This window comes from Amblyomma maculatum, chromosome 11, assembly GCF_055883805.1.
Source record: "Amblyomma maculatum isolate TAMU_Amacu chromosome 11, ASM5588380v1, whole genome shotgun sequence".
NCBI classification, from domain to species: Eukaryota; Metazoa; Arthropoda; class Arachnida; order Ixodida; family Ixodidae; genus Amblyomma; species Amblyomma maculatum.
In genome coordinates, this window is record NC_139354.1 from 61,405,777 (window position 1) to 61,469,282 (window position 63,506).

The window sequence follows — 63,506 nt, forward strand, 5'->3', positions numbered from 1 at the left end:
TCAAAAGCACCAGATATTTACATTAAGTTTCACAATCCTGTAACTATTTTTGTACTTTAACCATCCAACACTGATTTCATTGTCATACATTCTTACCACAGTATTTTACCTACGGGCGGAATTCCTATAAATTTTGATTTCTCTCCAATTATTACGCAGACTATTATTTGCATGGACGTATACGAGTTAAGAATAAAATGTAATACTTGCTAAATAGATATGTATGTGTACAGCTACCATGGAACCTCAGGGTAGCGCTTCGAAAAGATTATGGCCACATGAGCGGGATTGCGAGAGCCGATATTACACTATGAATGTTTTTTCATGCATTTCGCCTCCGTTCAAAATGCTGTCGCAGAGGCGAAGACTCGATTTTATTAGCTTCGCGCCACCATTCTAGCGGTAAATGTACTCAGCTACAGACGGCGTCTAGTGACATTCAAGTCGTGGTGTTAACAATCATTCTTTGGCCATGTGCCGATGAAGAAATGCAAAAAGACACGAGAAAGCTGGACCGCATACGTCAGTCTGCAATACAAGATACATCTTTACAAAAGCGGATAATCTGTTATTTCACTAGTTTACTACATTTTCTATCAATTCAAATCTTGCCAATATCCGGCGACCACACGAGAGTAATTAGTGTAATTATGCAAATAAAGAAATGTTCATAAACCATGTACTTCTCATTTTGATGATGTTCACCACAACAACATTGTCGTCAGTCGGGTGTAATGCCTTTTAATGGATATCACCGAAACTAAAACAACTGCTTGTACTCGTAAAACAAAAAGCAATGCAAGAAGTATATGTTTAGCAGACTCCTTTAATTGTTTTCTTTTTGTCTCGCAGTATTCATGCGATGTAGGTTCCGGCGTTAAAGCTAGATGGGCGCGGCGACCTTCAACGAGGCTGCGACCTTTGAGACCAGTCTTAAGGCGTTACGCCATGTAACTACTTCCGGCCGCTGACTGCGCGTTCAAACTTATCTGAGTGCGATGGTACGTGCACTTGACACACGCGCACATATTCACATGTAAAGTGAAGGACACGAAAGCAAAATATAACAAGGTGGTGGTGGTGGTGGTAGAAACATTTACTGCCAATATTGCAGAGGATGGGGGCGTTGCCACCTAGATGTACGTAGGGCCCTTTTACAATCAAAGGAAAGCCCATGGAGGGCGATCCGAGCGAGAGCGCATGTAATGATCTTGCGCTGGTCCTTATAGGAGGTACTGGTGAGTAACTTCTCCCAGTATTCAGACGCTTTTTTCGACGGATTGGGCACTTTGTCTCATCTGACTATTTTGTTCATTCTTTCGGCGCATGCAAACGTACTGCAACATTTGCATCTTAGCACCTAATTTATAGTATTCGAATATTCTGCGGCGCTAGCAAATTTTATATCAGATACCCTATTGCTCTTAGCGGTGTACAAATCTGGACTGATTTCCGCAGCACTGTCTTTAAAGTATCGATATAATGTTTGGTATCTCAAAACACTACACGATTGTCGCTTTAGTCTACTACTTGTGCTGTAGTTGCTCGACACAAAATATGGCGAAATCGCTCAAATTGTCCGCTTATTGCGTGGGATGTGGAATTGCGATGTCACCCTGACACTACCGCCTGTGACGCACAAGAACCTCGAAGTGAAGGAGACCCGTCTGAGCACTCCGGGGTCTTTAAACTTCCGCGGCTGCTATCGACTGCCTGTCTAACGTGGAATGTTCATCCACGAAATACTGCGGCGTGGACTCAATGGCAAACAGGTGTTCCAAATCAACAAGAAATGTTAGTACTGCAGAGACTACTCCCCGCATCGTTTTCTAACATCCCACATATACTTTGCAGAAAGATAGAATTCCTTGCCACCATTCATCCAACACGGTGCTACAGTGCCCCGTCATGTTCGTATACATTTGATGTACAGTCGTGAATAAAAGTAGTATACAACACTCATCGGGTGGTGGAGCTCGAGAAAACTGCATCCCATTTAGCAACAGCAATATAAGATCGAGACAATGGTGGCTGTGCCCCACTTTATTCACATGCATGTGCCGATGTCGCTGACCTTTACGCTGTCAGTAGATGGCATCTAGTTTTTCCTAGCCCGGTCACTTTTGATTTTGCTTTTGCTCACGACGTTTATACTCAAGCGTAGTGTTTGGCGGGGATATGCGAAACCTTTCGCTAATGTGCTACCCTCTGCCGCAGCGAGAGGGTAGTTTCTCGCTCCTTTATCAAGGCTTATACATGTTTCCAGACTTGTTTTGTGACGAGTTGTACTTATGTTAGGCAAGCAGTGAGAGGTTTGCGTGCAGTCTATACACAGTGGCTCTGTTGCGATTTCTTTTCGGATTGAGCATTAGTAACCACCCCATGTCGGCAAACAGTCCGTGGACATCGCCGTCGACCATTTGCAGCCTCGTAGCCTCTAAAGCTTGCGAGAATGCTTTTGGCGGGTAGTAGATGGCAGGTGACATGCACAGGCACTGATAGGTCTTAGGATCAATGGCGCACCGGCGCTTATTTCTCTTTCGACCATTCAACTTACCAGACGTGGGATTAATCGGTGGATTACTGGACGTCGGGTGATCAGAAAACGTGGTCGATTTGCAAGGAACTGCCAACTTTAGCAGCTGCTCTCATAAGTATTCTGAGATGGGAATTGAACAGGCGGGTGTCGGAATCGGGGTTCGAGCCGAGGTTCATGCTGACCTTTCAAAGGTCGACAACAGGAGGCGAGTGTGTGCCGCGAGTGCTTAACTCCGAGGCCGGGTGCAGCGAACCATGGCAGCGGTACACAAAGAGCAAGCATCGGCAACTGCAAATTCTGAACTCGACTTAGACTGAGTGGCACCTGTGCCCCTGCGGCGGTGCCCCTCCTTTCCCCTCGCGCCGCTGCAGATTCGAAGCGGGTGACTAATGCGCTCGCTGATTGGACCTCTTGCACCACCGCCAAATGCTGCCTGCGGATTGAACAGTTTGTGTATCAACGGTTTCCTGGTCTACACTAGCAGGAGCGCTGCCACTTAGAAAGGAAGACCGTCCGTCGAGTTCAGTGCAGCTAGGCTGGAGGGGACACGACGGAACATCCTTGGCCGTCACTGTGCGAATACGGTGCCGTGTAGCTTGTAGCTTTCGGCTCCTGCGCCGGCGTTGTTCTGGTTCGCTCCAGTAGTGCAAAAACTTTATTCTTTTTTGTTCACCTCGTTTCGTGGACTTGTAGTTTTGACACCCGGACCCGAAGAAAAACATGGGACACTTGTTCCTTCGCTCGAATTGGAGGCCTCGGCGCCTCAAAAAATCACCGCCATGCCTTTGCGAGTGGTCATCGGAGTCTATAGTCTTCTTTAACAACGATTGGCTCTGATTGATGATCCCACTTCGGGCAAAACCTTCAACTGAAAGGAATGCCGATGGCTAGAGCATGCCCCACATGTTCTATGTTGCCTACGAGGACGTACTATTGCGTAATATATGTGGTTCAGAAATCAGCATTGCTGTCTCCAGCATTTCTTTACAGAGATAAAAATAACAAAATGGCGTAACATGTTGTAGAAAAGGAATGGTTTCGGGTATATCGCACATTAATCACATTGATCGTCTGGGAATTTTTGGTGTCTCAGTTCGATCCAATCTTCACTAAATAAATCTATTCAAAATATTATCTGCTCTGTGGCGATAACAAAAACCCTTTTTACTGTATCCAATAGATATTTGTTTGAAATATACTCGCAGCCTCTATGCTGGTACTGAGAAACAGTCCGAATGCCTTCTGGACACATTCCTTTAGTTATGCTGCCTCTAATTGCAAGCGCTTGAATTCAAGCGTCCTTGTAATGTTGTAGTTTACTTTTTAATCATATTGAAATGTTGAAGACATTTGTTAACCTTGCCATTTGTCATTTCGGTGTGATTTTGCGCTCGAAAGAGGAGACACACATGACGAAATTCTTTATTCCGCCTTTTCGAGTAAGAGGCTCATTCTGTCGCTTGTTGGAGAACAAAAAAAGAATAGATTTTCAACAGCATGGGGAGACACAGACTGTGCAGTGTGCAAATGTATGCAAACGCTGGTCGATTATTCACCCCATCTTTTCAGTAAGAAACACCTTGCTGAATATTTCAAAAGCCCGCGTTGTAAATGCTGAACTGATTGCCTTGTACACTCCTTTATTTTGCCATTGTATAAAGAGAGCATTTTTCTATACATTTGGCAATTATCCGTAGTAATAGTTTTTATTCGACGACTTGCAAGGCTCATTTTTAAAACTACAAAGTTATTGTTCCTACACTGTTACTGTTCCTAAAGTTACATGTTCAAAATGACGTAAGAACTATTACGGAAATACCTGAAATCGAGGGCTTGGCACAGCTTGCTTTAGAACTCTATCTACATGCAAGTTGAATTCATATCGTGTGCGCTTAAGTTTCGCTTAAGTGTGTCTAGCTAACCTGTCGCGAGGTACTGACGACAATTGCGTTCATTGTGAATTTTTTGTTGTCCGTTTATCCTTTGTTTAGAGAGCAATCATATTAGCGGCAGTCTGAATAAACTATCTATTGTAAATCACTGCGACTTTCTTGTGTCGTTTGTTATAGCGGTAAACGCGCCAAGTTGAAGAAAAACCAGCGTCAGCGTATTCTTTCTAGCGCGAAAATCAGCAACAATTAAAGAAAAAAATTGTCTTCCACGCCACCTACGGAATTTAACAGGTTCGCTCAGTTTGCGAGTTAGGCAAGAACGCTACTAAGACCCGCGTTGATTCTCTGCGAGTAAAGGTGGTTTAGTGCATGCATTGCCCCACCGCTGTCCTCTAATTAGAAGGAGTGTCATCAGCATGAAACAAATACGCAAGCAGCAGTTAAGAAGGAGCGAGCTACATTTCCATCAATCTTGAGCTTTGCTTACCTCCGATCTTAGCGTCGACCTGCGGCGCTCACTGGAAAATCCAGCGATGGTACGGCGCTGTCCGAAAACGATTGGGTGCGAGAATTACAACGCATGCAACATCTCTTCAGCTTTATTATTCCTTAGCGTTTCATGTAATTCAAACAGCTTTACAACGAATAGTTCATCGCCATATTCGAGAAAAATAAGCTTTTAACGCGGTAGCGTTAAGGAGCTCGTGTCGCAGAAAAGCCGGTGTCGTCGGCGTCCAGTGAGCGATAAATGGCGGCATGCACTTCATAAAAAAACATGCACTTCATAAATAAAAAGCAAGTTCCAAGATGGGCTGGGTGGGAATCGAACCAGGGTCTCCGGAGTGTGAGACGGAGACGCTACCACTCAGCCACGAGTTTTTTTCTTTTTTTCTTTATTTCCTGGCTTTGGTTCATACCATTTCACAAGAACACAACACGAATAACACAAAACAAAGTACATATTGGAAGGTCATCATCAGCCAATGTCAGGCTGGCTTCGTCTCAGTACATTAAAATTCCCGCAACGACAGCAAAGGCTCTACCCTTGAGAGCCATTCGGGAGGTTCAGCAGCCACTTTCTGTATGGCAATAAACCAATTCACACTTTCTCGAAAGTATATTCTAGCGGGTCGAGCATCCCTGTCGCAGTGATAGCCCGCCATTCTGGAGCGCCATATAGAGTGGAGGCCCATGAGCATGATTAAATCATACGGAACGCCATCTTCATTATCAATGCTTAAATACCGGATGCCGTGGGAGCCTAGTGGAAATTCTTTCTTTATCGTACGTTGCAAAACATCCCAGAAATAAACCCCTTCCCAACAATGCAAAAAAACATGGTCTATTGTTTCCGGCTGCTTGCAGATTAAACAGTGCGCCCCCCACGGTAAAAAAAAATCCCTTTCCTCCAAAAACTTCTTTACTGATAATGTTCCGGTGTGTAATTTAAAGAAAAATGTCTTAGCTCCTGGCGACACCTGCATTTTCTTTACTCTCTTCAAGACATCTCTGCCCGGACCTCCACTGTATAAAGTTCTGTACAAGGGTTGTGGCAAAACAATGTCACATAAATCGCGATACAGCTTTTTTCGTTTTACAGTGGACAAATATTCATTAGAAAAACGCACTGAAAGAAATCTTACACTAGCGACGACCTCCCTGTAATAACCAAAAATCCCACCCGTAGCTTCTTCGGTGGAGACAACAAACTCCGGCAGTAGGCGCCGTAGCCTAACTTGGCAGACGGTGCGTAAGAAAGGGTCCGAAGCATCCCGAAAAAACAAAAACCGATTGACCACCTGCCGTAAAAACAGATGGCCGAGTCCCAAACCGCCGTCTTTTACCCGACGGAACAAATTCGTCCTGCTGCAGCGTTCCCATTTACCTGCCCAAACAAAAACGGCGAAAATCCTGTGTAACTTCTGTACGTTTACGCGCGAACAACTCAAAACTTGCATTGCGAACCAAAGTTTGCTGATAAAAAAAAAGATTGCATACAGTAGCTCTGGCAAAAATCGACATGTTGGCGCCTTTCCACTTCTCGGCTCTCTCCCGTAGTTCGGTCATTTGCCCTTTCCAATAATGCTCGCTTTCGCGGTAGGCATCCAGCTCGATGCCCAAGTACTTGGTCGGTGTGTCTGTCCACGTAACATTGGCAAAGCGATCTGGTTTCGACGGCCACTGTCCGACGGCCACGAGTTCGATGCTTGAAAGCGGCACAAAAGTGCTTCTAGTCAATGCGGTGTTGCCTTAGAAACATGCCGTAGAACGTTATACTGCAGTGTATATCGGTAATTATGAGCATGTTACAGAAGTCGCAGTTACACGAGTAGCGAAGTACGTTTCCGCTACATTTCTTCTGCGCTCTGCGCACATGCAGAGCCATCTTGCGGCAAACACAGAAGAACCCCTCCTCGCAATGTGCGGCGCTGCCCCGACACGTGGCGCGCCACTCGCCCCTGACGTTTCGCCGTGCACCCTCACAGGTTGTAGAATCAAGCGTCTTTCCCTTCTTTAGATCACTATCTTCGCTCAGCCGCTTCTCCCCTTCGGGCCGCGCGGGTACCGGTGCGAGGATGCCCCAATACCCTTGCGTTTAGTAAGTTTTCTCGACGAGGTGCAATAACGCTATCGCGTTCCACTCTTGAAGGCGAAGCTTAAGCGTCCTCCAAATTTTTTATATTTTCATTTCATTCACTGCCACTGCGCAGAACGCTAAAATTTTCACAAAGTTGTGTTTTCTAAGTTTTGATCATCGCAATTTTAATTACGGTCGACTCCTATTTCTAGGCAGCAAGCCGCACCCATATTTAAAAGCCACTAATGCATCTGTTTTCCACTGTAGGAGCACATATCAAGTTTAGCTTGTGGTAATGTAACCGCAGTACGCCAAGCATCACTTCCGGCTTAACCAGCGGCCCGCTAGTTAGCCCGAATATAGTCTGACAGGAATAAGGGGCAACTTTATTCTAATGTTCGGATGCGTGACGCGTTGCGCAAGTTATCTGATACGAAAACGTCTGTCATGGAATGCCGAATGTTTACATATCAAAAGAGCGGTAATCAAACCAACTCGCCATAACGTAAAGTTATATTGTATGTTCCGTTTGAAGATTCGCGTCATATTCAATAATCCTACTTTCAGCCATGCCTGTCGAGACAGCGACATGTTTTTTCATTAAGAAAGAAGATAAGAATTTTCAAGACACTGCAGTGATCTTGGCGCCCGTCTTGAGAGAGATTTCTCTTAGAAAGAAGGACATACAGTTGCAAGTAAAACGCAATTAAAAATATTTTATATGTGGTATGCAGCACACAAAATGGGAGGAAAATTAGTTATTAATATATCTTAATCCAAAGCTCACATATCTACGAGTAATCTAAGGACCTGCAAAATGCTCTGCTGAAGCGGTTATTCGAAAGGGAAAAACGATGTACAAGGCTGTGCCGGAAATGTCCTAAAAAATAAATATCAGGCAGTATTACGTTTACGGCGTACTATTCAAGCCAGTCTTAGCTGTTAGGCGCACTAACGTTCAAGCAGCGAGCTTCTTCATTTGTGTCCCTAGTTTTTGGGCACCGGAATGCTGTAGCAAAGTCCGCGTTGCCCCTGACAAGCTCGTTAACCATAGCGTCAGCCTTTTCGATGTTGCAGTGGTAATAGGCAAAGCGAGCGTAGAAGAATTGCGCTTCGGACATCCGGAAGAGGCTCCAGGCGTCCTGAAGTGTGTACCAGCTGGGTCTTGCAGCCGCTGGAGTGACGGCTTCATCGGAAGCACCGCCTGAAGCACCAATAAGGGCGGCTATCTGCAGCCCATGCTTGCGGGACAGTACCGGAAGCACGTACACACGGTTTGATGCGGTTGATGCGCTCATACAACGCCTGCATTCAAAGCATTGTCAGAAATGGTCATAGGTTAGACTTCGAAGGGTGAAGCAGTTAGTGTGCGCATGCAGTGATTATTTATTATGTTTTATACATTTCCCTGCTGCGTGCCTTGCTGTTCCTGCTGTACACTGTTCAACAGACTTTGAGTTACAACCCCTAACTTTCTCCTGCTTAATAGCCCCGACTCCTCGATATGCCAAGTGTCTGAGGGAAGCCCACCCTCGGCTTATTAAAAATTGTGGTTGTGTGCATTGAGATGAAGTTTTGAGAATACCAACGCCAGTGTTGGCGGACATCGTAAGAAAGCTTGGTGATGGTAACCTTGTCGCGGTTTACTTAAAATATAATTAACGTGATAATGTTAAGGTCCCCGATGTCATGAAAATCAGACGGAGGCAAAAGCATAAATTCTGGGTGATAAATCACATGCATGGATCTGGCATGCGGCAGTCGGTAGGTGAGATGGCCAAGCGCTGACAGGTTTGGGTTAGGTAACGTCACGAGACCACGTGATTTTAGAGTTCATAGGTGCTGCCATGGAGATTGGAGGGTGTGATGAGAATCCAATCTTTCAGAATTCTTCCACGCCTAGCTACATACGCTGCCACTGGACCACGTAGGGACGCTCTTACGGATTTGTTTATATTCATTTATTTTTATGCCGGGTGCTCTTTGGCATACTTTTTCTATTGTTGTCTTTGGCTTGACTGTACGTCGATAAATGCTCCATTTTCTGCTAAAAAACTGATTGATTTATAGGAAGGCAAAGGCGCGGTAACTGTCTCACTGTTTTCTGTGGACACCTCAACCGCACCGTAAGGAAGGGAGGAAGGTGGGAGTTAAAGTGGAAAGAGAGAAAGAGGAACCGTAGTGGAGGGCTACGGAGTAATTTCGACCACCTGGGGATCCTTAACCTGTGCGGACATTGCACAGCACAAGGACGCCACTTCTTTTCGCCTCCATCGAAACGCAGCCGCCGATACTACGAAATCCATGCCAAGGATGACGCGGTGGGAACACTGGCAAAGTGCGAGGAAGGTTGGCCCTGCCGGGAGGGGGGGGGGGGGTTGAAATGGTGAAGTGGTAATACGCCCTACTACTGTTCCGGAGTACTCGGGTTCGAACACGACCGCGGCGGCTGCGTTCCGATGGTTGTGAAATGAAGAGGCGTCCGTGTGCTGTGCGAAGTTGTTGTTGCAGTGATTTTATTATATATGTTAAAGATCTCCAGGTGGCAGAAATTACTCCGCAGTCCTCCATGGCGGCTTCTCTTTCTCTCTTTCCACAATAACTCTCACGCAGCTCCCTTACCTTACGGCGCAACGTGAGAGTTAAAGTGGAAAGAGAGAAAGAGAAGCCCCCTTTCCGTTCGGCGTTTGCCCCGCCAGGGTGGTGCAGTGGTAAGACTCCCGACTACTGTGCCAGAGTACCCGGGTTCGAACCCTCCGGCGTATTTGGGTTTGCTCGGTACGGTGGCTCCGCAAGGGACAAAACGACAGAAGAGACGAAGAAAGCGGGCTGTTCCGACTAGCATCTACCGCCCCCAGGAGCCGAGCGGCCTAGCGATTAGCGGCGCATGCTTTTTCAATGGGCGTCATGTTGGACGCGGCACTAGCTTGAGAAAGCCTATACTACTACTACTGCTACTATTATTATTATTATTATTATTATTATTATTATTATTATTATTATTATTATTATTATTATTATTATTAGTAGTAGTAGTAGTAGTAGTAGTAGTAGTAGTAGTAGTAGTAGTAGTAGTAGTAGTAGTAGTAGTAGTAGTAGCAGTAGTAGTAGTAGTAGTAGTAGTAGTAGTAGTAGTATAGAGGAAGACTCGTTTCACTAGTTGGCACTGAATTGTCTGTAGGTAACGGCCAAATAAACTGGCTAAATATTATCTTCACAGTTTTAATTATTAATGATAATAATATTAATTGGTTCACAGGAAGGGAAAGGCGCATAATCTGTCACACGTGTCTGTAGACACCTGAACTACACCGTAGCCCTCCGCTACGGCTCCTATTTCTCTCCCTCCCTTCTGTCTGCGGACACCTTCATCCCTTGGTGTCCATAGACACAAGTGTGACAGATACTGCACCTTTCCCTTCCTGTGAAAGAATTATTATTATTATTATTTAAAATTGTGAAGATAATATTTAGCCAGTTAATTCGGCCGTTAATTAGACAATTCAGTGCCAACTTCGTGAAACGAGTCTTCCTCTATACTACTACTACTACTAATGATAATAATATAATTAGCAGAGAAATATTACTGTGTAATATTATTATTATTATTATTATTATTATTATATTTAGTAGTAGTTGTAGTAGTAGTAGTAGTAGTAGTAATAGTATTATAGCCTCTCTCAAGCTAGTGCCGCGTCCAACGTGACGCCTATTGAAAAAGCATGCGCCGCTAATCGCTAGGCTGCTCGGCTCCTGGGGGCGGTAGATGCTAGTCGAAACAGCCCGTTTTCTTCGTCTCTTCTGTTGCTTTGTCCCTTGCGGAGCCACCGTACCGAGCAAACCCAAATACGCAACCCGACCTCGGCGGCTGCGTTTCGATGGAGGCAAAACGGAGGCGTCTGTGTGCTGTGCGATGTCAGCGCACGTTAAAGATCCCCAGGTGGTCGAAATTACTCCGTAGCCCCCCACTACGGCTGCTCTTTCTTTCCACCTTCACTCCCACCTTCCTTCCTTCCCTTACAGCGCGGTTGAGGTGTCCACAGAAAACAAGTAAGACATTTACCGCGCCTTTCCCTTCTTATAAATCAAGCAGTTTTTCCGCCTTACGGCGCAATTCAGGTGTCACGGAAACCAGTGTGATAGATACCGCGCATTTCCTTTCCTGTGAACTAGTTAATAATACTACTATTATATTATTACGAGGAAGGTTCCTAGGTGCTTTAGAATGACGGCCTGAGGGGCGAGTCGGTTCATGATTTGAAAACCACTACGGCGCAAAGACAACCGAAGATAGAAAACTACACAGAATGCGCACGAATTGCTAGGTACGTTTGGTCTTGCACTGTAACCGTAGAAGTGCATGTATCGGTCGCTGTGATCAAGTGGCCCCCGGCAGTATGAAGTTGCGGGCCTGTCCAGTGTGTAGTCACATTTTTCAGAGTGGCGACAAGTAACCCACTTAGTACAAAATAATCGGCGCCGACATTCTCCGCAAAATCATTAAGCGGGTCCTCGATATTGCGGTGAATACCTCAAACCAGCGCCTCATGGCGCTGGGAATGCTGAACACCTTAGGGAATTGAGGGAAGCGCACCTCACAAATCAATATACGCGTTTGTCGCAGACGCAGTCGGGCCGCCGCCTTCTTGCCCGGCTCCACATCAAACATACGACACTTATGGAAGAACGGGCACGCATTCCAGCGCTGTGGATATGCGCCCTCTGCGTACGCCCTCTTCCCGCCAAAATGGCACGCGAAGACCATGATGGCAGACGCCTGGCGCGGGCGGAAGCCCTGGCACGCCATTATGGTTCTAAACCCGGCGTTTTTTATGTGGACGCCTCTGGCCCGTGTGGGGTGGTACACGGCCACAGTCGTCCACGAGGCGAAAACAGTCAACGGTCATAACTTCAGGGCCCGTAACATCTCTCATGCGGAGGAGGTCGCCATAGCATTGGCTGCTTCCCACTCTGACTCGATATATATAATTTCTGACTCGCGAGGGGCCTGTCGGAACGCCGAACAGGGCTGGACCCCTTATCTAGCCTACCGAATACTTCAACATAGCTCCTACATTGGGGACCCCGCTACCCGATATATTATTTGGGCTCCTGCTCATCAGGGGCTGGCTGGAAACGAGGCTGCCGACGCTGCCGCCCGCGCGCTCTCTCTCCGGGAAGTTTCCTCCTCCTCCCCCTCCGACCAGGACGCTGAACATAATCCGGCTTATACATTCTAAGATATCGTAAATTACTACCAATCTAGCCACAGCCTTTTCCCCCGCCCATGTAAAGGCCTTTCAAAGGCGGATGAGCGGCTCTTACTCCGCCTCTATACCAACACACTGCTGTGCCCGGCAGCTCTAAAACACTTCGACCCTGCTTTCTCTGGCAGCTGCCCGCACTGTGGGGTGGTGTCTTCGGACATCTACCACACGGTGTGGGCCTGCCCCTCAAATCCGGCTATCTCCCCTCACCCCAACCCAACCCGGGAGGACTGGGAGGCGACCTTGCTCGGCTGCTCCAACCTGAAGGCCCAACGGGCCTTAGTCGGGCGAGCCCAAGTGGCGGCAGACGCCACTGGGGTCCCGATCTAGGGACCTCCACCTAGTGTTTGTGAGGGTCGGCCCCTTCAGGGTCAGCTCATGCATAACCTCCTGTATTTGTATCCTATATAAATGTTTTCCACCACCACCGGTATCCATGAGAACTCTCACGTCGGTTCCGTCCACTGAAATGCTCAGGTCGGCGGTTACGTCTGTGCTGTACCCGCAATATCGCGGTGCTTGGTCACGGCTGCGGTACGGCAGTAACTGGTTTCGTGCAGTAGGTCACGTTAAAGATCCGCAGGTGGTCGAAATTACTCCGTAGCCCTCCACTACGGCTCCTCTTTCTTTTCACTTTCACTCCCACCCTCCTCCCTTCTCTTACGGCGCGGTTCAGGTGCCCACAGAAACAAGTATGACAGATACTACGCCTTTCCCTGCCTGTGAACCAATTATTTTTATTATGACTATTATTTTCACTTTCTTAGAAACACATGTTATTTGTAACAATTATTGCTTCCTTTAACCGGCGCCTTTTGAGAAGATCCACAACTTAACGTGATCTACACCTGTCGGCCATTTAGATGTCGCTACGACAACGCTGGAGAAAAGCGCGATAAGAAACAACTTGGGCGTGACTGTTACCACGACAAAGATGCACGTTTTTAATACTCGCAACGTCGTATTTTATAGCAAGCTAATAATGCCAGCTGGTTTACCCAGTCAGGCAGTTTACTGTTGCGACATGCGGAAGATTACTATAGAGATGAATATCTGAGTTCAGCAAGATCGAATGGCTGTGTGTTTACATATAAATCAGTAATTCTATGCACACGCCTCCTATATATGTGGAGCTTTGAGCCGTGCAACACGCACTGGCGTTTTTGTGCTGCCCGCAAACAAAATTTGTTATTCGTCGACTATCTCTAACGAACCGTGAACTAAAGTATACGCTTGTCAATTACACACGTTATATATTAACCATCAAAGCAAGAACTAGAGTGCTTTCCTGAGACTGTTTATAAATCTACTCTACCGATGGCCTTCCCAGTGCATGAAACGTCGCAGTGCAAGCTTGATTTTGAGCCAGCCTCAAAAGGAAATGATAATTCATATTTAATTTACTCAACCTCAGCATTTGAAAGCAAGCTGTCCAAGAGCGCGTTCTCGAAAGACCTGCTTAATGAAGTCGTAACGACATTGTAGGTAATCATTTTTGCACATCCTCTATGCCAGTCATCGTCTGAGGTTGAACTTGCATGCCACGAAAACGTTTAGGCAAAGCCGCCGCGCAGTACAATGTCTATTTTTTTGTTTACGCTCGTTTCTAGCGCGAATTCACGTCGGGATAACATGCATTACCTGTATGCTTCGAACGCCATACTCGTTTGTCGAGACCAGCCCGGAATGTTGACCAGCCTGTTCAACATCAAGGCCGCCATGCGACTGCCGATCACCGCTGCATCGACCAGCATGGGGTCGGTGGTGCCAGAGCCCAGCCAGCCGTATCCCAGGGACGACACGTACAGAGTGGTGTCGTTCGCAAAAAACATGCGGTCCCTGCTAAGGCCCTTAACGTCGTCTCGGAACCAGGGCATGCCTCTTCGCGCCTTCTCCATTTTAGAGTCGAACTCGTAGTCCAGTGCCAAGAATAAGTTACGAACGAAGCCCTGCGGAGACAAGTGGGGAACTGCCGGCTGGCGGAAAATCAGGTCACCGGGCAGCATGAGAGTCATGTTGTTGATCAGGGTCCGCAAGTGGTCAGTGTCATTTCTGCTCGCTATCAGTTTCCAAAGAAAAGCATGCTTCATCATTAGTTTTCGAGTTGCCTCGAATATCTTATGCAGCTGACGGTCCTTAGTGGGAGTCGCTAGCGCCGCCCAGAACGTTACGCGCCATAGCTGGGCACTGCTGTGCGCGTGGGTGTGGCATGCGCTTTGGCTAAGGAGCGTAGGTGAATTTAGGTATCTGTCCAGTTGAATGTAACGTATGGCGTCCATAGCTACAACGAGCAGCCTGTAGGCCAGAGACAAGGGCTGATAGCTTGCGTTTGTTAGGAGACGAATATCCTCCATAAAGCTATCTTTAGACAGCGCGTTAACTGTTTCGTAACTGTCTAGGTCGACGTGAAACTCGAGGAAGATGTTTTTGAACTGCCTCATTTCCAGAACTCCAAATGCCTCCCTAATCTCCTCGAAAGAGACGGGCGAGCGCTTCCACCTGAAGGGTAGGAATTTTTCTTCCCACATATAGATGTCATTTTCAGTGTAGTTAGTTTCGAAATATTCATTCAGCACTGATAGGGTGAGGGCGTAGCAGGCAGCGTCGCAATAACCTTTGTAGTCGACGGGCCGCATATTTCTTTTAAAGAACGTGAGCTCCGTTAGGTCCTTTTTGTTTGCTACCAAGTGGAAGATGAAAGTCAATTTGTATCGCCTATTCACTGCAAGCGCCAAACGGAGGAGGTCTGCGCCGCCCATGATCCTGGAAGCATTGGAGATTTGCAGCACGCTCGTCACGACATCTCTGGCTCTTTTCTCGGGCTGCCATATCTCTCGAATACACGATGTGTAAAGGGCATGAAGGGCTTCCGCAGCCTCACTGCCGTGCTTCTGAGTTCCCTTGATGATGCCGTGAGTAACGTCCGACTGAAAATCAAAAACATATTTAGTAGAGATAACCAAGTCAGTAAATGTGTGCTAAGGTACCTGCGAATGCATCTCGATTATAAAGGAAGTCTCCCGTGTCCTTCCTGCTCGCAGACAAATGCGCGATTTCGTTCAGTTGTTTACTAAAATAAAAAAAGGAGCACAGATTAGCCCTATTCTTTCAAAACCATGTTTTTCGTACTCAGCGGTGTTCTAACAACAAGGCACATTCAAGAAATGTTAATCTGAACAAAATCTTGCAAGTCACCTGTAGTGACCTGTCGTCTCACATATTGACATAGTGGTTTGTCCGCAACGGACTGTCTTAATCGGCAGGTATATAATGCAGCTACATTGCGCATGTTCATATAAGTAGTAAAGTTGTTCCTTGATGTAATATGGTGACATTACCTGAAGTGACCATTTCATGCAAAACAATTGTCCCGCAAAAATATTTCAGTCCGTGTGCTGCGTAAATTTGATCTCACGTTGACCTGCAATTACAGGAAAATGTTTACAATGTCCGTTGCAAAGTGAGCTTTAAACGCCTATGCTTAAACGCCTAACACGAATGGGAGCGACCATATGAGGTTTGGAGAGGGCGCTAAGAGTGTGGAGGGAAGTTCACTTGCTTCTAACAAACATTTTGAGACCACTCCAGAATCTGCAGAGGAGAATCGCGAAGACCTGAGTGTGTTGCTGTGAATCGCGGGATAATTGCATATATTTTGCTTTTAAAAAGGCCAGGGCTTCCGCCACATCGGGACTGCAAGTGTGGCTTTAGACGGTCCGCCGTTGCTCTTGTCGCGCGGCGTTCTCGAAGTCATCTGACAGTCTCATAAACTTGCTGCCACGTGATATTCTCATACCAAGGGACATTTTGATGCACCTTGATTGTCCCGTGGCGTTCTCAAGGGATACTCTATTAGTCACATGACATTTTCATGCAACTAGCGTTTGTCCCGTGTGCTCTGATAGTCGCGTTACATACTCTTCCAAGTAAACCGCCATTTCACGTGGTCGTGTAACATAATATCACGCTGCAGAGATTGAATTAATTGAATTAGATAATTACGTACGTAAGTGATGAACTAATTGAACTAATGCACTTACATATTGCTTCTTTTCACGCTGTACTTGTGTTTATGACCTACGCAGCTGAAATAATTGTGTCAATTCTTATTACAGTAGTCATATTATTACAGCATATTTCAAGCAAAAAGTAATTTTCTTACACAGCATTACTATTTGTAACCAACAGATTCAAACAAGACGCCGCTTCGAACATAGCAATAAATTCATAAATTCAGCGAAATAAACTATAATCGACGCACCTCACTACCGCATTAAACATTTTCACATTCATGCATATTGGATAAAGTTCGCGCTAACAAATTTTACCAACTCAGCATGCCGAAACTCTTCGCCCACATGATAAATCCACCATATTGGTTTTTTTTTCAATAACAATATACGTCTGCGTGGGTTAACACTATAATAGAGCTTTCAAGGGTTTCTGTCCGGCACTTTTAACAGTGAGAAGCAGCCGATTAGTCCGCTGGGTGACAGCACTTTTAATGAAAACAAACCATGGCAAATGAAATGTTTCGCGCAGTTAAATCCGCAGGAGACGACCCATAGATACAAACTTCGCGTCAGAATTGCCTATAGTCATCTTTTGTCAGGCGAGAAATGTGTAGACTCATAGCGAACGCTTGCTGCTTCACGCATTCTTCTATCCAAGCGACTGTTTACGCTAAAGGCTGAACCAATTATTAATATTATTACTGCCCTCGTTCATGTCACGATACCCCTGTCACACGGGCGTTTTAAATGACTAATGAGCCGACGGACATTGAACTCGGTGTGGGTTAGCCTGCGCAACAAGGCGGTCTTCAGTAATCATAGAACTCGTGTTACGCTATCAAATAAATTAAATTACAAAACTTTTGGTGGCATAAACCTGTTATAAAATAAAGTTTATAAAAAGAAAAAAGCGCTCTGTAGAAAGCGGGCTAGTCATGTGAAACTAAACAGATATTGTAGTTGTGCGGCGCACACAGCATTTCGCCTTCACCCTTGAGAGCACTTTGGGACAGGATCAGTTACAGCCGCGCTAAACCTGTGGCGATATCCGCTGCGAACACGCAAACAGGGACAACTTTTTGGGTGGTCCCTTTTGCGCCACGGTTCTGAAACCGGTACCGAAAGATTCGTGAAGCCAAGCGGCACCTGCGGATACCACTTTCGGATTTGGCGAGCGAACGTTGGACAAATTTGGCCCTTTCTCGACCGCGCCGACGCGGGCACGGCGCAGCCGGCACCGCCGCCGGCCCTTCCGCCCATGGCTAGGGCTAGCTCCGATGCCATAACGACCGACATGGATCTCTCCGGCCCTGGAGCAGGCCATGTAGTCGAAGGAACCACCATAACCGAAGCTGAACTCCTGGACGGGAGCTGGAAAATGCTTTCTTTGCAGAAGAAATTCGGACGCAAGCCGAAGATTGTTGATCAAGTTGCCGCAGGAGCCTCAGGAGGGATGCCATTGGTTCCTCTCTGCCAACGACGCAACCTCTCGGAACTAAACGTAGGGCGACACACCTACGACTATATAAGAGATTTTTGGTCCAACAGGACTGCGGAGCTTACCATAGGGGAACTCAAGTCGGAACGCATACCGCTGGGAAACAGGGGCACGCCGTAGGGGTCGGTGTTGTCCCCTTTTCTATTCAACGCTGCGCTGATCACGCTCCCTAAAAAGCTTGACGCTATACACGACATTAGACACCCTATACGCTGATGACGTCACGATTTGTACGAGTCAGGGTTCAGACGGGCAAATCGAGGAAACCCTACAAGAGGCGGCAGACGTCGTAGACGCCCACGCCCGTTGGGCAGGACTGGAATGCTCCGCACAGAAGTCAGAGCTGTTGGTGATCCGTAACAACGAAAGGGTTTGCAAAACAAAGCCGAACAATATACAGCTAGAAATCCAGGGAAACGAAATACCGGAGGTAGAAACGATACGGGTGCTTGGGATGTTTATACAATCTAACAGGCGCAACAAGGTAATGCTTGAAAGGTTGTCGACCTCGATCCAACAGACCATACGGCTAATTAAGCGCTTGGCGACTAGGCGACAAGGTATGGGAGAGCGCGATGCATGTCGGCTCGTTCAGGCTTTTGTCCTCAGTCGGCTGGACCCCCTACCTGGACCTCAAAAAGACCGATAGTGAAAAATTGAATTGCCTGATAAGGCAGGCATACAAAGCGGCTCTTGGTCTCCCCAGAAACACGTCCACCGCAAGACTTCTATCACTAGGGGTCCACAACACCCTCGAAGAGCTCCACTGAGGCACAATTAACATCGCAAGAGCAACGGCTCAGGCAAACTGAGGCGGGGCTGTGCATCCTGAGAAGCTTAGGCATAAGGGGCGAGGACCCTTCAAGACAGGTGATCTTGCCGGTAGAGATGCGCGAACGCATTCGGGTCAAACCACTCCCGATTATGCAAGCGGATCGCCACGAACGTCGGAGGAGGAGGGCCAGGGTGAAGAGGTTAGGCAAAAAATATCAAGGGGATGATAGTGCCTTGTATGTCGAGGCGGCAAAATACATTACAGGAAAGGAGGCTTTCGCTGTGAGCGCGGTGAGCATCTCCCGCAGGGTAGCAGCTACGGTGGTCACGGGCCGAGTAGAAGAGGCAGAAAAGGCCGCAATAGCCCTAGGAATTGTTCAAAACGGAACCAGCACTATTCTCAGCGATCCCAAAACGGCCCTTCGAAACTTCGCCAGGGGTCGTATCTCCGCCACTGCATTCAAAATTCTTAGTGCGTTGCCAAAAGATAGGAACGTAGTGAATCTCGTATGGGTCCCGGCTCACTCGGGCGTCCCGGGAAACGAGGCCGCTCACCAATATGCTCGAGGTTTTGTCAGCCGAGCTGGTGAGGGGATCTCTGACGCGGTTGCCCGACGGAGTGAGACTCTGGATACCTACCAGGCCATTACCACTTACTACAAAGAGCTCAGAGCGAGCCTGCCTCCTCCGCACGCTTCGCTCAGCCGAGACCAGGCTACCACGTGGCGGCGACTGCAAACGGGGTCACAGCCAAACCCTTGGACTTATGCCAAGATCTTTCCCGATATAGTAAATCCGTACTGCCAACTGTGCGGCGAGCCTGCCACCTTACACCATATAATCTGGGACTGCGCGGAGTATCCGCCTCCGGCAGATCTAGTACCATCTCCTTCGCTGGAACATTGGGAAGCTGTTCCCGCCAGCCGGGACCCAGACGTCCAGCCCCGGGCCTCGGCAAGAGCGCAAGAGGTCGCTTACAGACTTGGACTGCCGGCCACCTGGAGCAGCTGAATGCAGCCCAAGGCAAATACCAATCGCTGACAAAGTTTTTTTCTCTCTCTCTCTCACGCAAACACGGCGGCAGGGTTGTGGCACCAGTTCCCATGCGCATATAGTGAACGCTTCTAAAACCTGTACGAATAAACGCGCGTTATTGCCCTATGTTCTATACCACTATAGCCGTCCAGCGGGAGAGGGGCGGTGGAGAAGGGTGGCTTATCTTAGCCCTGATGGGGCTGGGACAGAAGGGTGGGGGCTAGCCTGCCACCGTATTTTGTCTGTTGTAGGCCGTCATTGCAACCGCCACTGATTCGGTGGTGGAGGACGGCTGCTGTTGTGGCGCACACCTTTATATCCCTCCTCTTTTTCTTTCTTCTCTATTTTTTCTTCTGTCCGCACGAGGCAGTGGAGGTGGCTCAGCTACAGAGCCAGCAGCAGGCACGTGCTTTTAGATCGCAGCTCTTTGGCGCCGTTCCTGGGTTCGCGTCGGCGTCGGCTGCGTCGGCCTCGTAGCTATCCCCCCAGTTCGAGCCGGCGATTCGGCAAGCGGAGCCTCGCAAGAAGGGGGGGGATACACTCAGCGGCGAACGATGGGGGCAGGAGCACGCGCAGCAACAGGAGAACACGAGGAAAAGAAGGAGGAGGGGTCGCCAGAGGCAGCGCCAGCAGCGACTGACTGATGCTGCTGACGCCGCTAGCGAGTGAAGACAACGTGACTGTGTAGACCACCACATAGAGCACCGTCGCCGCCATGCAGAAAGAGGAGTAGGGGGTCCACCCTCTTCCTGTGTGGCGGCAAGGGGGCTCTCAGGTTGCCGAACTGCCGGCTCGCTATCAGCGGATCCCAGTGCGTGCATCCCGTTCTCACTCGCTAGCGGCGTCAGCGAGTCAAGACAACGTGACTGTGTAGAACACCACATAAAGCACCGTCGCCGCCATGCAGAAAGAGGAGGAGGGGGTCCACCCTCTTTCTGTGTGGCGGCAAGGGGGCTCTCAGGTTGCCGAAATGCCGGCTCGCTATCATCGGATCACGGTGCGTGCATCCCGTTCTCACTCGCTAGCGGCGTCAGCGGCATCAGTCAGTCGCTGCTATCTGTTCGTCGCGCAACGTTCCTATGGGCCCACGTGCTGCCTCCCGCGAATTCCCGATAACTCAATTGCTTTTTTCATTTCTCCAACTACAAAGCCTCTTTCATGACAGTCAAGAACTGTTAGTGGAGTGTCCCTTGAAGGAATCCGTGTGAAAAATTAAAAAACGTTGTCTATAATTATACATACGTCTCTTGCTCGAAATTTCTGCCTCAATCTGTCGAAAAGGTGAGACAGCTGATGATCTGCGCTCAAAATTCGCATTAGGAAGTTACGTAATCGTGGGCAATTTTTTCTTTTCATTCTTCGCACAGTCACAACAAACAAACAAGCCCTACAGCAAGAGCGGAAATGAGGAAAATACGTTACAGTGGAAAGAGAGAATAATATGCCGTAGTGGAGGGCTGCGGAGTAATTTTGACCGCATTGTTAATGTGCACTTACATAGAAAAACACGGTTACGCGTATTCGTTTGGGGGGCCGCTATGAGCTCGCGAAACGAGAGGACGCATCGGCTCCGCCAAAGTTTTGATTGGAGCCTCGGAATTTCGACCGCAACCCCATCAAACCAGCTGCGACTGTCTGCCTGAAGTTGGCAGCTACCTCCGGACACCACCCGAACACAGGTGGGACTATTTAAGGCTTTCGTAGTGCCGATCTTCACTTGCGTATCCTGGCGGCGACGCTAGGCCTAACGGCTGGCCCTGAGTGAGTCGCCCAAACGCGGCAAGATGGCTTCTCAACAGCTGCAATGTGGCTACGACTCGAGCACCATGTACTGGGCCGAGATTTTGGCAACTTCTACGCCGAATAGCCCAGATTCTGCGCCCATCAGAACGCGAGGCTAAAGTTGGTCGAACACCACTCCCGCAAGAGGAGCGCCAACTCCAAGAAGGCGGACGCCACGTTGGCTGGCCCCTCAACACAGCAAGGCGCTGCTGCGCGCACAGCAGCACTTTACGGCGGGACCTCACGTATGACCGGACCCGTTTGGAAACCAAAGCCGCTTCCGCGTCTTCACCCCAAAGACATAGTTATCATCCTGAAGCCCCGGGTGACTGTCGCTCTCTAGGATGTGTACTAACATGGCAAGCTGAGAGCAGCGTTCGCGGCCTACCTGGGCACCCAGGCCGCAGCATCACTCAGCCTGCTCCCCACGTGGGCAAAAAATCTCATCGTCGCATGCACCCGACAACCGCGCGTCGCGGACAAGCTTCTGCGAAATTTTGAAACTGACCCATCCAAGGGTCGGCTCCCAATGTATGGCCAGCTGAAACTCACTGGTGATGTGTGTCGTGGTGTCATCGCCGTAGCCAAATAAGAGACCAGTGAGTCACTACAAAATAAGATCCAGTAGGGTGCTGGACAGCTTGCCGATATACGCAAGCTTGGAAACGCAAACGTCGCGTCGCTCATTTTCATGGGTGAAGTTGTGCCGCGATTTATTCATTCCAATTATAAAGTGACCCTTGTACGCGCGTACGAGAAAACTGTCCCGGCTTGCGTGCGATGCGGCATTGTGGGCCACCGGGCGGACGCATGCCCCTGCCCGGACAACGAAAAGCGTGGCCTGTGTGGCCAAACGGCGCTTGTCGCCGACGGGGTCAAGGCACCTCACGAATGCACTCAGTTCTGTGCAGTCTGTGGGCAAGCCCACCCTACCAACTCCCGCGACTGCACAGGAAAATCCGCCAGCTCCCGGCCCCAATGCCAAACGCCGTGAGCCCCCAGCATGCCAGCGACCTGGTAAACAGCCAAGGCATCCAGCTTCACGTGGCAATGGCGGAACGCCACCTGGTGCTCCCGCCACCGACCTCAAAACGCCGCCCAAGAAGAAGGCGCCTCCACCGCCACCGCCCAGCGGCACGGACACCCACCACTTCCCAGCCCTCAAGACGGATGGCGCGGCCGGCGCCCGGCATCAGCGCCCCAATATGGCAAACAACAGGTGAGTAACTGGGCTGGGATCGTCTCCTCTCCTCCACAACGCCCCTCTTCCCCACTCACCGTCTCTGTGCTCGATGCTAAATAAAAAAACAGATTTACGTGCTTCGGGCATAATAATAATTGGTTCACAGGAAGGGAAAGGCGCAGTGTCTGTCACACTTACTCTGTGGACACCTGGACCGCGCCGTAAGGGAAGGAATGAAGGTGGGAGTGAAAGTGAAAAGGGAGAAAGGGGAGCCGCAGAGGAGGGCTACGGAGTAATTTCGACAACCTGGGGACCTTTAACGTGCGCTGACATCGCACATGCCACCGCTGGTGGTGGACGACGGCTGTTGTTGCGGCACGCGTCTTTCTTTCCCTCTTCCTTTTCTTTTTTCTCTATATTCTCTTCTATCTGCACGAGGCAGCGGAGGTGCTACAGAGCCAGTTGCAGGCCCGTGCATTTTCTTTTCCTTCTTCCTACAGCCACAACAACAACGCTGACATCGCACAGCCCATGTACGCCACTTCGTTTCGTCTCCATCGAAACGTAGCCGCCGAGGTCGGGTTCGAACCCGGGAACTCCGGACGTACTCGGGCGTCTTACCACTGCACCACCCCGGCGGGGCACGTGCTCCGGGCACAGAATGAAATTTTGCTGAACAAAATTCAAAATTTAGAATCAAAATTGAGTCCGCCGCTCCGAGCCCGCCTAACTCGGACGCAATGGAGAGCGACGCGGAGCTGTCGCCTGCCCTCGCGACAGCGATCTCCGCGATGGAGGAGCGCTTATCCTCCAAAATGCGGTCTATGATCGAGACCGCTATGGACCAGATCTTCACCAAGGTCATAAGTGCCATACCCACGGTGGTATCAAAACACGTCGGACAATACCCGCCTCCTCCGTCGGTCGGGGCCCATTAGGGATGTATCCTGTTGTGCAAAATTGAACCGTCGGATCATTGATTTGGACAATGAGGACAGCTGCCTCGCTCCTGTCACCACCCCCGTGGTGCCGCAGGTAGCTGGCTCTGGGGCAGCCACTCCCTCATCCACCTCCCAAAAGATGTTTAATCATGGTGAGACACCTTACTCAAAACGGTTCTCCCACCTCCAATTCGGCCATATCAACTTTATTATCATAATGGAACTGTAGAGACTTTAAGGACCGCACTAAGCGGGCACATTTCCGCCTCTACCTTGAAATCTTCGAGTCTGTACCAGCCATGGTTGCCCTCCAGGAGCCAGGCCTGGGCGCCACACTTTCAAACTACACGAAGTTTCAACAGGATCCCGCGTCTTGTCTTCTCGTACACAAAGCATGCACTGCCAACTTAGGGGATCTTGATCTCCAACTAGATTATTCCTATGTAATGGTGACCATCCCACCACTCTGCCGCAGGGACCCGCCATTGCAGGCACTCAACTTGTACTACTCTCCCAAACTCAAGCGAGTGACATTCACGGACCTCTGCAGCCGCGCGCCAGGAGTAGAGGGTCGCGATCCTCTCCTGATCGTGGCCGACTTTAACACTTCCAGTCAGCTGTGGCGGTATCTCCAGTCAGCTGTGGCGGTATCGCAAGCAGGAGTCGCTCGGACGTAAGCTGGCGGAACTTGTGTCCACGTTGGGCCTCACCCTCCACACTAACCCCGTCAACACAACAGGGTTAGAACACTCCGTGACACGGGATACGTGTCCGGACTTAACCTTCACTCGCGACAAAAGACACGCAGACTGACTGAACATCGAGAAAACCCTCGGTAGTGTCCACTGCATCATTAACATTACAATGCACACGCACCCGCTTAGACGTCCCACAACACAAGCCCGTATCCCAGATTGGACAAATTCAGGCAAAAATTTTACTCAATTGATAACACACCCATTTCAGAGCTGGGCTACTCAGCATGGTCCCAACAGCTGCTGACGCACCTTCGCTCGCATGAAACACAGATTCAGCTTTCAGAGGCAGTCACGGACGTGGATAACTACCTCCTACACCTCTGGGAAGCCCGTCACAGCCTCGTCCGCCGTTGGCGGCGCCAGAAACACAACCGCAAGCTTAAAGCTTGAATTGCCGAGCTCACCCAGAAAGCGGCTGAGTACGCGGCCCAGCTCGCCGACTCCAACTGGGTGGATAGATGCAACACAGCCGCGCGAAAAATGTCCAGCCGCAACACATGACGCCACTTTCGAGCCCTCATCGACCCAACCCAAACACGAACCAAAACGCTGAAACATTTGCAGAGAGCCATTCATGCTTGATCTGGCAGCACGACTCAACTGGCACAGAAACTCCGGGACCAGTATCTGTGTACAGCCCAAGACCCCCGTGGATTAGCATACTCTTATGCAGGCAAAGAGAACACAGAGCTGGATCAACTTTTCCAGCTCCATGATCTGCAGACGGCTCTTGCCAAAACGAAACGGGGCAATGCCCCGGTAAATGATAAGGTCCCCGTCAAGCTTTTGACGAATCTGCCCGACTCGGCATACCAGTCTCTCCTCGATTAAATCAATGCAATTTGGCGCGGGGATACCCCCTTGCCAAGCGACTGGAAAACAGCTCTGGTAACCTTTATTCCTAAATCAGGCAAACCAATTGACACAGGTAACCTCCACCTCATCTCTCTCACCTCATGTGTGAGCAAACTGATGGAGACGATGGTGCGGGACCGGCTATCTGAATAGCTTGAAGAAAAACATATATTTGCGGACACCATGTTCGGATTCCGCCCACACAGATATGCTCAAGATGTCCTCCTGCAACTCAATCGGTTGTCTTTGACACACTCGAATGCCCCCATAATGACCAGGTAGTACTCGCATTAGATCTCAAAGGGGCATTTATAACGTAACACACGAGATCATACTCACTAACCTAAGCCAGACCGACTGTGGCCTTAACACATTCCAATACATAAAGCAATTTCTCACGGATCGTCAATCACACATTCGCTTCCAAGATAATGAGCATGGTCTTTACCTACTCGGTACGCGGGGAATCCCCCAAGGCACGGTACTTTCCCCGCTGCTCTTCAATTTGGCTATGATGCGCCTGCCTGCCTAGCTCGATGGTGTCACTGGTGTGCAGCACGCCCTGTATGCCGATGACATCACCCTGTGGGCCACGCATGGCAGCATAAAGGACATTGAAATCAGCCTGCAAACAGCGGCGACGATAGTAGACTGCTACGCCCGCCGCTGTGGTTTTCAGTGTCCCTTACAAAAATCGGAATTTGTGCAACTCCGCCGCTCGCCAAAGTGCACAACTCAAATCACTCTTTCTTTAGACAGTGCTCCCATACACGAAGCTGACGAGATACGGGTGCTCGGACTCTACATTCACAAACAAAGACGGTCAGACACTTCATTGGCCAAGGTGGGGGACTAGATGGGCCGCATGGTGCGCCGGGTTTCAAACAAACGCGGGGGGTTAAGAAATAAGGATGCCTTGCGGCTGGCAAACGCCTTCATGACCAGTCGGACTCTCTACTCGACACCTCACCTCCATCTACGGAAACAAGAGGAGGATGCGCTTGAGGTCATCTTTCGCAAAAATATTAAGCGAGCCCTGGACCTCCCCATCACTACTTCAAACAGCCGTCTTATGGCCCTTGGAGGTGTGAACAATTTTCGGGAGCTCCGGGAGGCGCACCTTACAAACCAGTACACGCGCTTATTGCAAACGGAGTCGGGTCGCCGCCTTTTTGCTCGACTTCGTATCGAACACACAACTCTCATGGAAGACAGGTTTCGCATCCCAGAACTGTGGAGAAGCGCCCTCTGTGTGCGACCTCTTCCAGCCAAGGAGGCGCCTGGCACGAGTGGAAGCCCTAGCCCGACATTATGGCAACAAAACAAGTGTATATTACATGGACGCCTCCAGCCCTCACTACGGGGGATGGTACATGGCCGCTGTAGTTCACAACAGCAAAATGGTTAATGGTCCCACCTTCAAAGCCTACAGCACAACACACGCAGAAGAGGTGGCGATTGCTCTCACAGCCTCACACTCAGATTAAAAATACATAATTACTGACTCGCGAGGAGCCTGTCGGAACTTCCGCAAAGGCTGGACTCCCTTCCTAGCCTATAAAATTTACTGAAATTGCATACGAGATACGGACCCTGCACTCCGTTACCTTATATGGGCCCCTGCTCATCAGCGTTTGGCAGGAAACGAGGCAGCAGACGCAGCTGCCCACGCGCTCTCTCGCCGGGTTGTTTTCTCCTCCCCACTCGATCAGGAATCCGATTTTAATCCAGCCTACACCTTCCAGGATATCACGATGTTCTATGAAAATTGTCATCACCTTTACTTCCGCCCATGTAAAGACCTCAAAAAGGCGGATGAGCGGCTCCTTCTCCGCCTTTTCACCTATACATTGCTGTGTCCAGCAGCCCCAAAACATTTTGACCTCTTCTTTAGTGGCAGCTGCCCACACTGTGGAGCGATGTCTTTTAAAATCTATCACATGGTGTGGGCCTGCCCCTGCAACCCGTCTATTCCCCCCATCCCCAACACAATCCGGGAGGATTTGGAGGCAATCCTGCTCGGCTGCCACGAACTTACAGGCCCAACAAGCTTTAGTCGGGCGCGCCCGGGTGGCGGCAACCACCACTGGGGTCCCAAACTAGGGACCTCCACCTAGTGCTTGTAAGAACCGGTCCCATATGGGCTGATCCGAACATACCTCTTGGCCCTTGTATAGCTAATAAATTTTCTTACCACCGCGTACCCGTTTCGCCTCCATCGAAAATCAGCCGCCGAAGATTTCTAGAGCTTGAGTATAGCGTTCCGACGCAGTTAAACGTGGTATACATTTCAATTAGACACAATGTCCTATATCATGAGATGGTACTCCTGCTATACTGCAAACATATATATCAGAGTTCTTTAGAACCAGTAATCCAGTAACACTCGTTGCTGCCATGAAAACCTCGAGTAATGCCTCGGCAACTAATATAATGCGCAAGAAGAAACCTAACCTACTTTAGCTATACTGCTGCTGCATCTCCGCGGTATCCGCAACAGTTTCGTGACTATAAAAGTGCTTTGTTTACTGTGCTTAGAATGCTCACCAGCGCGTCGCTAAACACGTCGTATTGGACGAAGCCTTCCTCGATGGCGTCCTTGCAGACGTACGCGAAGAAATCTTTGCAGGGTTGCTTGCTTTGGTCGATGACAGCGAACAGCTTCCCTGCCTCCTCGGAGCAACAGAAGTTAGTTCTTGTGCCAATAGTCTTGTTTTGCCAGAGTTCTTTAGAACCAGTAATCCTGGTGGGCCAGTCAACAGCAAACCATGCCACCGCACCGGTGGCCACAGCAAAGGAGACACCAAAAGCGCAGCCAATGCAGTTTGTTGTCGATAGTCCCCTCTTGGTCCGCAAGACGGAGGCTCTAGCAGCCATGTGGTCTCTGCGATAGGGCGAAGCTTGGCTTTCTATGAAAACAGAGGTTTCATCTTGGCTGTCATTCTTCTTCTTCTTCTTGAAGCATGTCACGAGGGGTTCGTGGGGTGGTTGGGATAGACGGATCTTTACTTCTTTTAGTGTCAGGATACATGTCACATACCCCCAAGGATAGGCAACAATATCAGTGTAGACACGTTCCCAGACTTGACACTGGGCAGAGACCTAGAAGGCGAGAAGTGGTGAAACAGGATACACCTTAGGTAGTGATCACTATATCATAGAGATTGTAATACATACCAGACCGCTGAATGGGGACGCTGCACAAAAAGAAGCTGACAGACTGGGATACTCTAAGAAAAGTCAGGGACAGAACCACTCTGAGAGAGATCGCGAATCTAAATGAATGGGTTGAACGACTCAAAGGTGATGTAAACACACACAATAGAGAGATCCCAACCACCGGAAGTGATATTAGATTCGAGGCTGGCCCACATGTGGGAAGCCCACGAGAGCCTTACGAAGAGATCGAAAAAGCAGAGGCGCAAAAGGAAGCTAAAGAAGAGCATATTTACACATGAACGACAGATAGAAGAGTACGCGAACGAACTTCAGAGTCAACACTGGGGACAGAGTTGCGATGAAATGAATGGCAAGCTTAGGTGTAAAAACACGTGGCAACTTCTTCGCCACTTGCTGGATCCAAGACAAACTAAGACGGCAGCCGAATGGTAGCTGTAAAGATTGGTTCATAAATGCCAGGGCACGGCTGAAGATCTCATAGAGGAACTGAAGTGCGGATACCGTAACACGAGCAAAGGGGGTTCATCTGAACCATATCGAGGACTACAGAACAAAGAGCTAGATAGGGACATATAAATAGCGAAGGCATGGAGAGTAATGAGTCAGCCTAGAACCACATCAGCAGCGGGAGCAGATGGGGTCACCAATAAAATGCTCAGAAACCAAAATTTGGTATCAGTCACGGCACTCATACACTTTCCTATTGGGGTATGGAAACTAGGTAGAATGCTTTCAGAGGGGAAACATGCTAAAGTGGTCTTCATTCAATGCCTGGGAAGAAAAGAAGTAGGCAACCTCAGGCCGATATCGCTAACGTCGTGCCTAGGGAAGCTGATGGAGCATGTAATACTAAACAGACTTCAGGAGCATGCAGAAGAAAGGGAGGTATTTTCCGAAACAATGCTAGGTTCCAGGAGCAAGCTCTCCAAGCAGGATGTAATGATTCAACTCAAAGCAGACATAATGGACGCGCCCAATAAAGGTGGCACAAGAACTGTACTCGTCCTTGATCTACAGAAAGCATTTGACAATGTCAAACACGAAGCCATATTAAATAATCAGGGTAATTCTTGTCGGTAACGGGATAGTCTGGCTTTTCTTTTTTCAGTGGCCTCAGCAGCCTGTCTGGCACTGTTGTGTTTTGTCTTTAGCAAGGTGGCTCATGTGTGTGGCGTGTTTAAATATTTAAATGAAAGAGCGGCGCAGATAGAGCTTCATGAAGACGAAGATTTTCAATGCACAACGCAAGAGTGTTTTTCTATACCAACTTGACGAAGAGACGATATTTGCTCCAAAGTGGGAACGTGTGTTGTCATTTCACAGGAGTCTTCGTCGACTGCGGTGATATCTTAGTGCTCTCGTGCCTGTGTATGACGCTGGGGGTGGTACATCCAACAGATACTGGATAGGCATCAACCTATCCGCCAATATATGAAGACCACGATGCTTCCTGCACAGCGCAATATGAAACAACAGTGTCGCACGAGTACTTGGCGCCATGTAGATTGAATGAGGTACTATAAGGCCACGAATAACGTATCATAATGTGGACATCACAAATGAACACTGTAGCAGTAAACCCATTAGTGTCATTCGCTTTGTACGACTGCCTGCATGTTGATAACTTAGGGTCGGACTCCAATAGAGACAATTTTTTTTTTAATTGCGTAACTTTCCAAAACATGTTTCTCTGTTCTTGTGCTACGGCGGCGCCTTTTCGAGCGAACAAGCTTCGTACGGTATCGTGTGAAAGCAAAAAAGAAAGCAGTACATCGCAATAAGCACTTTTCAGGCCCAGCTCGATCCCAAGGGGCCTCATCGCATTACATTTAGTCCGCTTTGCGGCCTGTGGGAAAGGCTCGAGACCTTGGCACACAGCACAGAGTATTGTACATAGAACCCGCCCAGTGCCTTCAGCATTGCTCACAACGGCAGTGAACCGCCTCGGCAGGGAAAACAAGTTTTAATTTTAGTGGCTAGCACCTGCTGACGACCCGGCCTGACTGGACGCTTTTTTGCAGTCTGATTTGAAGCCAGGTGAACCAACGAGAGAGAGAGAGAGAGAGTAAACTTTAATTGGTTAACGGAATAGCGTGCGTGTTTTCCTCAGTCCAGGATACCATTGGCCTGGGCCGTCTCCCGGGCCTTGGTGAGCAGGTTGCGCTGCTCAGAGAGACCCATGTGGGCTAGCTCTGCCTCCCACTGTGAACCAGTGAAGTCTCCAGATGTGTAACGAATCTCGAAATAAGTGATATTTGTGAACTTACGTCATACTCTCGACACACTCGCTGCGCGCCAAAACATTTCACAGAAAATAAAACTGAAACTTTTTAAGGGAATTATACAATACTGAAAGAGAAATTGGTCACCTGTTCTTCGGCTGTACGTTAAACCGAAACGCTAGCCCAGAAGCAGCCTACATGGCACAAATTGGCTATTTCGCACCATAGTTTAAATTGTCCGATTTGTGTAGGTGTAATGAGCAAAGATAGAATATAAATTATCTGACACCCTAAGAAAACGCAGTCAATCGGCGAAGACTGGACAATCCACCATTTAATTATTACGACTGCTTCCGTTAGAAAGAGATGGCACGCAGTTGACCCTATGTATGAACGATGAAATGACCTTGTTGCTTGCACAATTCCTCACATTTGACGATCTCAGTGCATCACCGAGATGCTCACCCTTGTCTTATGATAAGGTGCCAACGAAGTGGTAAGCTGTGCGGAAGTTCTTGAGATGCCCGGAAGCGAACAATAAGACCCCCAAACTAGGATGCTCAATAAGATAACGAGTGCAAGAAAACAATTCTTTTTTTTTTCATGATGGGCTGGAAAGCGAATGTCGAACAAATTTTGCGTTATATTTGTTTATGCGAAATTTAAGCACGGCTTTCCAGATATTTAAATTTTACAGTAGGCTGAGGTAAGGAATTTGAGAAACGTGCTTCTATTCTAGTGCGGTTTAAGCCTACGCTCCGTTTTCAATTATAACCGGCCATTCTTCAATTTGCACTTATTTTTTCTCAGTTTTTTATTCTGAAAAAATGAGGCGATTTCCTGACGCTTATACTGAACCTTTATTAAAGCGACCTAATTTCAAGCGACGCGAGAAAGACGTGCACGAGTCCATTTTCGCAAGCTGGTGTACGCAGATGCGATTGTGCTAATGGTTGGCATATGCCTCGCGTATTTCGTGCAGAAAACCGGACGGGTCCTTGATTTGTTCATGTTGCAGCAACGGCTTAAATCGCGTAATCGGCCGCGCTTCTTTCTGGAAGTTTTTTGGTCTTCACATCTGCGCCGCTGTCTCCGGAATGCGCGACTAAATGTCTAAAAACGGATCAACGCTGTCTAACACGCCCCACATGAACAAAATTTTTGGGCCTTTTTGCTCACAAGAACGAAGCCGTTACAAAATACCGCGCTCTGTTTTTTTTTAAATACCGCGCTCCCGGAATTCGGGAGCACAGTTCTCGTCTACAGACACCTCCTGGCATGCTCCGTACACAAAGCAAGTCGCTTTTCTTGCAGCACAAAGTCCGCATCCACCGCGTTTCCGTCATGTACCAGTTCTCGTAATGGTGCACATCTAACTACTCACGAATATCTTGTCCATGGAGCGTCGCTTGAGGATTGTGGTCTTCACCTGGCGCACACAAGGACACACATTTTCGTGCACAGGCAAGGGAGACCGCCCACGTCCACCGGAGTGACGTGGCCCAGCTGATTTCGCATTTTAAAACACATTAGGGAGTCGGGAAAGTGCGTCAGCGCTGTCGTAGACGACCCTTTTCTATTGGTAAACGTGACGTTATAGCATTGCCATGCTAGTGTCCACCTGGCGAGATTCGCACCTTCTGCAGACCGTGTTAAATAGGTCTCGTTAATTACATATTCCTGTCCTACATGGACCTGTGCCTCAAATATCCAGTAATCAAATTTTTCCAACGCCCAAATGATAACGAAAGCATCGCGTTCTATTGCAGACGGGGGCATTATAGACAGAGCGGGGTGAAACGACGTCTGGCGAATGCAATAGCCTTTTATCGACCGTTCTCGTTTTTCCGAGCTATTCAGGCACGGGCTGCGAGTGACTCAACTGCTGCAGTGCTTGGTGCGCGTTTTCAGATCACGCAATTTGGTTAGGCACCAGCCACTTTGTCAGTTCCGTCAAATGTGCCGCTAATTCGGCGTAGTTATTTACATAATCACGATTGTAGCCGCAGAGCCCAAGGTGGCTTCAAAGCTGTGTTTCCTTCTTGGAGGGGCATTATCGCTTATAGCGGCTGTCGTCTCTGGGTCTGGCCCATACTTAGCACGACGAATTATGTGGCCTAGGTATTTTATGTAGTCTTGTGCTATTTGACACTTTTCTGGGCTTACTCTAAAGCCCGCTTCAGGCAATAAGCTGAGAATTCTGTGGAGGTGCCACAAATAGTAGCCGAGATTATAGCGATGACATCACGGTGATCTGTAGCGTACGCTTCATATTTGGATGCCAATACGTTCATGATCGTTTTAAAAGTAGCAGCTGCTGGGGACTAAGACCTAATGGCATAACCATCCATGAATACTGACATTCATGAGGGAAATAGCAGCCACGTGAGCCACTGGTACATGCCACTGCTCTCGACGTAGGTCTATTAACGCGATAAAATTGGCATGCCCAGTACTATAACCCTCCATGAATACTGACATTCATGAGGGAAATAGCAGCCACGTGAGCCACTGGTACATGCCACTGCTCTCGACGTAGGTCTATTAACGCGATAAAATTGGCATGCCCAGTACTATAACCCTCCATGAATACTGACATTCATGAGGGAAATAGCAGCCACGTGAGCCACTGGTACATGCCACTGCTCTCGACGTAGGTCTATTAATGCGATAAAATTGGCATGCCTAATACTTAACATAAATTTCTGAGGATGTGTCACGGGGATTAGGTCCCCATGTGTTACGGTGTTTAACGTATGGCAGTCTGTGCTCTGGCGGACGGATCCCTCTCTCTTCCCTACGATTACGACCAACCGGATCGGCATACTCGCTCTCGGTCTAATAAAGGAGGCCCAAATTTAGAAGCTCGCTCACTTGGCGGCTAGTCTCGTCCTCAGCAACTGCGGTACTCTCTACGGGAAGGATCAGCCAGGTACAGGCCTCTTTAGTTACGATCCAATATTTCTCTATTTTGGTAATACCTGGCGTCTCGCTAAACAGGTATGAGTATTTGGCGCATACTCCTTCAATCTCCGCGCGTTGTTGGTTACACAGGCCTGCTAGCTACTCGTGCTTAAGCGGAGCGACGGCGCGACCCTGTCCTGTGCGAGATGCGTATTCCAACTCTCCGAACTCAGTGTCCTCCTCGAATACGATACCGACAAATCTTGCTCTGGCATAATAGTGTCGGAACCGATTTAGATGCACTACCGCACTTTTACATGCGCCCTAGTGTCAATCGGAAAGGAATAATCTTTCATAGCAAATTACTGTCAAAGATGTTCAACCGGATAACACCCACTGCAGGGCGAAGGCCTCTCCAATATTCCCCCAACTAAACCGGTCCTGTGCAAGCTGCATACACTTATCCCTGCGAACTTCTTGGCCTCATCCGCCCACCTAATTTTCTGCCGCCCCCTGCTGCGCTTTCCTTCCCTCGGAATCCAATTTGTTACCCTAAGCGACCGTTGGTTATACTCTTTTCGCACTGCAGGTCCTGCCGATCCCCATTTTTTTCTTGATTTTATTAGAATATCATTACCTCGAGTTATATCTCTGACCCACTCTGCGCCCTTCCATTCTGTTAACGTTACACCTACCATTTTGTGGTCCATAGCTATCTGCGTTACCTTTAAGTTAAGTAGAACCCTTTTCTTTAGCCTCCACGTTTCAGCAGCCATACGTGAGTACAGATAAGGTGCAACTGTTGTATACTTTTTTCTAAAGCAATATTGGTAACTGTCAGTCAAAATCAGCTAGTACTTGCCAAATGCGCTCCATCCCAATTTTATACTCACAATTATTTCCCTTTCGTGGTCTGCATCTGTGGTTTCCCACCTGTTCTAAGTAGACATATTCTTCTGCTACTTCTAGTGCTTCGCTACCTTTTGTAAGCTGCTGTTCCTTCCAAAGGCTGTTGAACATTACCTTTGTCTTCTGCATATTGACTTTCAAGCCTACCTTTCTACTATTCCTGTCAAGGTTATCAATCATTCTTTGCAACTCATCCCGAGTTACTTATTAAGGCAATGTCATCAGCGAATCGCAGATTACTGAGGTGTTCGTCATCAACCCTTACTCCTAACTGTTCCCATTTCAAGTCTGAATACTTCTCTAAGTAAAATGTGAATAGTACAGGGAAGATCTTGCTCCTGGCCTAAACCCTTACTTTATTGAAATCTGGTTACTTCCCTTACGCTGAAGTATGGTCGCTGCACAGTGTTAGGTTTGGGGTCGCGAGTGCCTGGGCAGCGTACCACTTCCACCAGTTATTACGTGCGGCCCGCGGCCCCTCGGTAGCGTTGGCCTGGCGGCTCCGTGGACGGCGGACGGCATCAACGGTCCCAGCAAAGACGAGGCGTCTTCTAACGAAACAACCTTTACTACAACATCATGAGAGAACGGGCAGAGAAGCTGACCCGGAAAGAATACAGACACTCTCACACAGCTGGTGTCTAGCGTCGTGCCAAAGGCGCGTCAAAGTAGTCTCTAACTCAGCGGAGTCGGCCGCTGCTTTTTATAGGTTTTCCCGTTCACAGAGAAAGGGTAAACCCTCACAGGAAATGGAGCGCCCAACGTGTCTGGGCAAGATGGGATGACTCAATCGCAAGTGGTCCGAACGCATCTCCTCCACCTCCTGCAGACGGGCGAGGGCGGCGCACTCTCCCACGAGCTCCAGGCTTGGCCGGCGTTTGCACACACACGCACGCACACACATTTGGCGCGTGGCAGGATCACGTTGAGACTCGCCCGCGGGAGGAAGCGTTGCGCGGCCGATGAACGGCGCCGAAATGGCCGATCCGCTCACGGTTCTGCCTGTTGCTATGCGGTGGCCGCGTCAGCTGTGCCACTTCTCGGTGGAGAAACGTAACAGACTGCCCCGCCCGGGAAGGGAGATCCCGACGGGCAGGGGACTGCATCCGCTGTCCGGAGGGATCGGGATGTTGCTGCTAGCCGGGGTCATCCGACTCTGTTTCTCTTGAGCCAGTCAGCCTGAATAATTCCTTGGCAAGTCCGGGTTTCCAAGGCACTCTGCAACTTGTCTTCAGGAGAGATTTCTGACAACCCACAACGTCACAACCACGCTAAAAACTCAACCGGTCAGCCAGCAAGCACGGCACAAACTTCACTAAGTTTTGCCAGACTATTTCCCTCTTATGCCCCCATCTACATTAAAGGGCAGCTCAGGAGCACTTGGACCGCGTCCACAAATTTGAAAATCGCATTTTCAAAACAGCATTCTCAAACAAAAATAATACAATACAATATGTTCAAAATCCTATGCCAGGAAGAAAAACACCAACTAGTGAATACAGGCTTCTTCTCACGTTAGGGGCTCCGACTTAAGCCATCGGCGTTACCGTTGAGATCACCCTTTTCACTAAAGCTTCGGCTGTCCGTTTCACGCAGCAACCTTACATCCTGTTTCTATGCAAAGAAACGTATGAGCACGAGTCACTCGCTTTTCGGAACAACCTATCCCTCTCCTTACGGGTTGCGCACCAGTCACGCATTTTCTGGGCACGGGCGCATTTGTGCCTTTGGGATAGTCGCTTTCTCTTTCGCGATAGCTTACACTTGCTCCATTCTTTCTCGCGCCTGCCTTTCCGCTTTTTTCGGCGGCAGCACTGGACCACAGGCTTTCTGCTTTCTTTTTGCAACCGTTTGAGCTTGCTCTCCTTACGACGGCAGCAATCTTTCTCGGGCCTGCCCTTCCGCGTTTTTCGGCGGCAGCACTTGAATACTCTAGTCCTACTTTCTTTCGGCGCGAGCTCTGGCAAGCTAGCGGTCAACGTTCTGCGGTAACCGGAGCTAGTAGGACACCGGTGTCGTCAAAGTGGTCAAAGCAGTCAGAGTGCGGTGCCGCGTCTGACTCGCGGCCAGCAGCGTATGACTCACTTTCAGTCAAGTCCGAACAGCAACGACTGACTTCAGTCACATCAGTCCTCCTCCTAGGCATTTGCTCTGGCGGCTCGCCACTCAGTGCGTCGCCTCGCTCAGAGCTAACCGGCGCACGATCAAGCTCTATCGACAGCTGGGGCGCTTCGGATTGCGTGAGAGTCATGTGTGCTACGTCCGCGTTCGCACTGGGGTTGCTTTCGCGAATACAACCTAGCGTGGTATCAGGGCACGAACGATTCTGACTGCTCTGATCGCTCGCTGTTGCCTTCGCAAGTCTCGCTCTCTACAGCATACGCGCACTCCTCGTCGGTCTATCCTGGCGGATCACAACTCGCGGGCTGCGCAGTTTCCCTGATTGGCAATTCGCTTTTCTGCGTGCCCTGCTCTACGACACAGTCGATTTCGGAAACCGAAATTTTCTCCTCTCCTAGCTCGTTTACGGCTCCGTCGCGCTCTACACAAGCTTCTGCATTTCCCTCGAGAGGCGGTTCAGTTACTACCAGTTCCCCACACTCATTTGATGGAACTGTATCTCCTACAGCTACTTGGGTCGGCATGCAGTTCCCCTCGCTTAACGGCGTCACATCGGACTTCTCGCCGATTAAGCATGTGCTAACCGTCTCAGCTAGTGGCTCGACCAATGCAACAGGATACGCTTCTGCTCGAGGCTCGGTCGGCTCGCTACTGTGGTCACTTTGCTCGGCCGCTTCCCCAAGCTGTTTCTCACACTCCGGTGCAAGTTCGATTTGCTCCGGAACTTCCGCACTGTCTAGCCATTCGCTTACAGCGGCTTTCAACTGATAGGCCATATCAAAGTATGCCTCGTTACAATGTTTCTAGCTCTCATATCTCTTCCGAAGATCCTGAGGCGTTATCTGATATCGTATCAGCAATGACTCTTTTAGTTCATCGTAATTTTTCAAGCGGTCGCCAACCAATCGCTTGATTTCTTCAGACGCTTCAGCGGAGAGAAGAGCTACCAACTGCTGCGCCCAACTATCTCGCTCGAAACGTTTACTTCTGCAGACATTCTCGAAGTCTGCCAAATTCTTTGCCATATCCTCGGCGATGAAGAACGGTGGGTGACCATCTCGCGGTATTGAACCGTTACACTGAATGGCATTGAAAGCTTTAATCCTTTCCACGCTCATTCTATGTGCTGATATCTCCAGCTGCATCAGTTTCCTTACGCGGGCGTCCTCTTTCTCGAAACGTTCTCTACGTTCACGCATCTCTTTCCCGTGACGTTCTCTACGTTCACGCATCTCTTTCTCGTGACGTTCTCTTGACGTTCACGTTCCTCTTTCTCGTGATGTTCACGTTCCTCTTTCTCGTGATGTTCACGTTCCTCTTTCTCGTGACGTTCACGTTCATCTTTCTCGTGACGTTTTCTACGTTCACGTTCCTCTTTCTCGTGACGTTCTCTACGTTCACGTTCCTCTTGACGTTCGTCAATGATCTTAAGGCATTCCAAAAGCTCATCTCCAGCTTCCAACGCAAGAATAGCCTTTAACACTTCTGGTTTTCTGAGTTTGTCTGACAAATTCAGACCCAACTCCTCCGCAAGCTCCAGCAATTTCTGTTTGCGCAACGACTTCAAATCCAAACCCATGGCTGTTCCGTGTGCTGCCTTCTCTACTGCCCACTATTGCCTTGCTGCAATTAACCCAGCAACAACGACAACACAATTACCAGATTTGTTCTCTACTAACAAAAGCCTGGCAAAACCCAGTAGAAGAAAGTCCCGCACTCACCAAACCTCGCAGCCAAGAATCCAACGCAGTCGTTCCGCTGCAGGCAACCAGACATCACACAGGGCTCGTTGCACTGCTCCCGACTTTCCGCTTAGCTGCTTGTTCCACGGGTCACGCCTGGGGCATCTCCGCTCTTCCCACCAGATGTTGCACCTCGGTCAGGCCTGGCTCGTTTCACCGACCACGCTCACTGCTTGGTCGTCCTTGTCTCTCCGCTGTTCACCAGTTGTTGGACGACGGTATCGCCTGGCTCGTCCCTCCAACCACGGTTACGGCTTGGTCGTCGTCATCCCACCGCTGCCACCAATTGTTAGGTTTGGGGTCGCGAGTGCCTGGGTAGCGTACCACTGCCACCAGTTATTACGTGCGGCGCGCGGCCCCTCGGTAGCGTTGGCCTGGCGGCTCCGTGGACGGCGGACGGCATCAACGGTCCCAGCAAAGACGAGGCGTCTTCTAACGAAACAACCTTTACTACAACATCATGAGAGAACGGGCAGAGAAGCTGACCCGGAAAGAATACAGACACTCTCACACAGCTGGTGTCTAGCGTCGTGCAAAAGGCGCGTCAAAGTAGTCTCTAACTCAGCGGAGTCGGCCGCTGCTTTTTATAGGTTTTCCCGTTCACAGAGAAAGGGTAAACCCTCACAGGAAATGGAGCGCCCAACGTGTCTGGGCAAGATGGGATGACTCAATCGCAAGTGGTCCGAACGCATCTCCTCCACCTCCTGCAGACGGGCGAGGGCGGCGCACTCTCCCACGAGCTCCAGGCTTGGCCGGCGTTTGCCCACACACACGCACGCACACACATTTGGCGCGTGGCAGGAACACGTCGAGTCTTGCCCGCGGGAGGAAGCGTTGCGCGGCCGATGAACGGCGTCGAAATGGCCGATCCGCTCGCGGTTCTGCCTGTTGCTATGCGGTGGCCGAGTCAGCTGTCCCACTTCTCGGTGGAGAAACGTAACAACAGCCACTGTTGATGTCTTCCAGTGCTGTCACATGCGGCTCGTCAACCCCCTCATTACGCAATGCCTGCGTGACTGCCGAGGTTTCTACTAAATCGAATGTTTATCCGTAATCAATGAATGCAAATACAAGTATTGATAATAATTGTACCACCCCCAGCGTCGTACACAGACACGAGAGCACTAGGCTATCACCGCAGTCGATGAAGACTCCTGTGAAATGATAACAGACGCTCACGCTTTGGAGCAAATGTCGTACACCTTCGTCATGTTTCTATAGGAAAACACTCTTGCGTTGTGCATTGAACATCTTCGTCTTCATATGAAGCTCCATCTGCACCGCTCTTCCATTTAAAATATATAAACACGTCACACACATGAGCCACCTTGCTAAAGACAGACCACAACAGTGCCAGACAGGCTGCTGAGGCCACTGAAAAAAGAAAGTCCAGACTATCCCGTTGCCGACAAGAATTACCAAGCGCGGAAGCGAACCAGTGTCAAAACGGCAGCTGCGACTGCTATTGCGACCGAGAACTATCGCTCGTGAAACTTGATTCGAGGACAGTTAAACCTCAACATTTGTTTTCTCCATTGCCAACGCAAGCTGAAGATCAAGATCGCGCAATTAAGATTGCAAGCAGAAGAGTATGCACGGACCCTGGCCAAAAGCAACTGGTTGGCTAAAGACGACTCATTGCAAGGACACCTTAGCACCACGGCGGCTTGGAGGCTTCTTAGATGTTTGATAGAGCCTTCCAAGTCGTGTGGGGATCAGCAACGTAATCTCAAGAGAGCACTACATGGCTTCGCAGGCACGGACTAGCAGCTGGTTGCAGCCCTCACCAGCAAGTACCTATGTACAGTGAAAGATAATGAGCCAATAAGAGATTATGAGGGCGTAGAGAATCCGGATCTGGATCGAGAGTTCAATGTCGTGGAAACACAGCAGAGCTTGTGGCCATTAGGAGGGGCACGGCACAGGGAACGACAGGGTGACGGTGGGATTGCTTGTCAATCTCAATCGGCAAGCGCTTCAACATCTCACGCAATACATCAACGAGTGTTGGAAAAGTGGACAGTTACCCGACGCGTGGAAGACGGCTGATGTCAGCTTTATTCCCAAGCCTCGAAAGGAGGTGCACATCAATAACCTGAGTCCAATTTCGCTTACGTCGTGCGCAGGGAAACTGATGGAGAAGTCGGTACAAATGCGGCTTTCGACGTATATAGAAGACCAAGAAATTATTCCTCACACGATGTTTGGGTTCAGGGCACACTTTTCAACCCAGGGCATGTTACTGCAGCTGAAGATGTAGGTTACCGATCCCCCGTGCAAACGCAGCAGTAGGGCCATACTTGCGCTGCATCTTAAGGGAGCTTTCGACAACGTGAAGCACTCCAAGATTCTGGAAAACCTACAAGGTACTAACTGCGGAAAGCGTACCTTTAATTACGTCAAGGCTTTCTTGCAAGATAGGCAAGCACACATCAAGATTGGCGACACAAGGTCCGAGCCGATACCTATAGGCACCAGTGGGAAGCCTCAGGGAGCGGTCCTTTCTTCACTGCTCTTCAACGTTGCCCTCATGCACCTGCCAGAACAACGTAATGCCATAAAGGGAATCCGCCACGCCTTCTACGCGGATGACATAACCATATGGACAACGAAGGGCCACTTGGGACAGATGGAGGAGGCCCTTCAAGAGGCTGCCACTACGGTTCAAAAGTATGCAGAAGGATGCGGACTGCGTTGTTCAAGTCGGAGCTCCTCGTCCTGAGCGGGAAGGGGGATACTGTACCACTGGAAATCTCGGTTCATGATACACGTACTCCCGAGGTGGAGACAATGCGGGTTTTGGGGCTGCTTATTACCAACAAGGGTGTGAACGTAGCAACGATCACCAAGCTCCGAACTGTGTGCGAATAGGTCATCCGTGTGCTATCTCGGATTGCAACCAAGAAGAACGGTATGCAAGAAAAAGATACCCTTAGGCTAATACAGGCCTTTATCATTTGCAGGATAGTGTACGTGGCCCCGTACCTTAGTATGAGGAAAATTGATCTAAATCACCTGGATGTTATCATTCGAACTACTTATAAGAAGGCGCTCGGGTTACCCATGAAAGCATCTACGCAGCATCTGCTACAACTGGGGGTGCACAATACGGCTGATGAACTGATTAGCGCCCATCTTACAAGCCAGGTAATGCGACTGGCCACAACCAAGACTGGTCGCAGGGTCTTAAAACATTTGATCATTTTCTTTCCACGGCAAGTGGCTGGGAGACAGGATATACCTCAAGAGTGCAAGAGCAAATTCCTTACGCTTTCGCTCCCCAAAAACCCGGAGCATCATCATGTTAGACGAGTGGCAAGAAGCAAGAAGATTAACGAATCTTATTCAAGAGAAAAAGGAGCCTTCTTTGTAAACGCTGCGGGTCCTGTAGCGGGGATATCAACTACATCAGTGGTGCACCAAATGCAGGTTGTGGACGGGCTTTCAGTTCGTAACGGGGATACGCAGGCTATGGAGGAAGTGCGATAGCCCTAGCCGCAACGCACTCCGCATCGAAATGCATCGTTACAGATTCCCAGGCAGCTTATAGAAACTATATGCGTGGCAGAATCACGCCGCTAGCCTGCAGAATTCAGAGTCAATGTAGGACTTCAGCTGCACCGAAGGAGCTAATATGGGTGCCAGGCCACCAGGGAGTTGAAGGAAACGAGCGCGCACACGCTTCGGCCCGAGCTTTTCTTCCCCGGAATCCTTCTACGCCCTCCCTTGCTTATTTAGGCTCCCCCTCTCCGTTAACAACATATTCAGAGATATTACAGCATTTGCGCCTTAAAAGGCAGAGATTCCCGAAGCCCGCTAAGGGTCTTAGTAAATCGGAAGAGTGTCACCTTCGAAGGTTACTATGTCATTTAATAACCCAGCAACACTTCACTCCATTGAGCCCGAATTATTTTCCGCGCAGTGCAAATTTTGTAACCTGAAGGAAAATTTATATCATATGGTATGGGCTTGTCAACAAAATACCAGTATTTACATAATAAATCAGCCAACGTAGGAAGGCTGGGAGGCGGCCCTGTCCAGCTCGGACCTCGGGGAACAACGAGCCCTCGTCGAAAAAGCACGGGCATGCGGCTTTTACCAACGGTTTCTCGGAATAGGGACCCGACCAGCCTTCCCTTAATCTAAGCTAATGTCAATAGATGTTTTCATCATCATCCATTGCCAAACTTTCTTAGAACTTCAATAACGTAGACCATGAAGGGTCGTTGGTATACCAAGCATGTTAGAGGGGCCCTAGTTCGCGCGTTTTGGTACACACGCCTTACTAACATGGGTTTGAGACGTGTACTTATGTTACAGTAAAAAATGCTTGAGAAGATAAACATATATTAAAAAATATAATTTTTTTTTAAATCGCGGAAAGTGAAGTTAGCGGTAAATGCGTTATCGCGTCTGCTCTTAAATCACAGTCTAAACATCATCCTATTCTTCAGCACAGGAGTTTTGATGGCAATCACACAACGCTAACAAGTAAGCGTGGATGGATAACCGAAAGGATCCATTGTACAGGGTGTCTGACAGCTCTCGGAGAGAGGTTACTGCCGACGAGATTATGTTGGTCGGAAATACCATTTTTATCAGAAATATGAGACTTCGATTGTGTCGAAGGCGGCAAGTTTTTTTTTTTTTTTTTTTTTTTTTTTTTCAGGCCTTCTTGCTTCTGGATTTTAGGCTATCTTCTCTACTCAGACTTTCACGTTACTCCACCATCGCCCGGGATCGCGATGCAGCCGCTCCGGACATCGTATTTTAATCATATTTTAACAACATAATTTAACCATGCCAGTACAATGACGAGACCACCCGAGGTTTCCAACGGCAGGTTTGCCTGGTTGTGTCCCATCCCACTAGTCTTCTTGCGTATCTCTACTCAAAAAATTGTATTATGCAATAACTTCACACATTCTCACACAATCTCACTCAATGCACATAAGAAATCACATACAAGACGCATATAATTGCATAACTCATTGTTTCTTGTACATTATCATAAATTATGTACGATATTTTATAATAATTATGTGCACCCTATGAGAGTCTATGCGATTAGATGAGATTTTATGACGTTATTGCCCTGTAGAACTCTTCCTTTCAGTAGGGATATTCGTCTTACTGAGCGAAGGACTCTCATAACGTGGTGAGCGGGGAGAGCCGCCGACCTCGGCTAACGATAGAAGATTTTACCGGCGCTGGCCTTTCTGCCTCGGCAATGCAGACTCGGAGCTGATCGGTGACAGGACCCGCAAGTGTCCCTCCTCGCAATATTCCTCTTTCTTTGTGGATTTTGAGGGTGTTTAGGTGGCACTTGTCTCCCGCTTGAAGATTTGCCTGGAAGACGCTTGCCATGTTAAGTGTCCTCTCTCTCGTATACCTGCTTGTCTGATCACTTTACCGCTATATGCAATATTAAAACAACGTTGCTGGTGGACGAAATTTCGTCCTTTTCCGGGACATTCAGATTCAGTTCCTGCCTTCATTTTCCTTCTCAACTGCCAGGAGAAAGCCCCCTCGAAGCTTGCCAGCATCTGGAAATGAAAGCGTCCTCGAGAAGTGAGTACACTGGTAATGGAAGATTGTTCTTCTTCTGCGCTAGTGTCGCCAGCAGCACCATGGAGTTCGAGAGCTGTCGAAAAATTCGCATTTCGTCCTCTCTTTGAAATAGAGCTTATTCACCAGCTTCTTGCTATGAGTTCCGAAAATGTTCACCCACAGTTGCCTGTTCCGCAGTAGCCTCATTGAGGGCGAAGCGTCGAGTCCTCATGTTTTGCTGGAAAAAGCGCGAACCTCAACTGAACCAAATGCTATCTACTAAGTTTGTGGCCTTCATATCAGTGCTTTTTGCATTCAAGTAATAATTCGAAGACGGGCACAGTGTTCTAGTGGCTAACACTCTTTATTTGCTAATGAAAAACTTCCGCAGCGAGATTTTTCAGCTCTCCCTATTTTTCTGTTGTATTATATACCTGCAAGATGTGCATCGCGAAATTGTTCGTTCTCTATTCATGCATAACGGATGTTTTTGCAAAAGGAAAATCGTGAGTGAAAACCCTTTTTCAAGAAACGTTTTGTATATCTTGAAATAAAGTTTCATCAAATGCTGATATGCAACAATAATTACAAGTTTGCAGTTTACAGCCGAAAACATTCTTCAAGTACATCGCCCCAAAATCAGCTTTTTTTTCTTGCTTTAAACAGATTTACAATGCATCCCCAGAATCACCAAAGGTTGCAAAAAAAAAAAAAAAACAACACCAACAACAGCGTTTTATGTCCTTTACTGGGAGTAAAATTAGCAAGGAGCTACTTTTCTACTCCTGTTACATCAATCTCATCAAAGCCCCAAGAGGTCGTCAGTATTCCGGAAATGGCAGGATCGGTATTATGCTGAAATAAATGCACTGAAAAAAAAAAAAAAAAACGAATTATTACTGAGAGCTCTACCACTTGTACTCAACGATTGGCGAATTCAGTACTTGTATTTTGTTTCATCGCAGCTGTTTCAGATAACGATGTTCCAGACCCTGCGTCCCCTAACGGGAACGGAATTGACTGAGGAGGCTGATGCTCGTCTGTGAATAGTATGTAGAGCTAGCGCCGCTGGTAATATGGTTGTTTGGATATAAGACGTCGAGTATGAAAGCCGGTAATTATGTGTTTAACAAAATTGTCGGCCTCAAGACTTCATCGATCGTCAACACTCCTCAGCAATCAATTAAATCGAGTACTGTCAAAGTGCACAAAAAACTATATCTGTATTCAAGACAAAGACATGCACAAATCTTATACACGCAAAGGCGCAATAATAAAAATAATACGACACAATCCTTGACAACGGCAATATTGTTTTAAGTTTTTGTAAAATGTGACTTTATTGCATTGAATCCTTTAGTATTAATGAGGGGGTTCCAGTTTTACCATAGGACTGAAGTGATTTTGCATAAAATACCTTATTAACATATTAGTTATTGCTTTCATATCGAAATATCATCTTCGTGTCTCCCTCCAAGAGGGCTAAAATGTACTGGTAATAGTTGTTCGTTCTAGCAGGTTAATTGGAAGTTATCAGTCAACACTACGCGTTTCAGGATATCTATAATGAATAAAAGAACAAAAATGTAAAACAGCAAAATGTGCGTTCGCTTGTTGAGCAGCAAAAAAAAAAAAAGAATATACTACTTACCCTTAGTAGCTCGATCAAATCGGAGAAAGTTTTCCACTGCAAAATGACATGTGCCCCTCATGATTAGTGAACACGATTAGCCTGGCTGTCTCCGTCATAACTAGAAGACCAGCTTGAAAGCCCTGGATATTTTGAACGCTTAATCTATGTTCCCAGTTAAAGTGTATCTCTATATATTTCAGCTTCTATTAACGTTCTTCTCCTTGGCGCTATTATCAGTCTATAAAATGGAGACTTCGTGTTGCGCAAGTTGCTTAGCTGCAACAGATACCGTCTGCCTACGTCAACATACCACTATGTTTTTTCCAAGTCAGTTCAACACTACGTGACAGATGTATAACCCTTGCTCTTCCCAACTTACTGATATCGATACCTTTTGTTTCTGACCAACATTTGGCCAACATTATAAGTGGTTTGGGAAAGAACACTGCTTATTTTTTCTCATGTTAATAGCGAAACTTCATGTGGGTTCAATTCCCAATTATTGTTTAACAATATCGCCCATCGTTACATTTTTTTGCTCTCTAATCAGGCGTACACAAGGCCGTTTTTTTAAACAGAGATTAAGGGAAGCAGATGAACGCAAATGCATGGAGAGTTACTAAACAATGCTTACATTGCTACCCTACACGTGTGAACGAGAACGCAAATTCATAAACACCTAGGCGACCATACTGCAGACACCTAGGACAAATTCTATTGTGTTCATGTTGAGTGTACTTAATTCTTCTTACATGCCTCGAGCTTTAAATATGTAACGGTGAAGAACAGTGTCCCTAATACACAGCAAAGGCAAAGAATGTTTTGAAAAAAAAAATGTTTTTTCAAAATATAGTAATGGGTAGTGCTTGCTGGTTGGTTTATGGGGTTTAATTTCTCAAATCGGCTCAGGTCATGAGAAAAGCCGGGGAATCGTTTATAGAAGCCATATCATTATTTTCTACATTTAGATGTGTTTAACCCTTTGAGATATACGGGACACGCCCCCAGAATTGAAACTCATGTAACTAAAGAAACACAGCATACATAAGCTATAACTTACTGATATTAATATATTGGCAGACTTTAACAGAACATTAGGTTTTGCTACTGCAGTACAGCAGTAGTCGAGTTCTGTAGTGTTCGCTCCATAGTGATAGTATATTTTTCATTTTTTTTACTTTCGATTCGTGAACGTGTCAAAGCAATATATTTAATTACCGGGACCCAGACATAACAGTAGTGTTAGCGCGCATTACACCTTATTCAAATCAACAAAAACTCCAATGGGGCACATATGTATCGATATACCCTTACAGGATATCGGATCTGACTTGTATTAACGGGCGAATAGCCGGCCAGTGCTGTACTTCACCTTCAGAAATGTGGCGTAAAAAGAACTGTTTTTTGTGCTCTCGGTGTGTGCGAGCTTGCTTTTGTGTGTGTATACGTGTGCGGGTGCGTGCGTGCGTGCGTACGCGTGTGTGTGTGTGTGTGTGTGTGTGTGTGTGTGTGTGTGTGTGTGTGTGTGTGTGTGTGTGTGTGTGTGTGTGTGTGTGTGTGTGTGTGTGTGTGTGTGTGTGTGTGTGTGTGTGTGTGTGTGTGTGTGTGTGTGTGTGTGTGTGTGTGTGTGTGTGTGTGTGTGTGTGTGTGTGTGTGTGTGTGTGTGTGTGTGTGTGTGTGTGTGTGTGTGTGTGTGTGTGTGTGTGTGTGTGTGTGTGTGTGTGTGTGTGTGTGTGTGTGTGTGTGTGTGTGTGTGTGTGTGTGTGTGTGTGTGTGTGTGTGTGTGTGTGTGTGTGTGTGTGTGTGTGTGTGTGTGTGTGTGTGTGTGTGTGTGTGTGTGTGTGTGTGTGTGTGTGTGTGTGTGTGTGTGTGTGTGTGTGTGTGTGTGTGTGTGTGTGTGTGTGTGTGTGTGTGTGTGTGTGTGTGTGTGTGTGTGTGTGTGTGTGTGTGTGTGTGTGTGTGTGTGTGTGTGTGTGTGTGTGTGTGTGTGTGTGTGTGTGTGTGTGTGTGTGTGTGTGTGTGTGTGTGTGTGTGTGTGTGTGTGTGTGTGTGTGTGTGTGTGTGTGTGTGTGTGTGTGTGTGTGTGTGTGTGTGTGTGTGTGTGTGTGTGTGTGTGTGTGTGTGTGTGTGTGTGTGTGTGTGTGTGTGTGTGTGTGTGTGTGTGTGTGTGTGTGTGTGTGTGTGTGTGTGTGTGTGTGTGTGTGTGTGTGTGTGTGTGTGTGTGTGTGTGTGTGTGTGCGTGCATGCGTGTGCGTGCATGCGTGTGCGTGCGTGCGGTTGTGTGTGTGCTTGAACTATCATCCTTAGAGGTAGTTACTAGGCTGCATATAGCGGGCTGACATTCGTACCTCTCGGGAAAATATAGAAACAACGCTTGAGCGAAAACTGACACACGTGCAACATAACAGGGTTTGTGAAATAATTCCTCGACTAAGCTCAAGAAGCGTCTGAGAAAGGTTGTTTATTTCGTTTGGACATGTAAACTCGGGGAGAGAATGACACCACCAAAAACTTTCGACACCTTGTGTCGTGCTCGCTTATCGGCAGAGTTTCTAATCAGCAGAGCACAATTACCGGTTCTGTGGGGACGCTGAGATCCGTCGCAGCGTTTTCGGCACACCTAATGGTCAAAGGTCCCTGTAATGATGTATTAATTGTTCCCAGGACTGTTTTCTGTGCTCTTTTTGCGGACGGTGGGTCGCGAAACTCGACTCTCATGCTGCTATAGCGGAAAATGTGCGAAGTGGAACCGCGGAGTCCCTGGTTGAAGCTCCACGGCTTTGTGCTTTGGAGATCGGCTCCGGTGCTGGTTCCGCGTAGTTTACTCGGATCGAACTAGCCTCTAGCAAACAACAGGCAAGGCCAAGGCACAGACTGTGTTACTTGTTATTGTTGTTGCCTTGGAGAATGTTACGTAACCATTTGCTCACATCTACTTCCCAATTCTACTTCCTCTTCTCGCCAACAACACCAGTGCCCCATTCACATTACCACAGACACTCTCGAAAGCGCTAAGCCAACACGACCAAGAAAAAGGTTTTAAGGGCAGGTTTAGATATTTCATTGCTTGTAGAGTACATTGGTACTTTACGGAGCCAATGAAATATTTTCTAGAATTTCGCAGTGCGAAAATCTAGTGGGGCTACAGATAGAGAGAGAGAGCGTCTTAGGCTCCTTTTGGTATTAGGGAATGCTACATGAACGCCAACACGTAATTTTTCCAGTTGATACCAATTACCTTGTTCACTTTCTAGCTGTCATTTCTGAGATGATAATAAACTACTGCTATTAGTGTTTTTATTTTCCCAACACCCTTCTTTTTTTGCGAAATGGGAGGATAAAGTGATAGACCCTGCTACTTTCTCTGCGCTCATTTTTTAAGATCTTCTTGCACTGAAAGAAAGCACCTTTTCGCAGCCGAGCAGTGTCAATATAGAGAACAAAATTTTCCACCAGATCACAAGTCAAGTCAAGCAAATATTCCCTTCTATATACCGCGTCGTAGTTAAGAGGCTAGAGTAATTGGCTATACTTACGGTGAAGGTTTGCCCTTCGGTACACAGCTGCGCGATTTCATGGCTTTCGGCACACTGGAAGTCAATAGAAAAGATGCATTCAAGCGATATGCCACAACAGTATCCAAATAACTATACACAACGCAATGCGAGTTAGGCTTTCCCAGACTGTTCTATATTAGCAAATCTCTTTGTCAGTTAAAGAAGGATATTTATTCGCGCACGGGCACGATCTCACTTTATGCTGACGAGTGATATTCACAACACGCATTCTCAATAATGGAAGGCGCAGTGTCGCACACTGATTTCTAGTTGAGCGTTAGAAAAGCCAGAAAACAATATTCGGCTATCGTCCATGATAGTTCACATATTATGAGGAAATGGTGTCATATTTTCAGCAGCACTCATGTGTGATAACCTACACGCCTCAGAATGTACCGGTATCTTATTGCGGAGGAAAGAACTTTCACCGAGAACGACTTACTGGCCAAGAGCAGGAGCTACACGGTGTTCATAAGAAAAGAAAAATAGAGAAAATTTAGCTTCTCTTAAGATCAGGGCAAGTGGAAGCACTGCTTGGCATGGTTTGGCATTACTTTGCCCGGCTGTTTAGCAATGAGCGACTGGACAGGGTTCGGCAAAGTGTTAGACGTCTTAAGTTGTTTTATATTTTAAGCAAGGAAATGTGCAGTACCGGTTTCAACTCTCAGTGGACACCTGCACTCACAAATTAAGCTATACAATTGCAGCTGCATGTGTCACCGGTTCTCCTTATCAAAAACTATAGCCTCCAACTTGACTATTAGGAAAATGCTAAATTGGGAGATAGATGTTATGACTGCAACTAGAACGTTACATTAATAATGGTTGCGTAAACATTTTTACACACCTCGAATGACATTTTTGGTATCGCTTCCTTCTCAGACTTTCTGCTCACGCCAATCATGAAGGAAGTAACGCTTTCGCCTCATAATAAAGCCGAATACCCATACACAAGTGATAACTCTTCAGGGCAATGCGCAGATTGAACCCTCATAGAGCACCCACGTCATACCAACTAGACCCTCATCGCTCACTCTTGGAACTCGTAGAGCAGCAGCAGAGGCATGTCGATGAGTGTGAAGGATATACATGCAGCGGGGACCTAACTAAGACCACCTCGCTTGATTTTAGAAAATCCTGCGTTGGCGGTCTGTGACAGGAGGTAGTTGTCAATTGACTTGAGCGGTCACTGGTTAGTCTGCGCTTAGTATGACGTCACGACAGCAGCTGGCATAGCCGAGTCGAAAGGCACTGACAACTCAGGCAGATGGCTCCAAGTCGGAGGCCGAGATGGAAATCGAATAAAACACGATCCTGAAATCCCAAGTCAGACTTGCCACTCCTCGGCCACTCAGACATCTACACGGCTAGATTGAGCGAGGCTCCAAATGTATATCGTATGGTCATTGACATCTTAAGCTACCTTACGACTGTACGGTATTGAGTACATGTGAGATTAATGGATCAAAAAGTTATGTGATTAGGCTATTACCAAAGTACAGCCGCCGAAATCTTCAACTGGCGCGCGTTACGGCCATATTTTCTGTGATTATAAGCACTACAGAGGAGCTAACCCGCAAAACGTCCAATTATACGCAAGGCCTAATGAACCCTTCCTTAATATTGACGTTCCGAAAATGTTTTGTCTGACTTAAGGCGCAGGAGCAGAGAAAAGGTGGCCATTGCGCATGTCAGTCGAATATGAGAGAGTCTCCACACCGCGAGCAGCAGACAAGACCATTGCCGCTGACGCGCTTCTTACATTTTTGTGTTGGATAGGGTATTCGGAGCTTATGTGTCCTCAAGTTTTTTTTTTTTATGCCTTTATGTAACTGACGGTTTCTTCCTCATTTGACAAGGCCCGTTCTTCCAACATTGAAATCTCTATCTCTATTGACAATCACTGTTATATAACCAAAGTGTGAAGCCCAAAAATAGAGGAAGATGAAGATAAGATTGAAGAATGAGCGGCTAGTGCTGGGACTGGCAAATGGACAAAGCTTGTTTCCTACGTTTTTCCACCGGCCAATAAAACCTCGCTTGTAACATCTTTGTGGAGGTGCGGGTTATCTCTTTCCGCAGCGAACGTCCAGCGACATCCCCCCCCCCCCCCCCCCCCCTATTGGTCGCACCGACTAGTTTTCCAGCAGCGGTGAGCGGTGCTGGGGCGACAGAGAGCGAATAGCATGGGAAACGGGAGGTGGTGTCTTGCTTCTGTTCGATGCCGGTGAAAGACCTCGATACGGCGCTTACCACGGGTCTCCGGAATAAAGAGCATAGTGCAAACGCAGAGAGGAACCAGAATTGTAATACTGCTGCTTAGGATAGTTCATGGGGTCATAACGTGATGCTTTGCGGCGAGGACATGATCACGAAATGTGCCAAGGTTGGTGGTAGCAGACATGATGTCGAGGAAAAAGTGGCGCAGGCAAGTAGTCAACTCAGAGCGTCGCATCGACTGTTGTCATAGCTGATATGTGTCGGCTGGTAGTAGCTGATCCGTTGCCTTGGAGGTGCCCAAGATATGTTGCTCTGCCGCAGCTGCTGCAGTCCCCGGTATTCCTCGAAATCCGCTACAATAACGGCTGATTTAGGAGGCGAACAGAGCAGATGCGATGAAGGGAGAGCTGAAACACACCAAGCTAATTATAGAAACCGGGTCACTTCTTCGCAAATGACCTGGCGGATTGTGGAGGCCAGATTGCCAGTTAATGTTACGTGAGCAGCGTCAACAGCGGCCACTGACGTCACGCAAGCCAGACATCCGAACTTGGCTTTAATCCGAAGCATTTTCAGCGTCTCGAACGTGCGGCAGTTCTGAATCACGTCAGCCACTTAGTCAAGGCTTGATTTGCTGATAAGTAAATTATAGATGTCTTCGGTAAACCCTTTAGGATGATGGCCAACTTTTTCATCTTCGTCATACGAGGAGAGACAAACTTGCGTGTTTTCAAGAATTACTCAATATACTTCGCACATGCTTCCCCAGGAAGCTGGGCTCTTTAAGAGAGCGCTTGTTCAGCTCGCTTCTTCGCATTAGTCTCCGAACCACTTTTAGAGCGACTCAAAAACAGCGGTCCAAAATTTGACGAGGGGTAGAATATCTGGTAGAGTGGCACAACTTCTGAATCAGGCCTAGAGACGAGAGATTAGGGAGGTGAAAATTGTATGGGTACCAGCACACTCTGGAAATTCTGGGAACAAGGCGGCTCACATAAGTACTTGATCGAGGTTTCGTCAGCCGAGCAGGTGAGCCGGTGGCTCTGGGGCGGTCCACTAAAGATGGAGTGGTATCCTTTCACGATATCACAAATCACTATAGACTAGGGGATGATTTATCCGCGTCCGGATAAGGACTTGGTCTAGGCACAATAATGCGTCTGGCGAAGATTGTAGATCCACTCTTTCCTGAGTCCCTATATACTGAGGACACTATATCCGAAATAGATTAATATGAAGTTTAAATGGTACCAGGAGCTGGCAACATATGGACATGTCTTATGGGAGTGCAGCACAGCGCCGCTGCAGGCGGATACTATGCGAGATCCTTCTTTCGAGCAGTGGGAGGCCCTGTTGGCCAGCTCAAACCCGGTCGTCCAGGCCAGGGTTGTGGAGCGGGCGGAACAGGTCGCAATCAGTCATTGGTTGATGGCCAGTTCACACCTGCTGTCTAACGAAATAATTTTTTTCCATCCACTTTAGAGCGCAGTTCTGTAGCCACGATTCTTGCGTTTCGCGTCGTCACCGTTGTCCTTCATAATCAGGCTCTGTCGTAACCTAGGGGGCCCCTATGCGCTCCCTCGACACGCGCGCGCTCCTGCCGCCATTCTTCCGCACTCCCAAGCCGCCGCCGTTGGCCACTGCGTGTGGCGTGGCCATCAGCAGACATCGTAGCAAGACGGCGACTTCGGCGCGGATCAAGCTGGGGATCCGCAGAGTGTGAATTGTTAGACCTTGATAAAACTTGAAACGTAATGTTTTTATTAGTATCTGGCGGCCCCGCGTAGGTGCATCTGTTTGTTTCGCTGTATATATATCTCGTCTGTTTCTTCAAATAAAGTTCGTTATTAGTCTGCGCTTGTCCAGATTTCAAGTATTTAGTCGTCGTCTTTTTTAGTGCAGTGCATTTTTTCAATCATGTCTAATTACCAACTCGGCCAACTTTCTAACTTTCTGATGCACATCTATTCAACACCTCTCACTCAAAAAAAACAACATTCAACTCCCACAAAAGCCCTGTAATGAGGCTACAAGTAGGGTTGTGTTGAGGTCAAACTCTTGAACTCGGAACCCCGATCTGAAAAGGCGTTGTTCGGACTGAAAATTATCAGCGTCAATGCTTTTGTATGAAGGGTAGACCTTGAGATTTGCATTTTTTGTACAAAGAAACTTAGGAAGAGAACTCTTTTTGTACACTCACCTCTCCCAGACCATTGACGTCGGGAACGTTGAAGGTAACTGGTTTCCCGCACGTAACCGTCACCATGCTCAGATAGTCTTCGCACGTTAGGTTGTAGAGGAATGTTGGTAGAGGGTTTCCCGTGGAGCACCACCGCACAATGAAATCAGTTTGGGCTGCAAGATAGTAGCACTTTAGATGTTACTTGAACATGTTGGAATGTGTTATCTGGTTCACTGGAAAAATATCTGCCACAGCTACTTCCTCATCAGTGCGATGAGTATGATCTTTCATTTTCGTATACACAGCTCTCGAAACTTGAGTACGCACGCTCGGGTACCCTGGTGATCAGAATAACTGAAACTCGGACACTCGAGGAAACTTTTTGACTTCTACAAATGTAATTAACTCTCGCCTTTATTTCCCTTAGGTTACCTAAAGCTCATAAATTTAACTGCATACCCTCTGTGGCTCAAAGAAGAAAATTGGGTTAGTTGGTGCGCTTAAGTAAATGACTGCGACATTGCAACAAACGCGAAAACGTTGCAGTTAGCGTGCTGTCCTTTCCTTGTAAAGCTCTGTCTCTACTCCTCCAGCTGGAAGCTCGGAACCGCTTGGTTCCGTCCGGGTGAGCTTGAAGCTGAGCCAAGGTCAAACCAAAACATCTTGCCTCGCGAAAATCCCGTGCAGTGTGTTATGATATGGTAAGCTGGTGCTAATCGCAAAACTGACCACTTGACGATTGTTAATGACCATTAACTTTTCACATAAAAATTATTTTTTAATTCTAAATAACGTAGACGATCAAATGACAGACGCGCAATGGTGTCAGCTGAACACGTCGAATTTGCAAAAATAAACAAAACAACTATCGCTCCTCACACTTGTTTTAACCACTTTTAACAATTAACTGCTAATTTTTGTCGCTGTACGTTGTCTTTCTATGCGATAGTTGCAAAGTCGCGCTCATTTACTATGCACGCGGCGGCGAAAGCTTTTATGTATTAAGCCCTAACTCTTCAGAGCAATCACTTTTAATCATTTTTCTCGGAACGAGTATTGGTGAACATTTTTACGAAACAAATAGTTATGGAGGCACCTGTGAGAAGCATGCTTATGTCTCTACATTAGGCATTTGAAGGAAAAAGACCTTGTTTTTGTCACTCAGAAAATCTTGCCTCCTGTACTTCCTTGGTTTTTGCCAATGTCCTTTCATCGAGTGGTGCTCTATCGTATTTCGGGTAGTAGCAATGACCACAGTCGAAAAGCGCGACACCGGCTATCACTGGATGTAAAGCTGATCATTGCCATTCTCGTGGATAGAGACGAGAAGAGCAAAAGGAAAAGATGTCATCTCGGTAAATTAGAAGAATCGGCAGGCGTCGGAACCGTTACATAAGCCGGAGTGAATGCGACGGCGAATGCATGCAAGCTATCATTCTATGCTCTAGGAAAACTAGCAATTGTTGTGTGCTGCAGTCTGGTGGCCGAAAGATCGCGCCTGTTAAGAGAGCCGATGTATTATCCCAAACTTATGGTTGCAGGTGGCTATAGAAAACGCATGGAACTATTTTCTGGGACATGGAAAACGAGGGTTGCTAGTTTCCTGCCAGCGTGATACTATGTTCTGCTCGATACCCTATCCTCACTGTTAAAGCCAACGTTGACAGGACTAATAGTTCGGAGTCTAATTCGCCGCCCTGCTGCTCTGGCTCCAGTAACCTGGGGCGTCTTCCGCAGGTGAGGGCCTAATCTCACTAGAATTGTTTCACTAAAAACGTTTCTTCCCCGGAATTTCAAGTTGCCATGATCGCTTCACATTAAGAGTAAATCCAGGAAAAAGGTGGAAGCGGCTTTACCATGCCTTTTTCGCCGCTTACAAATCAGCTTTTACAATTACGAATTTTATATAAATTCATGATTTATGTTTTATTAAGGGTTACCAATCCACTGTCATTCTTCTGTTTCTCTTATAGCAGCTGCAAATTCATGATTTCAAGGTAGTTTGTGCGTTAATCTTCAGAGTGCACAACAGGAATTGTTGCCTTACTAGCGCTTTTACTTAAAGATAATAGTGTAGTTCAACTCCCAATCGCATCTTTTGCCTCTTATCGGCAACAACCAGTGTTGTGTTTCTTTGTAACACTTAAAATGCAAGCCCATAAAGAAACAACCTATGCTTGAAATCTCTCTTTTTTTTCTACGACATCCTTGCAAAATTATACTGCGGAAAACATCACGCAGTATGTAGTTAAAAGCAAAACGTGTCTCCGTCACGTAACATTCTCCTTAGCTGTATTTCGAGCATTGATCGGGCATACAATTCCTTCAAATAAATGACAGTAACGAATTCTAAATTTCTGAAAAATTCTTTCCACATAATGCTTGCTCCATTACGTACGTACACAGGCTCTGGTCCCGTTCCTCTTCCGGAAGTGTAGAGGCCACGGCATCGTTTAGCAGATACGTCAGCGCCAAAACCTTGTACTCTGTATCGAAGTTGGTGCACTGTTACGTAAAAAAAGGAATAACTGTTGAGGACAAATCTTCATTTTCAGTCAACTTGCATATGGTATACGTGTACGCGTCCAGCCAACAAATTACCTGCTGGTTGCGCAAATATAAGACGTGTTGTAGCCGTTTCTGGCCTACTAAAATGCGTGCCTTTATTCTAAGAACTCACATTTATCAGCTCCCGCACTTTATCTGTGTCATCGTCCTGAAAATACAAAACGCGTATGTGGTTACTTTCTTCAACACCTAAAGCGACAACATTGAAACAAATTTGCATTATCGAACTGCTCCGTCAGCATTTCTGCGGGATGTGAGTCACTTACATTGAAAGGAGTGCAGATATCGATGGGTTGGTTCTCGTAACAGTGTGTCTGGTGGAAAGGTAAGAAATGCATTCTTTTAAGTGCGAGAGTGGGCAGGATTTGTCAACTTCTTTATATCTTGAAACTAGACACAACACATTCAGGTGTCTATTGTTCAAAATCTTGTCAATTTTCATTTCTAGATTTACATTATTGTTTTAAGAGTCGGAATGGCAGCTTCTATGATGACGCTGTCTTTTTTTGTATAACTCAGCTCAGAGGTTTCGCACCATCACACAGAACTTTCATTTAGAAATATTTGCAACGTCCTATGAGGCGAAAACAAAAGGCGTGCTGTTTCTCAGAACGTTGCTGCAAATATTTTTTCACAAATATCGAAATGTACAATGTTGTGAAGAATACCTCCTATAATCAATTCTAAAAGCGGTGTAGATTGTGAGCAAGTACATGTTACAATTCCGGACAGAGGGAGAGAGCAAAACTTGCACCAGTAGCCGACGAAGTGTTGCGGCTTGTATCTTGTCGTTACCTAGTCTTTCTCTAGGCACTGACCGCTTTTTGATAATATCGGTTTGTGACGCGACTTTTGTCAAGTTCAGGCATTTCGCTCCCTTCCCATGACAAGTGTAAATAGCTCAAAACTCGCTTTTCTGCAGCCACTGAACTGTTCATTTCGCGTCTATTTATTTAAAATACACCTCAAAGGCCTCAGATACGGGGTATTACATGAAGGCTTTGCAGTGTACATTTATAGCCTATTTACAAAAACGTTTTATTAGATTCTCTAAAACAACCTTCGCATTCGACAGTTGCGGTGCATCATTATTATCATAATATACATAAGGCAATAAAGGACAGAATGCAAGATGCCAATTCTATTACCGAGTAAGAATCGTAATGTTTTCGCACTGTAATGAAGCGTTTCAAGCATTTGAGCATTGAAATTCGTAAATAATCTTACCACATTGGTCGTAAGGAAATCAGGCGTAGTAATGGTAAGGCAAGGAGCTGCAAATAAGGAACAATATTTTAGAGTATAATGTCAATAAAGTGTTTGGGAATTTCACGCCGAAACGTGGCAAACCAAGGAATTCCTAACTATTTTCCAAGTATAGTGAAAAGCTATGTCACTTGAATCATTTGTGTGAGCAGCTTTTGGGAGCTTTGATATAAAGCACCGCAGCTCGTGCATCGCAATGGAAGGGTATGCAAATAAGGCTTTTGATGAGCCATTACGAAAGAAAGTGAGCTTCTCCATCAGCTTAACTTAATGAGTGGAATGAGCATTTGCTAACAGGAAATGGGGGTAAAGGTCAGTATTATGGGGGTACTTCTGGTCCACATTGTTTTTCTATTCACTTTGTATACAACATTAAATAGCATGACTCCCGTTCATATTGCCGTCTCGAACCCAAGAAACAGTGCAAGTTATGCCACTACACTGAGAAACGTTTTGCTTTTCTGGCTCCATCCTTATTTTGCATGCGTGTCGATTATCAGTTGACAGTATGCGAAATTTGGACAACTTACCACTGCTAGCAGTTGCTCCGCCCAGCAGAGCGGCGACCACAAACGCGACGGAAAACGTTGTTCTCATGCTTCCGCAAAAACTGACTGTGCACAGGATTTTGCACTAGCTACGACGCTTTTATACAATGCCGGATGCTAGTGCGAGCACACGTACAGCAATGTACAGTGCTGCCCGACCGAAATAGATGATGTTTAAGTATACACGTGCCGAATGCTGTTTTAGTTCGCTGCGAAAAAAAAGATGCATGCTACAGGTTGAAAATTAGTGCACGCAGCGTTTTATCTCCGCTTATTTCCTTTTTTTCTTACTTTATTCACGAGAATGGCCGCGCACCTTGGCAGGATATGGCTGAAACAAATGCGAAGGGCAACTGCTGTCTACTCGCCCTCAAGCGTCAACGATGAAAGTCACCACACACGTGTCGACTTCGCCGAATTGCTTTTTGAACTGCGCTTGTCGTTTCCGGTGACCACTCAGCAAAGCAAGGCACTGCTGACAGCGTGCACGGTTCTTCCTGTGCCTTACATAAAAACACACAACACGGCGGAAAAATTGTTAATTCCATGGAAAAAAGAAAGCTAACCCGTCTTCTACAGCATTTTAAACCGCATTAGTTTTATGCCACAGTAAAGTATATCCTGCGTCTAGACCTCTGAGGTATGTGCATGTTAAAATATACAGACCATAAAGAGCCCAGTGCAACCTTCCCTCAGGCCAGCCGCAATAAAAATATTTTTCAAAAATTTGGGAGCCCCTGTGGTTCATTACAACTGCTTGGGATTGCATCAATACTGCACGAAACTTCGATATTTTTTGCATTAATAACGGTGTTTGTTAGACTTCCCGAGCTAGCATTTTACTTTTCTGATAATGTTCGTCTTAAGTAAACGCTATTATTGGCATATGACGCTGACGCAATGGCCCCGCTGCGGTTGTCTAGTGGTAAGGGCACTTGACTGCTGAGGCGAAAAGCAAGGTACCGGTGTGCTGTGCGATGTCAGTGTAGGTTAAAGAACTCCAGATTGTCGAAATTTCCGGATCCCTCCACTATGTCGTCTCTCATAGCCTCAGTCACTTGGTGACGTTAAACGCTATAAGACCAAAGCTGTACTCATACCACATCTTACGGAAACATTGGCAAAAATTTGTCCCTGACCCCCTCCCCCCCCCCCCCCGCCCCAACATCACTTGAAAGAAATTCTAAATATAGCCTTCACTTCGTCTTTCCGAGCTCTCAGCAGCATTTCTGGTGTGTGTTCGGCAAATGGCAACCAGCATTAATGTAAACACGAGTTGCGTAATTCTCATTTCGGTTAATGAAACTGGAAATTCGTTTGTTCGGGTCGCTATGACTGACATACAGCGACAGCTTCACTGGAACCCATGTCCCCATGTGTTGCCCATGTCGACACATGACCAATTTATAAAGCCTTTTAATGTTATGGATGGACGCTTTTGCCTAAAAGACGAAATGACCAGTATTATTTAACGAAGAGCACAGAAGCCTTGTTCCTCCGCTGCTAATGGGAGTATCTCAGTGGCTACGGCGTTCTGCACCCGTGATCGAAACCCCCGCGCCTACCGCAGTATTTTGTTATTGCGAAAACACTCCTGCGGCCGCCCTATAACGAGTAAGAAAATCGTCAATGATTTTGTGGCGCCGTCAATTTGGCTTAGCAACAGCGTTTTTGTGGCGTACGCTTCCGGTATCCCGATAAAAGAAGAATGCCGGAGCGCCGTCGATTCAAACCCAGGAATACCTTGACGGAAGCGAGCACAGAACGGCATCGAATACGAAACAATGCGATGTCCTAAGCAAAAACAGCAGCAAAACAATAAACTTTCGTATAGTCTAATCAGCCAGGAAGACAGGTAATCATACAGAGAGAGTCCCACTGTGGTGGCTCAGTTTTTAGGGCGCTCGTCCGCCAATCATAAGGACGCTGGGTCGATTTCATGAGCAGCGGCCAATTTTGTGTGGAGGTGAAATTTAGGGCGTCAGTGGGCTGTACGGTGCGAGTACTCGTCAAAGATCCACAGGTGACCTGGATATCTGGAGCTTCCCTCATAGCCGCAGTCGCTTTGGGACGTGAAATTTATCTAATACCAAAATAAAGAATACAGAGTGTAAAATGGGCGTTCACATACTATTTCTCTAGGGCTTGTCGCCATGCAGTAGCTTGATATTTCATTCATCACACTAAGGATATATAGGCAGATAAAATTGCAGAATGTGGCAGTATTATTGATGATGAGGGTGATGAAAAAATTGGCGTATGGTTCAGCATAACTAAGCGTCGCTATTGTGCAGTAGCATCGCTTGCGTAGCATTGCTTTCATCTGATACGCCACGACCTTACAATTCCTGCTCTACTACTCTGGCTGTCGTCTTGCTTCCTGCCGTTTTCTCCGTCGAGCAAGGCGGCACTCTGCGGCGGACAATCCGAACGAGTATCGTTTATTCTCCATACTAACCCCAGCAAACAGAAACAACTTTTTTTTTACACTTGTAGGCTGAGCGACGACGCCGATTGTTCCAAACCAGTTATCAATAACATCGAAAAACGGCAGATAATTTGTCCGTGAGACAAGAACCTCCTCACGGTTCTTGTCTGCAAGCACACATTCAAAATGAGTACCACGCACAAAGGTTTTAAGTGTTATCTCTACACATCACATGCACAAACCTCAAGGTCAACAGATGCTGCAATTTTGAACCTGAACTGTCGCGCTGTGCAGCGAGAGCCCTACGCTATCAAAGCAACCGATAACGCCTCATGTAAAACCGCAACACTCTCGCCCTGTGCATTGAACATTGTCGCCTTCACGGAGTTCCCTCTGCGCCACTCCGTTATTAACCTGCGTAAATACGCCATTCACATGCGCCATATAGCTAAAGACAAAGACCGCAGCCGTGCGTACAAGCTGCCGACACCATCGAACAACGAGAAGCCAGACTATGGCTCGTTACCGACAAGCGTATACCAAGCACGAAAGCCAGCCAAGGTCGAAGCGGCAGCAGCGACGTCAGACGGCCAACGCTCGTGAAGCATGGCTCAAGTATGCTTCAATCTCTACAATATCATATAGAAATAATTTCTCAGAGGATTTAAAGATATTGAACACTACTACACCCGAAGCGCAGCGTGAAACACTGGTAGTTCAGCCTGTGCTGAAACCGATTATACCAATATGATGCAGTGGTGTAGCGGAGTGGCCAGGGAAGCTTATTGATTTCTTTCTGCCTCGGTTCAAAGACCACTGGCTCGGTTCAAAGACGTTGTTTGTTTGTCAAGGCGAAATAGGCTTCAGAAAAGACCATATTTTGCTATGGAACGCACCTGGACACTTCAATTCGCTTCTCAAGGGTGCTGCACAACTTGACAGCTTCTGCCGATTCGGCCTTTACGTGTGGTCTTGTGACGCCACAAACCGCCGACGATCCCGGTGGCTTCAGAGATAGTGTTTTGCATAGAAAGCTGGTAGCAGTCATTCTACGGTGGAATTTTATTTTAAAGATCTCAAAAAGCTCGTGGAATCTGGCTTGATCGCTGCTCTTTCTCGAGGGCGTCATTGGCTGTCCGAAGTGTTTTCACCCGTTGGAACAGCTAAACCTGTTTTTTTTTAAATCGAAGCTGGTGAGGACAGCGTGCCATTTGGCGTTGGTTGGGTTTAGAGTGCATGCTTGCGGGCCTGAAAGTGTGAACCCTCTCATCAATTGGTTTGAAATTTTTAAAGGGTGAACAGGCGCGCGGGTATACAGAGGGGTATGAAATGTATTTTTCCCATACCACACTTGAACCACAAAGTTAATCAAGATACTAGGACATTCCAATATCTCTAAAACTAAACTCCACAATTCGCGATGCTACATTGCGGAAAGCAAGGTTAAATTGCTTCGAAGTAATGAATTCTTTCTCTTTCTGTTGCTTGAAAAACCCGCAGACTGACGTGTTAGCAAAGAAGAGTCAGAATGCATTTGCAATGGCGTTCCTGGCTTACCTTGTCCAGTTTTGTAAGCAAAAAAGTAACAAAAGTACCGGCAAAGTTTGCTTTTTGGTATTTCATTTATTACAATAGTGTCGTGGGCTCCAAACGACTGAAACATAGGAATCACAATCCACGGTCTTTGTAGTTTCCATTCAGTTCATCCTATTCTGCAGCTTCTGCGCCATAAGACACAATTTCGTTGTGCGCTATCGAAGCAGTTATCAGTATTCTTGGTACGGAAGAATCGCTGTGATTCTGATGTAGATGCACTGAAAAAAAAAAAAACGCGGTAGACTCATTTGGGTAAGTGTTTTTCTCGCTTCATTGGTGACATTTGTTGCCAGCAAGGTTTTTGACTACTAAGATGAAGAATAATCTGAGTATGTGTTTTATATTCATGCATTATCAATGATATGGACCCTTAAACTATGTAAAAAATGGAGTTATCTTGCCAGTCACGGCGTTATTTATATCATTCATGTCGCAAAGGCGTCCCTCGCAACCCACGTATACTCTACCCGGACCTCGCACTCCAACCAAACAGTTCTCCGACTTCGAATATAGTGCCTGGCTTGCAATAATGTTAATTTCATCTAGACCATATGCGGGAAGGAGCAGGCACTATGTTGAGAGTTATGTATACACGGATATGAGCGGAATTTCTCATTGCTAATAAAACTAGGACTTTGTGTACATATATTTGCTTTAGAACGACTAATCGGACTAGTGGGTAAATGTCATTTTAACGGAGCAGAGCACATGAACGAAGTGTGAGAAAAGATAGACGACCAGGCATCTTGTTGTATGTCCTTTTCTTGTCTGTCGCCAGCGCGCTGCTCCGTTTAAATTTTATTTACGTGCTTACCAATTTTAATAATGATTGCAAATTAGATGAGAGCAGAATATAAATCTAGCATCCTGATTACGTCATGAAAATAAAAACTGTTTTGTTCACTGTATACGAATGCCTATCAAAATCACCGCGACAGATATTCCGTTCCTGATCGTCGCTAAACCACATCCATTCGTGAAAATGTGCACTGAATTTCAAGTGCCTCCGTTTTGAGTCCTTGTAGAGTAGACTTATTAATTTAAATAAACCAGCAACTCTTTGTGAGCTCGTTCGTCACAATACCAAAACGTCCCCTACTGATATCACTCAACAGGAAGTCAATTGCCTGCTGTTCATTTGAGCTTCATTTAAACTGTCAACTCAACTGCTTACGAGTCAACATACACTCAATTAATTTATTCGACAATTTTCAACTGAAACCTTAAGTTTTCCATTAACGACTTGCTAAAAAATGCATCACTAGTGTTAAAAACAGAAAGTTTCGACCGTATTTACGAAACATTGACTTGAAGCATTTAAACATTAGTGCAAAAGAATAAAAAATACGTTCCAAACAAACGAATGCATGCGCCAAGCATCGATAAATTATCTTCTTTTCTGTTTTCGCTGTTTCTGATTTAACCACCTACTTCAACTAGCGCAACTGCGTACCTAAACTTATGTTACACGTGGTACCCCTAAATTGCGTCATTGTCATAGAATAACACTTTACCACTAATTGTAATGGTACAATCGTCAGGGCGACTATATAAGCATGCGCCCGCTTGTCCGGTGCAGGTGAGTGCGTGAAAGCGGCATTTTTGTGCTCTGGTATAATGCCTGTCTTCGTAGACCTTTATTGCTAGCAGCGTGCACAGTGAAGGCAGAGTGCATTTTCAGGAAAGCTTCGTTTCTGGGCCTCAACCGCTGGTTTAAATAAAGAGTTCTACTCTCTTTTTCTTTCTTTCTCTGGTTTTAAAATGT

The 63,506-nt window shown here is 47.3% G+C and overlaps 1 protein-coding gene across 1 annotated transcript; it reads right to left on the reverse strand.

The window, feature by feature from the left end:
- Positions 1–44,483: 44,483 nt before the first annotated feature.
- Positions 44,484–57,835, reverse strand: LOC146173928 (uncharacterized). Its single transcript, XM_084583653.1, has 9 exons — positions 57,700–57,835; positions 57,131–57,177; positions 56,170–56,217; positions 56,016–56,051; positions 55,738–55,840; positions 53,354–53,508; positions 48,913–48,966; positions 45,395–45,430; positions 44,484–44,612 (listed from the first exon to the last, which is right to left on the reverse strand). Exons 1-9 carry the CDS (start codon positions 57,764–57,766, stop codon positions 44,565–44,567), a joined length of 594 nt encoding a protein of 197 aa, XP_084439779.1. The 5' UTR covers positions 57,767–57,835; the 3' UTR covers positions 44,484–44,564.
- Positions 57,836–63,506: the final 5,671 nt, after the last annotated feature.

Bases quoted from the DNA above. Each gene is read 5' to 3' on its own strand.
- LOC146173928 (XM_084583653.1), bottom strand. From the start codon at position 57,766: ATGAGAACAACGTTTTCCGTCGCGTTTGTGGTCGCCGCTCTGCTGGGC. The intron at 57,178-57,699 runs GTAAGTTGTCCA...CCTTATTTGCAG, and splicing joins CGGAGCAACTGCTAGCAGTG to CTCCTTGCCTTACCATTACT. The intron at 56,218-57,130 runs GTAAGATTATTT...CCTTTCCACCAG, and splicing joins ATTTCCTTACGACCAATGTG to ACACACTGTTACGAGAACCA.